The following is a 72089-nucleotide window of genomic DNA, read 5'->3' on the forward strand; positions in this document are numbered from 1 at the left end:
TTTGACAGAAAGAAAGAGATCACAAGGAGGCAGAGAGGCAGGCAGAGAGAGAGGGGGAAGCAGGCTCCCTGCTGAGCAGAAAGCCTGATATGGGGCTCGACCCCAGGACCCTGAGACCATGACCTGAGCTGAAGGCAGAGGCTTAACCCACTGAGCCACCCAGGTACCCTTTTCTATCTGTTTTCTGAAACAACACACTCTTTGGGTTAAAGCTTCATATATATGGACTTGTGTGTATTCTTTTGCATACAACTTCTTTTATCCTACATCACGTGTTTCAGACTCACCCATGGCGTTGTATGTATCTGCAGTTTCTTTCTTTTTTATTGCTATATAATGTCCTGTTATGTAACTACTCTGTGACATTCTGATCCATTTACTGGTTCATGAATATTTACATTGTTTCCAATTCTTGGCCAGTTTGGACCAACACTAATATAAATATCTGTGTTGGAATTTCCTAGTACATATGTGCACATATTTCTTTATGGCATCCACTTAGGGCAGAGATTGCTGGAGAAATGGTTATTTATATCCTCAACTTTGATAGATATGGAAAAATGTTTTAATATAATACAACAAATAGGATAGTGCTTTACTAATAAAAGGCATTTTACTTTAATGGGGGGAAATATACTAAGATGTTCTAATGGACCGATGACTCAAGTTTAGTTTGGGGATTTATCACAAAAAGAAAAGACATCATAATGTCTCATGCCTATTTTACCAAGAAGACAGTAGATTTCCTTTACTGTGAGGATGCTCTTAGCCCCTTATTTCAGGGGTTCAAACTGGGAATGGGAGGTCATGAGATGTCAGGTGTACCCATATTCGTTACTTAACTGAGCACATATATTTTTTAGAATTAGGACGGTTTTCTGTCACATAATAGAAGATAATGTTGGCCTTCTAGCATTTGTTCTATGTTCAAGGTTCCAGAAGAATAAAGGTAGGTAATAAAAACCTTGACAGGTAGAAAATGTTTGGGAAAAGTGAGATGAAGACATGCATTCCGAAAAAGAGGTAAGTGAGAGAAACAGGATCTCAGCACCCCAGTCTCAGAAAGGTCTCAGAACATCAAACAGACCTCATAGCAAGATTGTAAAAGAAATCTATGCACTGATTTAACAAACATTATATTGTGCTAATTATGTGCCAGGCACACTTCTAGACCCATGAGTGGGCTCTCAGGGAGGCACATGTCAGATGAATTTTCCAACAAGATAGAACACCTCATCATAGGGAGACCCTTTGTCCCTGGAGGTACAGGGCCTCATAGAATGCTCTATGAGCTGTGTAGGGTGATTCGTACACAGGGTACAAGATCTGCTCTGCCTTTACTAACTCTGTGGCCATGGGCAAGTTATTTAACATTTCTGGGCCTCAGTTTTATCATCTATTAAAGGGAAGGGATAGTTAATAATAGTACCTTCCTCATAGGGCTGTTCCCAGAACTGTGTGTGGGCATGGGTTGAGCATGGTGTTTGACACCCAAATATTTACTCAGTATACCAGCTGTTTTGTTTGTAATCGTAGTTATGCCAGATGACCTCAAAGGTAACTTCAGGTGCCTATATTCCATATTTCCACGCAAGCAGTAAGCAGAGCACAGACAGATGGATCGATTTGACTAAGACTTTCATCTACATTCTGGCTGCTATATTTGTGAGGCACATGGGCTTTGGCAAGTTAGAACCACCTCTGAGCCTCAGTTCCCTCATTTGTAAAAGAAGAGTAATTACAGCTCGCCCCACGGTAGCTGGAGTGATCCGTGGGTAAGTGATGGAGAAAGTGTAGCATGTGCCTGGGGATCCAACCAGCCTGGGCGCTCTCCTTGTTTCTAGGTAAGCTACTCAGTTCCCATGAAGTTCCATTTCTTTTTGGTAAAATCAGAATAGCAACACGTGCCACATTAATACAGGTAAAGCCCCTTGGGACGGGCATAATCTGTAGTAAGGCCTGAGCCTTTCTGGGTTTCTGTTCACTTTTCTATAAAGTAGAGAAAATGATGCCAGTCTTTTCCAACTCCTAGGATTCTTGTGACTATCAAATAAGGAAATGGAAGTGAAATCACTTTTTAAAGTATAAAGCAGTATTATGACAATAATAATTTACAATAGCAAGAACCTAAATCAGCACATCATTTATACTGCCTAGCTTTATTTGAAAAAAAAAAAAAGTGAATAGGAAAAGAATGCTTTTAACATTCAAGATCCTTCTCAACAGTGTATTCACTTATTCATTTGATGACTTAATGAACACACGGTACATCAGGGTACTTCCCTGCAATAATTTAAAAAATTGTCTTTTCAAATCATTGTTATCTAGTTCAAAAGATAATCTCATAGCAATAATCAGAGAAAGATGGATACAAAAGTAAATAAAGGAAGAAACTGGGATTAAGGGAAGAATAAGGGCATAGAAAAATAAATTGAAGCCCGAGGCAAGAAAACTAAGATATAAATCTGTACTCTGATACAGATAGGGTACGTGATTTACTCATAGGAGATAACGCAAAGAGAAAAGCAATTGGCTATTGAATGTTTTTCAAACGTCGCTCATTGATACTGTGTCAGAATAACTGGGGACACTTCTTTCTTTCTTTTTTTTTAAAGATTTTATTTATTTATTTGACAGAGAGAGAGAGATCACAAGTAGACAGAGAGGCAGGCAGAGAGAGAGGAGGAAACAGGCTCCCTGCTGAGCAGAGAGCCTGACATGGGTCTCGATCCCAGGACCCTGAGACCATGACCTGAGCTGAAGGCAGAGGCTTAACCCACTGAGCCACCCAGGCACCGCCACTTACTTCCTTTTTCCATCACCTGACCACCTGAAATTCCACATGTATTCACTTTGTCTGCAAACATTTTACAGAAGTCCTAATGCCTTAATGTAAAGAGTTATCAAACTGCCATGTTGTACACTTGACAGTAATGTAACACTACATGTCAACTAGACTTCAATAAATTTTTTTTAAATTTTTTATTTTTTCAGCATAACAGTATTCATTATTTTTGCACCACACCCAGTGCTTCATGCAATCCGTGCCCTCTCTAATACCCACCACCTGGCTCCCCCAACCTCCCACACCCCTTCAAAACCCTCAGATTGTTTTTCAGAGTCCATAGTCTCTCAAGGTTCACCTCCCCTTCCAGTTTCCCTCTCTAATGCCTACATAAAGCTGCCCTGTTATTTGAAATTCAGAATACAAGGAATAATACCCATGGTACCCTTGGCAAAACTTTTGGAAAATAATTTGGCAAAAGTGGTAAAAATGTTAACAACCAATATCTGAAATTCTTAAATTTTTTTCCTAAAAAGTGATTCAATCAAAAGAAAAATAAAGACTAAGAAATAAAGACGATAACTGCAAGTCTAGGGTTGGTTAAATTGAAAACAACACGGTTGTGCAAAAATGGAGAAATAACTAGTTAAAACATAGAATACCTTTTCCATTGATTACTCTGGAGACATAAAAAAATGATAATCATGACTTTGCCAAATTGGCTCAGTTTCCTAAATGAAACTTGGAGGGTGGAATTTAAAATGACTGCATTGATATAAAATACATAAACTGAAGTCTAGAAAATAAAACTTAAAATAGTATGAAGTTTTATTATGGATGTACTATAGACGATTTGGTTTCACATTTTAAAAATTGTGTTTCATTTTGGTTGGGTCTGGCTGTGTGTGTACTTTTTCACTCAGAATGGGGCCAGTCTATTATGTCCATCACCGTGCATTATTATTAGGAATTTAAGAATCAAGCTCTGATTATTTCTGCTCTTCCCTTGCTGGGCAAGGTTAGAGTGGGCATAAGCAGTGAGGGGAATACGTAAAGCTTGTAACATCACTGAGAGAATCAAGAAAGACCATGAAAATATAAATTCTATGCACAACCCTCAATATCTCTTGGGTTTTTGTTTTTTTTTTAAAGCATGCTTTTCTTGGCAGCTGTGTTTATCAACATATGTGAAAATATTATCCAGGGTGCATTCTGTATTTTCAGAAATGTGACATGATAACATCCCTTTAAGAAAGGGATTTGGTGGTGAACATCCATCAGTTTTCACTCGTGGGACTCCCTGAGGCAAGACCTTCTGTGCCATGTCAACAAACCCCCCCACCAGCGAAACTAGGAGATAGAAGGAGAGATAGCATCTCAGCATCTTGTCATCATTGCCTTTCTCACCCCCGTTCCACCAACCGCCTTCCCCTTGTGGAGCCCAAAATGACAGGAGGAAAAATGTTGCTGCTATTGCCTTTTTTCAAGGGAAATAATGTCAAAGATAAACAATGTTTACAGATTTAACCCAAATGTTAGTCATAAAATGATCTTCCAATGCTTGGATGTGTAATAAGGCATCTAGCGCCAAGTTAATACTGTCAACAAAAAACCCATCCAACTTTCTAAACTGTCTTCATCTGAACTAGGGGCAGCTCTCAAGATACTATGAAGGATAATCCCATAAAACAAGTCAAAGGGTACATATGCCTAGGCTTTTTTTACTATGAGATCCTAATTTTTCTCCCATTACAAGAGAGCATAGAGGTCTTTGAGGGACGATGTGGGTGGAGGGAGACCCTTGGTCAGCCTTCCTTTCCAGAAAGAATAAAGCACTGGAACACTCTTTTCAGGACCAACCTTCTCCTATTGGAAAGGCATGCAAAACTTGATTTTTTTTTTTTAATTTCTTTAGCCACTAACACATTGCACCCAATTATCATGTTCCATTCGATGATAATGCAGAGAAAAGACACACTGGAAACTGAGTCACAAGCCACAGTCATGAGACCCCTGGGTCTCACACTTCTGAATTTGGGGTAGACAATGGGGCCTTTAGAAACTGAAAGGTTTGCTCAGTTTACTTGGGGCAGCTAGCCCGAGCTGAAGTGACTACCCCTTCTCTAATGAACTCAGCACTTAGACCTTTCTTCTCCCCAAAGAAAACTTAATTGGCTCAATTTGCTGTCACTTACTATGGAATGTCTCTGTCACTCAGTTCCTACCAGGACATCTCAGAAGGAGCTGGCTTCCTTCCAGCTGATCTGTCCGATCGGCTGTGTCCAAGAGCAGAGTTGGTTTTTCTCAAAGCACAGTGGGGCAGTCATAGTAATTTATGTAGAAAATATTCAATTTAGCACTCTTTCACCCAAAGGGTTTTGTGCATGTGGAATTTTTGGCTCCACAAACTCTCCCTAAATCCTCTTTATTACAGGGAGATGTTTCTATAGGTCTAAAAGGAGGCTTGGAGGATGGGTTATACTGCATGCCAATTCCAAGCATACATGTGAGGCCTTCTTGTCCCCTTTGTTGCACTGCTTGTAATACAAGAAGAGGACAAGGCTTGTTTTCCACTGAAATAGTGTGGGACAACTATAAAAGTTCTTAAAGTAATTATAATAATCATGCTGACTCCTTTTTTTTTTTCCAGAGTCCACTAGAATAAAACAATTCAGCTGTGACAGGGTTGATATTTAAAGGGGTTCCTCTACTTCTTGTTGGTACTAAACTTAGGGATAGAGAGAATCTGAAAAGCTCTAAAGTCCTTCCTGACTTCCCCCAGATGTTTTTCACTGGTAGGTGGAAAGGCACACTACTTTGCCTTTATTTCCTTATAGCACCCAGCACCCCCTTAAAAATACAAATATTAGCCAAAGATATCCATATAAGATCATGACCGGAGAAAAGGATGTAACTTCTCTTTTCCTACATCCTTACTGAAATTATCACAAGATCTTTTTTTTTTTTTTTTTTAATTTGGAAAAGGCTGTGCTTGTGCATCCTAGGGAACGATCCCTCTATTAGAGGGACCTCTGCTAAATGGGACCAAAAACTGAGAGGAAGTTGAGGAGAACTTACTTGTCTGTCCCATGTCTGAGAAAGCAAATAAGCAGAGGGGATCCATGACGGCCCCGAAAATTTCCAAATGGAAAAAGGCAAGAAGACGACGCAGGGTAAACAGGAAGCCCTGCATTCAGACACTTTTATGATAGTTACCATAGTTTTGACACGGCAGCCTTGCCAGAAAGTTAGCAAAGGAACAGACTTTTCTTCTCTTCCCCAGGCTCTGGTACCTGGCTACAGCCACACTTCGGACCTGGTCCAGAATTAAGATCAAATGCGAAACTCGATGCAGAAAGGAGACCCTTGGAAAAATGATTTAAGCAAACACGGAGAACAGGCGAACATGAGATGGCTGATAGCTTTAGCTGTCTTCCTTCTCCCCTCTGACTACTTTATCCATCGACTGGAAATAAATATTGACATCAACTTACCCTCCAGCCTCTGATACAGGGGACCAGGTGAACAAACAGCAAAGGGAAGCTTACTTGTGTGCCTGGTAATTTTTAAGTGCAGGAATGAGGTGGGAAGAGGGGGGAATGGGTTTGGAGGAGGAGAGAGCTAACTTTGCAAAAATGATCATTGCTCTGGCAGAAGGCATAAATCCGCATGAAAGAAAGAAAGCTGGACAGAGACAGAAGGAAAACGACACTCCCAAGAGTGGATTACACGCATTCCCTTCCCAAATCCATGTTCAGTGACCAGGCTGGTAGCTAGAAACCCATATGGCAGAAGTTTTTACACCACAGAAATAGGCAAATGCTACAAATCAGGACTTCCCCTCCCACCCTTTGGAGAGTCTGCTGTTAAATATTTACCACTGCTGGATTAAAAGCAAGATTTAAAAGGATGACGTGGTCTAAAATTTATTAAGCACCTTTGGTGTGCTCCTTGACACCCATGCAATCTTGTGATATAGTTATTATTACCCAGCTTTGCAGAACAAGTAGCTGGGAGTCGTAAGAAGTTAAATTATTTGCTCAAGGTCCCACCCAGCTAGAAAGAGGCAGAACTTGGACTCAAACCCAGCTCTGTCTAGCTGACTCCAAAGCCCATGGTCTTTCCACCACACTATGCAGTTTTGCTAAAATCCAAAGTCCGTGATTCTGAGATGGCTCACTGACAGACTTGCTTATCACATTAATTCTCTTTAGCATTTTTATTTCCCCCAGTGACGTCCAGGCATCTGAAAGGCCACTGCAGCACTTCCAACACATTCATCAGACTTGCTCCCATGGCTCCAAAGTCAGCCTCCCCAATAAGCTCTGTCTTCAAAGAAACCATCCCAGAGTCAAGCAAATCAGAGTTCAGTAACCACTCTGCATTTTCTGACATTGGGAAGATATATTACTACACTGGGGTGACTGCAATGTTTAGAACAGCTTTGAAAGAGTATTGTATCAATTATATTATCCCTGTGGGAGCCCTATTAACATTAAAATGTCTTATGAGACTAGCTAAAGACTTGAACAAAGAAAACCTCTCCTACAAAGGCTTCCTCATATTTTACAGTTGTTAAGGCCAAAAAAAAAAAAAAAAATCACCTTGCCTCTCCCTTTGCACATGACACTAGGATAAATGGCTCTTCTTAGACTATTTTAATCAAACTATCTCAGAAAATGAGGGCTCCTCTCAGATTACCTCAGACCAAGCAATACTGTGGAGGAGGTCATGGGAGGCAGTATGGGTAGGAATTGCACATACCTGGGTTTGAATTCTGGCTCTCCTACTTACAATATCAACAAAGCAATAATAACTGTAGTTATAATTCACTGTACAACATTATGGGCCAGGGGCCTTATATAGCCTATTTCACTTAATTCCCACACCAACAGAGCAAAGTGGATATTATTCGTCCTTCAAACATGGGTCAGTAAAGACTGAAAGAGACCCAGACAGGTGGTGTGGTGGGCAGCTTGCCATCCTTGTACGAGGTGGGCTGGACCGAGTGACTTGCTACTAGTGAACAGAACACAGCAAATGAGATGGGCTGTCTCTCTCAAGATTACACTAGAAAAGACTGACCTCCATCTTGGTTGTACTCCCTCTTTGGCTTGCTCACTTTGATGGAGCCCGCTGCCATGTTGTGAACCATCCTATAGAGAAAACTTTGTGGCCAGGAACAGAGGGTAGCCAGTGGCCAACATCCCGTAAGGAACTAAATCCTGCCAGCAGTTTCTGAGTGAGCTTGGTGATGGACCTCACCTCAGCTCAACCGTGTAATGACTATGGCCATGGCTGACACCTGGACTGTAGTCTTATGGGACACCCTGAGCCAGGAGATCCAGCTAAGCCCTGCCAGGATTCCTGAGCCACAGAAACTGTGAGTGAATAAGTGTGTGTTATTTGAAGTTGCTAAGTTATGGGGTAATTTGTCATGCAACAATGAATAATTAATACAGGTGGTATGATACGGAGATGAGATCTGAAGCCAATTCTCCAACTTCAAAGCATAAGCTCCCTTATCTGAGTTGATTCCTTAAAAGCCATGTGGACCTTGGGGAAATTACTAAAACTCTCTGGAACTCATTATCTCCATGAATAAAATAGGGACGATGCCATACCACAGTGTGGTAAGCAGTTTAAATGAGATAATATACATAACATCTTTGGCTTCTCTGCAGCTGAAATATAAAAGTGGAGAAAACAGTGCAAGGTTATCAGGGGAGAACGTCTTAATAATGTCACACAATATGGGACAGTGGGAGCCTGAACCATGGTTACGGTGCAGACTGCAGGCCAGCAAGAGCACGAGCGTGGGCAGCACACAGGAGTCACGTGACCTGAGCCCAGCCAATTCACATCACGGGTCTTGTTTCCCAGGGGTGCGGAGATAACGATGTATGCCTTCTAGGAATGTTCTGTAGATTAAAGGACATTGTGTTCACAGAATCACCGGGACAGGGCCTGGCACGTGATGGACGTTCACTTGATACTAGCCAGTTTTACATTATTTTCCTAGTTAGCAGGATTTTTACTAATAATGATGACGTTTCAGGGACCCGTGTGCAGGTGAGTACAATTTCCAGATCAAGGTCTTTTCAGAAATCCTCATCACTTCGCAGTCCCTCTCTATTTCTTAAAAACATCAGATAAGTCTAAACATCCACAGTTTGGTTCTCCATCTCCGTCTCTTTTCCCTTCTGTATTTATCAGATCTTGTAGCGGAGCTATAACCAACAGTCATGCCCTAAAATAGAGAAAGGCTCCATGTAAATTATGTGCTTGATTTCCTATACAAGGATTCTTCTGAGGGATTGGTCATCAGGCATCTGGCCTGCTGCTGACATGGGGATCCACTACTGATGTCGCCACAGAAAACAGACACGGCACGCAGCAAGCACCCATAATGACCCACTTGATGCCTTTGAGAGTAACAGGAGAAACCATGTCAATCCTGTTTCTTCTCATGCCCCCAGTGTCTAGCAAAGGGCCTCACCTAGAGTAGGGCCTCAAACGTTTGCCAAATTAATGGACAAACTGCAAGAACCCGGTGGCTTCTTCACACTGCCTAGACAATCATCATCTGACTTTCTAAAAATCAGTGCGTTCATCAAAAATTCTGTCTTATCAACTTCATTAGTGTACTGGATATATGCAACAATTTCACTTTTGTGTTTTCTCTCTCCCCACTGTCTTCTCTTATATCCTAGCAAATCTGGTTGAAAAATACAAGAGTTTGCCGCCCATATACAGATTCAGGATCTACTCGGTTTCCTATGAAAATGAAATGAAACAAGATGGAAAAGTGAACGGCAGGGATGGCCATTATGTATATTTTGTCGAGCTAAGTGTGAGCGCTTGCTCAGAACCTAAATCCTCATCGGACCATGTTAGCCACGATTCCTTTCCACAGTCACACAGGATGCTCTCACTGGAGCATGCTTGGGCCTGGTCGCCTTGTTTTTCAACCTCAAAGATAATCTGGACGTGTTTAAAGATGTAGAAGGTCATATAGCTCATCTGACACCAAACAGTCCTATAAACTTATATAAATCACCACAGCCCACCAGCCTCAAGGAAGTCAATGAGAATAATCATTGGCATTGCATTTTATACACTAATCATTGATTTCCCATAGACTAAATCAAAACCACCAAATACACAGACCCAAAGAAGTTGCAGGGGTGATCTAGGAATGATTATTTTGTAAAGGTCACAATTTGATGGATCCCCCTATTTGTTAATGCATTTGTTCAATGGGATTGGGATGCTCAGGAGTTAAGGAGAGAAGAGAAAAGATTTGTTCAGTTAGAAAAATCAGCAAGATGTGAACCACATTTTAGAATTAGAAACAGCAGTTGTATTAAAAGTGGAAAAAAAAAACCCACCCTGGACTTAGAATTTAACACGTGTGTGTGTGCGTGTGCATGCATGTGCTCAAATCCTTGGCCTCCTCTGATTGCTGGAGTAAACTCAAATCACTTCATCTCTGAGAGCCTCAGTTTTGTTATCTGTAAAATGGACAAAACCACTCTGCCCTCACTCTTGGCCCTTGGGTGAAGTTTTAGGGAAACATTTAAAGGAAATATCAAAGTGCATAGCTCCAAGCACATAGCAGGCACGCAGCGAAAGTTTGTTAAGTCTCAATTTGAATGGGAATGGCTAGCCACGAATGAAGTCTAATTAGAAAATAACTACAGAAACCAAACTTTTGAGTGATTAATGGTGAAAATAAAAATACATTTTTCTCCCTATTCTATTTTCTACTTAACACTAGGCATACTGTCACAATTAAGGGCCAGAGCTTTGTGAGGTTTCCTGCCATAGAAACAGAGCCTGATTAATTAATAACAACAATAATAATAAACAATGGTTACTGCATTCACAATGTTCATGTCCTTTAAATTAAATTCCAATTCTCTGGATTTTGCTAAGAAAAACATATGCAAAATGTCTACCTCTTTAGGAACAACTTTCACTTTTCAGAATACATTAATGTCCTCCATAGTTGGACCACCGAGCCTTGGCACCCTCAGACAGATGGTGGGTTTAAAGTCATTTTCTCAGGTCTTTCTGACTAGTGTTTTTCATCCCCAGAGAGAGGTTGATCCCACTTCCTAGAAGACATAGGAGCTACAGGTGGCTAGGTGACTGAGTCTCCTGGGCCCTGCCTTTTACAGAGTTCAAGTTTCTCTTGCAACCTCCTCTTGCTTTAGCAGCCCCGGAACCATTGTTGTGTCCATGGGTCTAAGGACTCTGTTCTTCTCTTCTCACACACTCTCCTTGAAGCACTGGCTTTCACCATCTCTCCTATGCTATGTATTTCCAATCACCAACCACATCTGTCAACTCTCCACTTGCGGTGCGAGGACAAGTTGGACACTCATGCCACCATGTCCCGTCATGCACTAAACAAAGGAAGCTTAGCCTTTTCTTCACTAAACTTGGTTCCGTCTTTCTAAGAACAGTACTGTCATCTGCCCAGAAACCATGAGCCAGAAACCCTTTCAGCCTCCCTATCTCCCCAGTCCAAAGCTTACTGATCTTATCTTCTCAATCTTCATGAATCAGACCTGTTCTCTCACTGTCTATACTCACTGTCCTGCTTCAGGCTCACAGCATCTTTTACCTGCCCTACTGCATATGGTCCTAAAAGGTCTTCCATCCCCTACACTCATCCTGCTCCAATCCATTAACCACATGATAGCTATAGTGATATTCCTAAAAGCAAGTCTGACCATGTCCCCCTGCTGCCTACAATCGCTTTACACTCCTTCCAAGGTTGGAGGCAATGTAACTTGGCATCTTAGACCTTATACGTATTCCTACTAGATAATTCAGCCTCAGCTTCTACCCCTCTCTTAATCACAATAATGCTCAAGCAATACTCATCTCCTTAAAGTAGCTTCCTCTTTGATTCCTGCTGTTTCACAATGATGGGCCGTTTTGCCTGACGTTCCTTTACACAGAATATATTTTACCCTTCAGTACTCTCAGTACTCTTTCAGCTGTTCCAACTCAAGTTTGCTTTTTTTTTAAGGAAACCTTCAATGAACCCCCAGGCTCCTATAAGATCACATGAGTGCCTCCATTCTGGAAATAGTTAGCAAGAATGAACGTCTCCAGACTAGTCTGAGATCCTTCTTAGAGCAGAGGACTAAGCAGCATAATGTGAGATTCAAGAATACAGGCTCTAGAACAATGGGGTTAGAATCCTGTCTCTGCTAGTTACTAGCCAATAGACAAATTACCTAGACTCTTTGAGCCCCAGTTTCTTTATCTTTTAAGAGGCACTAATAACACTGAACTCAATGAATGATTATCAGAATTAAATAAGGGGAGTCTTAGAGGATGAGAAGGAGTTGGCCGTGCAAAGACTAGGAGAATGCACACTTCAGGGAGAGAGAGCAGCTAGTACAAAGGTCTGCCCAGGGTGCCTGGGTGGCTCAGTGGGTTAACCCTCTGCCTTCGGCTCAGGTCATACCTCAGGGTCCTGGGATCAAGCCCCGCATCGGACTCTCTGCTCAGCAGGAGGCCTGCTTCCCCCACGCTCTCTGCCTGCCTCTCTGCCTACTTGTGATCTCTCTGTCAAATAAATAAATAAAATCTTTAACAAAACAAAACAAAACAAAACAACAACAACAACAACAACAAAAAAAAAACCAAAGGTCTGCCCAATGGGACACTGGGCACCAAATAATTTACAGCCAATGAACCCCAAGCCTCTTCCAGCACACACTCAGTCTAGGATTAGTTTCTAAGAGGAAACAATTGAAACTCTAGAATTAACAACATGGTGCTTTGTAGACCCTAATTAGCTCTAATCTGCTTCATTTCTTCTGTCCCACTAAGCCTTGGGTGAAAATTTAAAGCCCTCAAAAATGGTGGAAAGGTCTACACTGGCAGTGGAAGGCTACACTGGCAGGGTCCCCAGGGATGAGCCTGGATGCCCAGGGCAGTGCTCTGGCGAGAGCAGCTCAAAGAAGGCACCATCCAAAATGGCATGCCTCTGACTGAACACATTAGGGAATGCAGACTTCTTGTCCAACTTGACAGCAGGTTTATTTCAGCATGAGATGCATTTGCCAAATGAGCAGAGACTCAAAGATCGCACTGGTTTTAAAAGGGATTTTTGCTTTATAGCAGAAAAATAAAATGATTTATGAGTTTGTCAGGGAACGGATACTGCCTTTTGAAAAAAAAAAAATCTTTCCTGTTCCAAAGTGTCATGAATTGCAAATGAACCAATGGATGATGTATATATGGATGTGTGTACGTGTGTACGCACACATGTATCTTAGTGCTTGTCCTCTCTCTTCTTTGCCTCCGTGGTTTGGAAGCCAACTCCACCGTGTGCCTTCACTGACGCTGCAAGCAAATTGTAATTATAATGCCGAACAGTCATTTCCAAGACAAACCAAATCTGTGTTCCATTAAAGTCATGGAATAGTTAAACATTATTTTTTTTTTATTCCCAGCCATAATAAAAAACAGGCTCCCCGTTCAATCTGATGCTCCAGAAGGCAGAGGATTCCACATGGTCCCCTCCGTGATATTTGGAAATAGATTCTGATGGTGTCCCAGGCTTATCAGCAGGAGGTCAGTTTAACTTATGGTTTATCTTGCTCACTGTGGTTTGGACAGCAACTTCATGGAAGTCCTGAAATGGTAATCGATTTCCTCTCTGCGATGCTAAGCCTGCCTGCCAACGACTAAACATATTCCCTCAGTGTGTCCTTTCGAGATTTTTGATGGAATCACAGAAATGAGAACTGTACCTTCTGTAGAACTAGAGATGAGAAAATGCTGCTTTCCGGGAGTTGTCTCAAGAGGGAAAAACGATGCTTGAAGCTTTCTATTCACCAGCTTGCAAGAATCATTCTGATGATACATTTTTATAAAACTGTCTTTGAAATGAAATCTTCCTCTATAACCCGTCAGTTATTTTATCCCAACGCCCTAAATGTATGTGTATTCGGGGTGCATTTTAATCATAAAAGTAACTCTTCAAAGAATATTTGGATTAAAAGAAATGTTCCAACACCTACTAATAACCATTTACCTCCTACAGAAAGTCTAGCTTATAGGCACTTTCTGCCTTCTCTTCAACATTTTGCAACCATGCTGAGAATTATAAGTAGATTTAAATGTTTAATTTAAAAAGATCATAAACTTTCAGCCAATTCTCTACATGGCAGATCCACGTTACGCCACTAGATAGAGTGGGGGATGCTGCTCTGTTTTGGCTTCTAAAGATCTCCCTAATTTTCTATTAAGTTCAGCTATGCGCCTCAGCAGTGGGTTTCAAATTCTGGGAGGGACTCAAATAAAGATGTACATTCACACTGCAAACCATGACACACAAAAACTTGTAATGCATGCAACAATACTTCCCCTTACCATCTATAGTCCACTCAGACACTTTCTTTCCTATTCTATTCCACTCCAATCTACTTCATTTTTAAAACGGTAGTCACAACCCACTAAATTGATTTTCCTACACATCCATGGGAAAAGACCTGCAGTTTCGAAACACTAATTCACCACTTTAAAGGAATATTCTCCCTCCTCCTCCTCATCTTCCTCTTCCTCCTCTGTTCCTTTGTCAATAGTCTACCCGGAAGTTTCATGGATTTTGTAGCATAAGGATCTTTAGGATATTTATCATGTTGACTTTTAACATTTATAAGTCTCTTTACCTCATCTCTACAGGGAGGATAAAGATAAATCATATTGATAACACAGGGCTACTGTAGGAATTAAGTGCGATCATGTATATAAAGCATCTAGCTCAGCCCCTGGCACATAGAATGTTCCTGATAAATGCTAATGAATCCCTATGGCAGATTCCAACCTCTAATTTCCAACCTTTTGCCCCACAAGAAATCTCTCTAAATATGACCAAAAGAGGGGCAAATTAATAGAATGAGCCTTCTAGCTCTCATTCTAGGCTCCGAATAATGGCCTTACCTGTTTGCACTCTATATGGAGCTTGGGTCTGTGATTACCAGAAACTACTGAGTTCCCTTCACCGTTCTGAATGATGTATGCCACATCTTAACATGGAACACAGTATACCTGAGAGAAGTTTGACCAGTTATCTGTTAAAGCAATTTAATCAAGAGCTAAGGGCTGTGCTTTCGAATTATTTAAATTCACCTCCAATACCACAAAGGAACAAGTCCCTGCTGAGTGGGCCTTGGCAGAATGCCAACAGAGATTCTCTATTTCTCACTTTCTTTCTGACTTCCATTCTTCCTTCATGACCTTCTCTAGCTGCTGCTTCTTTCCAGCCCCCCATTCTTAGAATGTGATGAATTTGCCCCAACCCCTATGGTTCCTTTTTATATCTTTCGAACTCTGCAATTCTTTGGCCATTCAGTTCCCACTGGGTCAACAGATGGATAGAAGATGGTGGTTGGGTGTGAGGGATGTTTTCATTTCAGTCTGTGGCTCTTTTTCTCTGAATTCCTTGATGTTAAACACAATATGTAACTATGAGGATTGAATTCCTTCTGTAAACTACCTTGTCTATTTGATGTGAGCCTTGGATGGTCCTCCTATTAACATGACTTTGATTACATTCCTTAAGAAGTTATAATCCTGGCCTTAGAAAGCTGAAGGTCCATATGTCCCTTTCCTTCTCCAAGCTGCAATGGAAGAGCAGAAGCATTGATGACTATGTCTCTGTCTCCACCCTCCAGATAAATGATGGACCCAGAGAATCTCCCCAAGGCTTCCTGGTGCCTCCTGGAAGGACTGAATATTTCTCATCATGACTCTGAGGGTATTTAATGACTTGGCTCTCAATTTACCTTCCCTCCTTATCTTCTGCCATGGTTGGTCTCCTCACCTACCATGCATTCTTTCTGCCTTTCTATCTCTGCCATGTGGGATGATTTACCATTCTCCCAATTTTCTAGACTTTACCCATGCCTTGGTCCAAGACTGTCTTCCTCCATGGAATACTCCCTACCCTACTCCACCGCTTCATCTGACCATCTTTTATGCATTCCTCAAAATTCTGCCCATGTTGTCACCCTTCCTTGCCCTTCTCCCCAGGCTGTGGCAGGTGTCCTACTCATCAGGCCATGCAATTCTCCTCACCATAGCAGTTGCACACACTATAACTAGCTGTCTCTTCCAATACCAGAAACCCTTTCTCATTTTGAAGTTTACAAAAGTAAATGCAAAATGGGTATTTAGTGAGTATTATTTGGGGATTTAGCTAATTTATTCATTAATCTCAAGTCCAGCCTCTTGTGCAGCTTCAAAGCTGAACTACCTGAGTTCTCTACAACCATAAGGATGAAAAGGGATGTTACTTTCCTCCACCCCATAAAATTTGCTTGGTCTTCCCTTGCCTAATAGTCAGACTCCTGTCTCATCTGGAGGGACTTCTTTTGGTGTTTCAGTGTAGTTTGAGTGTGGATGAATATGGTGTATGTGTGTGTGTGTGTGTGTGTGTGTGTGTGTGTGTGTGTGTGATGTAGCAGCTTATCTCATCTTCTATTTGCTTTTAGATTCTTCACTTTGAGCTCATGTCCAAATAGTCAACTTATCACTTCCTGAATTATTTATTGACATTTGAGGCAATGGAATGTGGTCCAGATGGGGATTTCTACCTAATGGAGAAAGTGCTTCTTCACAAACTAGACCAGTGCTCCAAAACTGAAGCCTGTGGGAGGTGCAGAATTCTTCAGCTGTCAAGGAGATTGGCTATCCATCAGTCAACAAACAGGGTCAGACTCACACACTACACATTTGTTCACCAGTTACTGAGCCCGGCACCTTCTCCCTCTGCCATGTCCTGTACCAGACACTGTGCCACAAGGATGGTCAGATTCAGGCCTTAGGACCAAAGAGCTCAAAGTCTACTGAAGTAAAGAAGAGTGAGCAGATCATTAGGATGAACTGTGATAAAGGTATGCATAAAAGTAGGGAAGACAGGATAGAAACTAATGAGGAAGGTATAAAAAGACTTGATGTAGGGAGAACAGAACTCACTAGGTCAATAAAGAAGCAAACACTTGTCCAGATGTGTCATAGGGAAAGTGATTTGGAAATGCCAAAGTTGATGAGGACCCTAAATTCTGTTGCTATTGGTTTGAATCCCCCTTGAAGCAAGATTCTTTGGTATGTTCTGGGAAATCAGAGAAGACGGCTGAGTAGGTAGTGAAGGAAGAAGTCAACAGGAAGGCATAAGTGTGTAGAGAAGAGACAGACACTTGGGGGACTTTCTTCTTCACTTTACTGGCTGAATGTTGAAGCAGGTTGAAGGGAACTAAGCAGAATTCAACCTCACTATTTTGGAGCAGTAGCTAGAAACCATCCCCTATCATTCTAAATCCTCTGGTCTTCCTACTTTCACCATGAAAAAGTGGCTAATAGAATGGTGAAGATAAGCAAGATGATTCCCTGAGTTGCTACCATATAATTACACTATAGTGAGAGCCCCAGCTGACCCAGGACCTATTCTGTGATGAGTAAAGGAAACGTCAAAAGATGACAATCAGGAGGAGATGATCTATGTTCTTGATAGCCCTTAACACTGCCCAGGAGTTCTCCTGGAGTTGTCATTGATCTTGATATCTCCTAAAGTGTCTCTAAACCCAGCTCAGTACAGCTTGGCCTCAGGCCCTTTCTGGATCTTTTCTTTGAGATGTGGCCTCTTCTTATGATCACTCATACGACAACCGCTATATTGACTTACAGGTTACCTGAGCAGGGTGCAACCCCTCACTGCACATATGGGCATCTTAAACCCCAAAAGGGAAAGGGACTTCACTAAGACTGCACAGTTAGGGGCAGGCTTAGTCCTCCCAACTACATTGCCTTGTCTCTTGATGTCCACCCTTAATTTGGGGGATCTGCTCTACCATCCTTAACATACCTGTCTTAAAGATGGCAGAAGAGAGGACTGGAGAGGATTTAATACCTTGCCAATGATTACACAGATAATAAATAATGAAAGAAAGCATTTAAGCCAGGAATGTTTGGTTCTATTTTTTTTCTTGCTATATTGTTTTTGGAGAACAAATCAATGCAAAGAATCATTCATGTCTCCTGAGGGAAACTCATCTCTCAAGTACCTTGAAGTATCCTTAGAAATCTAAGAGGATGTATCTTAACATGTCCTTTAAATGTGATCTGTAGAAAACTTTATTCTTGAGAAAACAGGCAGAGATCCATGGGGGATCTTTGTCTTGTCCATTCCTCAAAGGGTTCTATGTGACTAGATTGCATATATATGGCTGGAGTGCCTTAGGGGAAGTACTTGAACTTCTGCAGTGACTTATGCTGTCTAAACTGCATCCAGTGCCCTGATTCTTCACATAGTTGGGAAGATTTGTCACATGTTTATGCTATTTTGACAGTAGCTAGATTGAAATAATCCAGAGGCAAGCAATATTGCTTCTCTAACTGGCATACCCGTGGAGCAGGAGGTTCACAATTAGTCATTAAATGGCTGAGACAAATGGCTTGGATGCCTCTCTTGATAGAGACATGCAGCAGGCCATAAGAGAATCTGGTCTGAATGGTGAAAAGGTCATAGGAAAGCAGAGGCTGCTATCAGTGATACATTCCAGGCACCAGTGAACTATTTCATGCAGTGTTTGAACAAGAAGGAGCTTGGAAGTTCATCTAAACCTAAATGCCTCCAAATTAAAGGAGACTAGGGATTGAAGGGGGTCTTCTCTCAAGTCATAAAGAACAGATAGAATTTAGAACTTCTCTAACGCAGAGTTTGAGTCTTGGGGCTAAGCATCTGTACAGGCTAAGTTGGGTCAGGTATAACTACTATTTTCAAAGAAGTAACTGAAGCAAATTTGATAAAGTGTGCCCCCACAATTCACCTGGCTCAGGTATATATAGACTGTTGACTACCTAATTCAACTGTCAGACCCTACTTCTTCTTGGTGAACAAAACTCCAATTTGATTCATGTAGCCAAGTGCACAGGTCCAGGTAATTGGTCATAACTCGTGTGAAGCAATCATGACAATCCCAGGTCCTTTCACCAGTGATTTACTCAGAGCTGAGCAGACAACCCAGTTCTGGCCAATGAGACATACAGAGAAGTCACAGGGGACTTCATGATGCTCAGCACTGCAGCACCCATGCTGTGACCACAAGAGGAGCCACTGCATACAAACCGAGGATGGTAGAGACAAAGAACCAAAGGAACTGGAGTCCTTGATGGCCACCACATTTGGGTCTTCACACCTCTACATAGCATGCTAATCCAAAAGCAAATGGCCTTGAAGATTCAGCATTTAATATTGTTACTTGTAACTGCTCTTATTTTAAAGATACATAAAGAAAATTTCCAGTGATGGCTAAAACTGAACACTCATTTGTTCATTAATGGACTACTACAGTCCTCAAAAGCAGAGACTGTTACCAGCCTTTCTGTCTTATACTCCCAAGGCCCAGGTGAGGGTCTGCCATTGTGTGGATGGATATTCATTAAAGGTGTGAAGCATGAACACATATATAACTACATAGACAAACAAATTGCAGAGTAAAGTTTGGGATGGGCATGACTAAACTAAAAAATTGAGCATTTGTTGAGAACTTAACACAAGCTGCCCCTTATCCTAGTGGATGTCCCAGACTAGTGGGGTACTGGGGACCTGATGGTATGAGCTGTCCACCCCAGGTGCGGGCAGTAAGGGGTGCATTGTCTGTGAGGAATTTTGAAACAATACCACAAATGGATGGAAAGTGGGTCGGTTCCTTATTATCACCATGAGCCAGAGAGTCTAAACAATATCTGTGACAAAACAGTCCTCGAGAAAATCTTTCATTAGTCTAAACTCTAAACAATTGTTGTGACTATTAAGTCTTAATAATATATATGTAAGCTTTAAATTAGCACTTTTTTGTTGCTTCTCCTTTAATAAACATATGCCACACAGAAGTTCATTCTGAGAATTCCCAGCTATATTGGCAGCACCCAACAGGCAGAGACCTGGCTATGGTTATGTTTGTGACATTCTGGAACCATTCCAGGGCACCTGGGTGGCTCCATCAGTTAATCATCTGCCTTTAGCTCAGGTCACGATCCCAGGGTCCTGGGATCAAGTCCCACTTTGTTCTCCCTGCTCCGTGAGAAGCCTGCTTCTCCCTCTCCTCCCTGTTCATTATCTCTGTTGCTATCTCTGTCTCTCTCTCAAATAAATAAATAAATAAATAAATAAAATCTTAAAAGCAAAATTTAGAACCATTCCAATTCATATCCTTAGCACTTGTGGTATTACCTATCCTTGTGTTTAAATGGGTGATTCTGAATGAATATCAACAACATAGTGATTAAAATAGACAAAGGAATAAAACGGAAGTTATCACAAATCTGGCATTCTGGGTGAACAGTTGGAGAATTATTTTGCATTTAAAACTTCAAACCGAGTGAAAGTACAAGATGTTATGTTATTGGCTAGTAAGTGCAAATTTTAGCTCATAAAGGCAATATTGTTCTGAGTGTGAAATTTTCTGGGTGTGAATTTTTAGATGAGGTTAATTAGACATCCCAAACACTACTTACAAACAGCTAGAATCAACGTACCATAAAACACCAAGCTTTAAAATCTGTCCTTGAAGCTCAGCACAAAGCAACTGAGGAAAAGGTCGTTAACTACAAAGCAAGATGTAAGGAAATGTATATTTTGCACAAGAAAAAGAGTCAAAGTTCAAAGAAGAATGCAGAGGAAACAATAAAAGATGTTGGTTTTACAGTGCTAGGAGAAATCAAAAGGACAAAAGGATATCTGACTGCCTCAATCATTTCCTCAAGGAACCGGATACTTGTTCTGCTGCAATTGATTGAAAACGTCAATATTAGTTATCATGGAGCCATTAGCTCTGATTTTTGCAGATTTTATAAAACATAAGACGTGTTTGATAAACTTTCTGGTGAAGTTATTTCAGGGATTTTCTTTTTTAGTATCATAGAGATTTTAAAACTGGTAGTATTGATTCCAAAAACACATAATCTGCATAACAAGTTCTGGAATGTATTGTGAAATAGTGTTTTTATGCATCTGCCAAGCTTACTCTATGTATAGTATTTTCTTTTCTTTTTTTATTTTTTATAAACATATATTTTTATTCCCAGGGGTACAGGTCTGTGAATCGCCAGGTTTACACACTTCACAGCACTCATCTTAGCACATACCCTCCCCAATGTCCATAACCCCACCCCCCTCTCCCAACCCCCCTCCCCCAGCAACCCTCAGTTTGTTTTGTGAGATTACGAGTCACTTACGGTTTGACTCCCTCCCAATCCCATCTTGTTTCATTTATTCTTCCCCCACCCCCTTAACCCCCCATGTTGCAGCTCCACTTCCTCATATCAGGGAGATCATATGAAGTTGTCTTTCTCCAACTGACTTACTTCGCTAAGCATGATACCCTCTAGTTCCATCCACGTCATCACAAATGGCAAGATTTCATTTCTTTTGATGGCTGCATAGTATTCCATTGTGTATATATACCACCTCTTCTTTATCCATTCATCTGTTGATGGACATCTAGGTTCTTTCCATAGTTTGGCTATTGTAGACATTGCTCCTATAAACATTCGAGTGCACGTGCCCCTTTGGATCACTGCGTTTGTATCTTTAGGGTAAATACCCAGTAGTGCAATTGCTGGGTCATAGGGTAGCTCTATTTTCAACATTTTGAGGAACCTCCATGCTGTTTTCCAGAGTGGTTGCACCAGCTTGCATTCCCACCAACAGTGTAGGAGGGTTCCCCTTTCTCCACATCCTCGCCAGCACCTGTCATTTCCTGACTTGTTAATTTTAGCCATTCTGACTGGTGTGAGGTGATATCTCATTGTGGTTTTGATTTGTATTTCCCTGATGCCGAGTGATATGGAACACTTTTTCATGTGTCTGTTGGCCATCTGGATGTCTTCTTTGCAGAAATGTCTGTTCATGTCTTCTGCCCATTTCTCAATTGGATTATTTGGTCTTTGGGTGTTGAGTTTGCTAAGTTCTTGATAGATTTTGGACACTAGCCCTTTATCTGACATGTCGTTTGCAAATATCTTCTCCCATTCTGTCAGTTGTCTTTTGGTTTTGTGAACTGTTTCCTTTGCTGTGCAAAAGCTTTTGATCTTGATGAAATCCCAATAGTTTATTTTTGCCCTTGCTTCCCTTGCCTTTGGCGATGTTCCTAGGAAGATGTTGTTGCGGCTGAGGTCGAAGAGGTTGCTGCCTGTGTTCTCCTCAAGGATTTTGATGGATTCCTTTCTCACACTGAGGTCCTTCATCCATTTTGAGTCTATTATTGTGTGTGGTGTAAGGAAATGATCCAATTTCATTTTTTTTATGTGGCTGTCCAATTTTCCCAACACCATTTGTTGAAGAGGCTGTCTTTTTTCTATTGGACATTCTTACCTGCTTTGTTGAAGATTAGTTGACCATAGAGTTGAGGGTCTATTTCTGGGCTCTCTATTCTGTTACATTGATCTATGTGTCTTTTTTGTGCCAGTACCATCCTGTCTTGATGAAGACAGCTTTGTAATAGAGCTTGAAGTCCGGAATTGTGATGCCACCAACTTTGGCTATCTTTTTCAATATTCCTTTGGTTATTCAAGGTCTTTTCTGGTTCCATATAAATTTTAGGATTATTTGTTCCATTTCTTTGAAAAAAAATGGATGGTATTTTGATAGGAATTGCATTAAATGTGTAGATTGCTTTAGGTAGCATAGACATTTTCACAATATTTATTCTTCCAATCCAGGAGCATGGAACATTTTCCATTTCTTTGTGTCTTCCTCAATTTCTTTCATGAGTACTTTATAGTTTTCTGAGTATAGATTCTTACTCTTTTGGTTAGGTTTATTCCTAGATATCTTATAGTTTTGGGTGCAATTGTAAATGGGATTGACTCCTTAATTTCTCTTTCTTCTGTCTTATTGTTGGTGTAGAGAAATGCAACTGATTTCTGTGCACTGATTTTTATCCTGACACTTTACTGAATTCCTGTCCAAGTTCTAGCAGTTTTGGAATGGAGTCTTTTGGGTTTTCCACATATAGTATCATATCATCTGTGAAGAGTGATAGTTTGACTTCTTCTTTGCCGATTTGGATGCCTTTAATTTCTTTTTGTTGTTTTATTGCTGAGGCTAGGACTTCTAGTACTATGTTGAATAGCAGTGGTGATAATGGACATCCCTGCCGTGTTCCTGACCTTAGCGGAAAAGCTTTCAGTTTTTCTCCATTGAGAATGATATTTGCGGTGGGTTTTTCATAGATGGCTTTGATGATATTGAGGTATGTGCCCTCTATCCCTGCACTTTGAAGAGTTTTGATCAGGAAGGGATGCTGTACTTTGTCAAATGCTTTTTCAGCATCTATTGAGATTATCATATGGTTCTTGTTCTTTCTTTTATTAATGTGTTGTATCACATTGATTGATTTGCGGATGTTGAACCAGCCTTGCAGCCCTGGAATAAATCCCACTTGGTCGTGGTGAAAAACTCTTTTAATGTACTGTTGAATCCTATTGGCTAGGATTTTGGTGAGAATTTTTGCATCTGTGTTCATCAGAGATATTGGTCTGTAGTTCTCTTTTTTGATGGGATCCTTGTCTGGTTTTGGGATCAAGGTGATGCTGGCCTCATACAATGAGTTTGGAAGTTTTCCTTCCATTTCAATTTTTTGGAACAGTTTCAGGAGAATAGGAATTAGTTCTTCTTTAAATGTTTGGTAGAATTCCCCCAGGAAGCCGTCTGGCCCTGGGCTTCTGTTTGTTTGGAGATTTTTGATGACTGTTTCAATCTCCTTACTGGTTATGGGTCTGTTCAGGTTTTCTATTTCTTCCTGGTTCAGTTGTAGTAGTTTATATGTCTCTAGGAATGCATCCATTTCTTCCAGATTGTCAAATTTGTTGGCGTAGAATTGCTCATAGTATGTTCTTATAATTGTCTGTATTTCTTTGGTGTTAATTGTGATCTCTCCTCTTTCATTCATGATTTTATTTATTTGGGTCCTTTCTCTTTTCTTTTTGATAAGTCTGGCCAGAGGTTTATCAATCTTATTAATTCTTTCAAAGAACCAGCTCCTAGTTTCGTTGATTTGTTCTATTATTTTTTTTGGTTTCTATTTCATTGATTTCTGCTCTGATCTTTATGATTTCTCTTCTCCTGCTGGGTTTAGGGTTTCTTTCTTGTTCTTTCTCCAGCTCCTTTAGGTGTAGGGTTAGGTTGTGTACCTGAGACCTTTCTTGTTTCTTGAGAAAGGCTTGTACCGCTATATATTTTCCTCTCAGGACTGCCTTTGTTGTGTCCCACAGATTTTGAACCGTTGTGTTTTCGTTATCATTTGTTTCCATGAATTTTTTCAATTCTTCTTTAATTTCCTGGTTGACCCATTCATTCTTTAGAAGGATACTGTTTAGTCTCCATGTATTTGGTTTCTTTTCAAATTTCCTCTTGTGATTGAGTTCTAGCTTCAGAGCACTGTGGTCTGAAAATATGCAGGGAATGATCCCAATCTTTTGATTTCAGTTGAGACCTGATTTAGGACCGAGGATGTGATCTATTCTGGAGAATGTTCTGTGTGTACTAGAGAAGAATGTGTATTCTGTTGCTTTGGGATGAAATGTTCTGAATATATCTGTGATGTCCATCTGGTCCAGTGTGTCATTTAAGGCCTTTATTTCCTTGTTGATCTTTTGCTTGGATGATCTGTCCATTTCAGTGAGGGGAGTGTTAAAGTCCCCTACTATTATGGTATTATTGTCAATGTATTTCTTTGATTTTGTTATTAATTGGTTTATATAGTTGGCTGCTCCCATGTTAGGGGCATAGATATTTAAAATTGTTATGTCTTCTTGTTGGACAGACCCTTTGAGTATGATATAGTGTCCTTCCTCATCTCTTATTATAGTCTTTGGCTTTAAATCTAATTGATCTGATATAAGGATTGCCACCCCAGCTTTCTTCTGATGTCCATTAGCATGGTACATTGTTTTCCACCCCCTCACTTTAAATCTGGAGATGTCTTCGGGTCTAAAATGAGTTTCTTGTAGGCAGCATATTGATGGGTTTGTTTTTTTTTTATCCATTCTGATACCCTGTATCTTTTGATTGGGGCATTTAGCCCATTAACATTCAGGGTAACTATTGAGAGATATGAATTTAGTGCCATTGTATTGCCTGTAAGGTGAGTGTTACTGTATATTGTCTCTGTTCCTTTCTGGTCTACTACTTATAGGCTCTCTCTTTGCTTAGAGGACCCCTTTCAATATTTCCTGTAGAGTTGGTTTGGTGTTTGCAAATTCTTTCAGTTTTTGTTTGTCCTGGAAGCTTTTTCTCTCTCCTATTTTCAATGATAGCCTAGCTGGATATAGTATTCTTGGCTTCATGTTTTTCTTGTTTAGTGCTCTGAATATATCATGCCAGCTCTTTCTGGTCTGCCAGGTCTCTGTGGATAAGTCTGCTGCCAATCTAATATTTTTATCATTGTATGTTACAGACTTCTTTTCCCTGGCTGCTTTCAGGATTTTCTCTTTGTCACTAAGACTTGTAAACTTTACTATTTGGTGATGGGGTGTGGACCTATTCCTGTTGATTTTGAGGAGGGTTCTCTGCACCTCCTGGATTTTGATGCTTGTTCCCTTTGCCATATTAGGGAAATTCTCTCCAATAATTCTCTCCAATATACCTTCTGCTCCCCTCTCTCTTTCTTCTTCTTCTGGAATCCCGATTACTCTAATGTTGTTTTGTCTTATGGTTTCACTTGTCTCTCGAATTCTCCCCTCATGGTCCAGTAGCTGTTTGTCCCTCTTTTGCTCAGCTTCTTTATTCTCTGTCATTTGGTCTTCTATATCGCTAATTCTTTCTTCTGCCTCATTTATCCTAGCAGTGAGAGCCTCCATTTTTGATTGCACCTCATTAATAGCTTTATTTATTTCTACTTGGTTAGATTTTAGTTCTTTTATTTCTCCAGAAAGGGCTTTTATATCTCCTGAGAGGGTTTCTCTAATATCTTCCTGCCTTCTTTGAGCCTGGCTAGAACCTTGAGAATCGTCATTCTGAACTCTGTATCTGACATATTACTAATGTCTGTATTGATTAGGTCCCTAGCCTTCGGTACTGCCTCTTGTTCCATTTTTTGTGGTGAATTTTTCCGCCTTGTCATTCTGTCCAGATAAGAGTATATGAAGGAGCAAGTAAAATACTAAAAAGGAAAGACCCCAGGAAAATACGCTTTAACCAAATCAGAAGAGATCCTTTCAGAAAGTGGTTGATTTTCTATTTCTAAAATTGCTGTTCTTCTTCTCTTCAATCTCCCGTTGGATTTGTGAGTGTTTGCAATCTTTAGATAAGCTATCTAGCTGATCTCCTGCTACCTGAAGTAGTCTCAGCCTGCTACTTCTCTGCCATCTTGACTCCTCCTCCCATGTATAGTATTTTCTTAACTATTTGTATATCTATTTGTTCTTATGAAAGACAACTTTTGAAATTAAAATTAATAAAAACAAAGAATTCTTGATCAACAATGAGAGGACATAGATTGGTAAGTCTGGCTATATCATCTATTTAACACAAATAGACAAAGAAAACCAAATTTGACAAAGTCATTGACATATCTGCACAAGGTACAAAAACAGAAACTATATTGTTATTATGTAAATGTAGATGCAAGCTTTTCCCCTTTTTTTTTAAAGATTTTATTTATTTGACAGAGAGAAAGAGGGTGTGAGAGAGAAAGAGTATGAGTGGGAAGAGCAGCAGAGGGAAAGGGAGAAGCAGACTCCCCATCGAGCAGGAAGCCTAATGGGGGGGCTCGATCCCAGGACCCCGGGATTACCACCTGAGCCGAAGGAAGATGCTAAACCGACTGAGCCACCCAAGAGCCCCAGTTTTTTTTTCCTTTTAAAAAAAATTAATGTAAAAATATTAATCCTTTAATGTTTTCCCCTTTTTTGTAATGTATTTAATTGTCATGATTTTATATATCATATATACATATATATGTTCATAGAAAAATTTCACTATATTTCTTTTCTTGCCACTATTATTATTCATGCGTTTCATGGTTATTACTGAAGATCATTTCATTGCTTAGAGGAGGGGGGCATTCAAAATTATCTGTCTTTGTGCGTCTGATGTGCTAGGCTCACCACTTTTCGGCAGCTGTGCTTTACAAAAGAGAAAACCAAGATGAAGCAACAGGAAGTACCCAAGTCCCTAAATTTAATGACAGCTTGGAGATATAAGACATGAGGATAGACTGCTATCCCCAGAGCCCATGCTTGAGTGCAGCGTGGGCTAAATTTAACTGTAGGCTGATAGACGGAATGTTGTGGTCAACTTCATGTGTATTCATAAATTTTACTTGAATATAAGTTAACCCCATTCTTAAAGCCTCTCACCCAGAGTCCTTTGCTTCACCCAAACAAATTTTTCCACTAAAAAATAAATATCAACTGTGAAACAGCCTATTTATGTAAGCAAAAACATTATCTAATCCTCATTTATTATGATTCATACATATACAATGTACTTGATTATACTTTTTGGTAATATTACATTTCTAGTAAAGTTTATTAAAAACAGAACTCTTCAGGAGACGCAAAAGGAATCGCTGTGAAAATCCACAATAAACCCCATACTCCCAGCCTCATTCCCCTAGTTAATGTCGTTCTCGAAGATATACACAGGAAAGGCATATGGGGCCCCTTCTCAGTTGTGTTATACTATATGCTGTTTCCATGGGAATACATACTCAGGAGATGAAACCATAAAGTACTCTAGAAGGTGCTAATATCTCAATGGAGCATAATAGCCCGCTGAAAATATCTATATTCACATAAAATACAGCCGAGGAGAACAATGGAAATTTGGCGGAGGAGAGAGAATGAGCATCTGATATGGCAGACCAAGTTGATACTAACACCCTTGCTAAGTTTAAAGCTGTGTTTAATAACTGTGAGTCATAGGTAATAATAAAATGCCATTGACCGCAATTTAATTTGGTCAGGGTCAGTGTTTACCCTTTGAGTATTCAAATTTTTCTCCTTCGATCCCTCTCTTTCAGTCCTGTAGAAGTTCAACCCAGCAAATACTTTTCATAACTTTTTCTATCCTTGTCCTTATTCTCCATCTTCAAATTTATCTGCTAGTTTTCAGGACATCAGTACCAAGTGATTTACAAAGATCACCTCATTATATTTTAGAATGCACTGATCATTTAGAAATTACTTTCTTTTCTATTTTGCTTCTGAGGAAATTGAGAATCAGAGAGGTCCACAGAGCTCATGAGCTAGATAAACACTCAAACCCAGGTCCCTCTGATGCTACACTGCAGTTCCTTGTTGATGCCATGGGACATGAGGCTCGGGATTTACCTCTTTCAGATTTAGAAACTTACAAACATCTTATGAAATGGGACAGTTTCCTGCAGGTGTGAAAGGAATCCTAGTTCAGCTTCAAGCTATCCCAGTACAGCCAATCGGTAAGGACAAAGGGGCACTAGGAGTTTTCTCTATGAGTCAGATGTCATGAATGTATTAGCCAAGAGATAGAAGGTTCAGAATATATATATCTAAAGGAATGGAACAAGAGCAAGGGTGAAGGTATATCAGAATGTTCCTGCTGGGCCCCTTGAACTCATGTCCAAGCCCTATGTCGAGAGGCTGGGACACCAGCTAAAGGAGCTCTTCTCATGACAGACTCTGATACATGAATGTCAGCTGGGCTGACCAGAGTATAAAATAGAAAGTAGAGCTGGAGAAAGCACTGGCCTAGCCCTACACAGAAAATGATGGGGTTTGGGGATCAGTGAGGGTCCATTATCTGCAATAACAAACAGACTCAAAAAAGTATAATGGCTCAAGCATAGATGTGTTTCTTGTTGTTTGCTTGCTTTTGGCTATGTTTTGGGTGTCTGTGTGCGTGTGTGCCCACGCACGCATGTACTTACTCAGAAATAGTCCAAGGTTGGCAGTCTGGTCTGGCAGAATGACTTTGGTCACAAGTCATTTGAAGATCTAGGCTCTTTCACCTTCGGCAGAGTTTTCACCCTCCTCTCGGGCATTAACATCTAGCCAGAGGAAGGGAAGAGCAGAGAGATGATCACCCATGAGACGTTCAATGAATCAGGTCTGAAAGTGACACCCCTCCCTTCCATTCACACCCTCTGGTTTGAGATCGGCTGCTATGGCCAAATCCGACTGTGAGGGAGCCTGGGAAGTGTGGTCTTGCTGGGTGCTCACAAAAGAAAGGAATCGCCTAGAAGACTCGAGGGAATGCGTCCCCATTGCCAAGGGCAACTTAGGGAACGCCAGGTGTAACTCAGAAATCAGCATTCTCAAAGAGGATTCCAGTCCCTGCAGTGGGAGTGCAAGCCCTTGTGGCCTCACAGTCAGCAGAGAAGGCCAGAAGTTAGTGGCCGTCTACCAATGAGAGCAGGAAGGAAGACGGCTGTTGTCCTCCGGTAGCAGAGATACCTTCTCAGGGCTCACATGAAAGGGGGCTAGGTAACAGCAGTTACTGTAAGAGTCAAAGACCCCCAAAATTTGACTGCTGATTTTTAAATATCCAGACAGTAAAAGCAGGCCTAAAAAAAGAAACGAATGCTATTCATAACCATTCTACTTGGAGATTAAAATTATGAACATTTTGGTGTATAGCCTGCCAAATGCTCGCTTGCCCTCTCTCTCACTCACTCACTCACTATCTATATTGTTTTATGTGTATGTGTGTGTGTGTGTGTGTGTGTGTGTGTTCTTTTTAATGATATATATTTCCGTACCTTGCTTTTTTCACTTAACTATTCGAGACTCTTGCTCTTACATTAAGTAGACAATCATGTGCGATCAAGTCAATTCTCGATAAACGAAATTTCAGTCCTTTTCTCCTTTATATTTATTTATATTCTTTTTGTTTATAAAAAAAAAAAAGTTGCAGCAGAAATCCTTGTTCATATATCTTGAGTCACTCTTCGAATCATGTACATTGGAAGAATTGCCAGACAAAACAACTGATGGATCACACATCATTCATACCTGCATACTTGGGGTCAAAACCCTGAGAGCACACACATTTAAAAAACTGAAGTGTGGGGGTACCTGGTGGCTCAGTGGGTTAAGCCTCTGCCTTCGGCTCAGGTCATGATTTCAGGGTCCTGGGATCAAGCCCCACATGGGACTCTCTGCTCAGTGGGGAGCCTGTTTCTCCCTCTCTCTGGCTGCCTCTCCGTCTACTTGTGATCTCTTTCTCTGTCAAATAAATAAATAAAATTTAAAAACAAAACAAAACAAAACTGAAGTGCATCCTCAAATTCCGCTTGAGAAAATTATACTCACTTACCTTCACAGTATATGAATGCTTGATCCCTATAGTTACAAACACTAGGTAACTTTATAATTTTTAACATTTGCCCAAAAAAACCAACAAAGGTGAGACTCCCCTTCTTATTTTAATTTGCATTTCTCTGATTATAAGTGCAGTACGGCATTTATTCAAACACTTACTGGCCATCTCCCATTACTGTATTTGAATCCCTAGCAGCTCAGTGCTCCACCCCCCTCCCCACCAGTGCTATTTCTTTTCAGAAAATTTGTACTATGCTAATGTCTATTTTAGATGAACCTTAAAAATAATTTAATAAAAAATTGTTTTTATCAAGATTCTGTTAAACATATAAGTTTGCTCAGTGAATAATGGCATTACTAGAGTATTCACACAAGAACCAAGGGTAACTTTTCATTTATTCTCCCTTTTTTATGATATTTGATGGATTTTTATAGTTTTTCATGTAAGCTCTGAATCTTTAGTTTTTCCATTTATTCCTGAATATCTTTATGTCTTAAGCTGTATTTTGTACCAGAATGTTCACCATTGTATTTCTTATCTGCTCCTTCTTGTTACATATGAGTTTTGTTAAGTTTGTTTTTTAATCAGCCACATTATCGGTTCTTATTTTTATATCTAGTTGGTTTCTTGGGTTCTTATGAAATAAGAAATCTGACATTTTTCTGAATTTCTCTTGCTTTATTTTCTTAACTACTTGCATGGCTTATTTTTCCAAAACAGCATGACTTACCAGTGGTGATAACAGACGTGTTTGGCTTGTGTCTGATTTAAAGGAAATGGCATTGTGTTTGAATTTATGTTCGTGTGTGTGAATAAGTATGTATATGCATGTTTATCATATGAAGGAAACAGCATCTTAATTCTGTTCCTCTTAGACTTTTAACAAGGAACAATGGATAAAAGTTATTCAATGTCTTTTTTTTAAGTAGGCTCCATGATAGTGTGGAGCCCAGTGGGGGACTTGAACTCATAACCCCAAAATCAAGACCTGAGCTAAAGTCATGAGTTGGATGCTTAACCAACTGAGCCACCCAGGAGTTCCTACTAAAGGCCTTTTATTATTTTTTCAATATTTATTTATTTATTTGAGAGAGGGAGTGAGAGAGCATGGTGTGCTCATGAGTAGGAGGAAAAGCAGAGGGAGAGGGAGACAAGTGGTCTCCCTGCTGAGCAGGAGTTCAGGAAGGGCTGGATCCCAGGACCCTGAGATCATGACCCGAACTGAAATCAAGAGTCAGAGGCTTTAACTGACTGAGCTACCTAGGCACCCCCTATATGTCTTTTAAATATCCATCAAGAAAGTCATTCTTCGAGCTCGGTTCTACATTTGGCAGGGAGTTTCTAAGCAAAAATAGGGGAATAATTCTAGTTACATTGTATTCATTCCTATAACATGGAAGGACAATCTTGAATTCTGTAAAGATATGCCTCCAATAATCTCAAATTTAGCCAAGTATTATAAAAACAACTTCAGTGTACTCTTTAAAAAACAAATGATGACATAAAAACTGTTTAAGGAGAGCAAAATAATTGTCATGAAACTGAACAAAGATCAAGTAATTATGTGGAAAACCTGGAACTTCATTGTCCCCCGGGGATTACAAGGTGAAACCAAAATAAAGATGTCTATGGGCTCGTAAGAGATAGGTATACAGTTGCTTCGTACCTTGAAGAAAAGCAAAGAGTTGCCTTTTAAAATAGACTTCTTTTTTATTCATGGGGTCCTTCAGAGGGATGAAGGAGTTGATCTTTAATGTCTCTTTCAGATATGCTGAGCCAAAATGAGGGACCACTAGAAGTAATGGCCACTAACAGCCATTGGAAACCATGGCAAAGAACATCAGAGATTTCAGAGTAAGGGAGGGGGGTAGTTTTGGTCTGAGCTAATTGACCTGCAAGGACCCAGTTACCTCGCAGGGAGGGAAAACAGAGTTGTGGTTTCTCTAGGAAACCTTTCTGTATTTCATCTTCCACTTCCATTCCTAATAAAACTAGACTCTTCTCTCCATCTAAGCCTTGTATTACTTAGTCCGCCTCTCTTTGGAACTTCCTCTTCTAATTATTTATATACTATCCTTTTCCAACTAGAATATAAGACCACTGAAGGCAAAATTCATGTGTTTATCTCACTCCTACCCACACTCTAGAGCATCCAACACAGGTTCCTGTGGACAGCAGATGCCAAGCAATAAACACTCATTGACAGAATAAATGAGTGACAAGCATAAGCTTAGCTTAGATCCCTTAACAGAATTACGACTGATCATAAGAATGGTAACAATAGCCAATTTTTATGAAGTGCCTAGTATGTGCCAAGACTTTAATAGGCATTATCGCTATAATCCTTATAATGGTCTTGGTAGGTAGATACCATTATCCCCACTCAAGAGATGAAGAAACGGGGCCCACCTCACTTGCCAAGGCTCCCATAGAAGGGAGTGGAAGGCCTTTCTGACATCAAAAACCATGTTCTTTCCAGTGTCCTGAGTTGTCAGATGTCAATAGGAATTTCAGCTTATTACACAAGCTGTCTGGTGTTCCTCTTCTGCAGAGATTCCTTTGAAGAATTTTAGAAGGAAAAAATATGTTCAGATGTGGGTGGGATTTCCAATGAATTTTGAAATTGGAGAAAATGTATTGCCAAGCACTAAACAAACACTGGATCTGCTTTATGAGTTAATGGATTAAGTTGGATTTCGGTGACATTCCTGCACTGTACACAGCATACGCAGGCTCATGCCTTTCTTCAAAGCTTCGGAGCAGTTGGTCTTGATCACAGACACAGCCAACGAGCTCGGCTGCTTGGAAGAGATCTACATACAGGGTCTGTGTCCGAGACTGCCACTCTTTCCAAAAATGTTTGTGAAAGCATTCTGAAGCCCAAACGGCCTTCCTGAGAGCAGGAGAGATGATTCCCTAAAATACCTTTCCTTAGTTTAAAATACAAAGCTTGTGGAGGCAGGAACGCTGTCTTCTTTCTATACAGAGAATCAGCAGCTGTGTAATAGTGCCTCAATAATCATTGGTTCAAAGAACTGAGCAAAATTTAGCATGCTGGTGTTTAAGTCAGGTCCTACCAAATCTGGTTTTTCTGTACACAGTCCTAAAAGTCCTGAAAGGGAAAATCCAAAATGCAAGTTGTGAGCAAAAACAGAAAAAAAAAAAAACCCACAATCATTGGGTGCTTGCTCATGAAGGGCCTTATGTGTCATGCACAGAAGGAAAAAAAAACACTAGAATAAGCACACTGAAAAGTGAGACAAGTAGCTTTAAATATTGATAAAATTTAAAGCGAGGATAGATAACTGTTACCAACTGGCATAATACCAAGCAGTTGTTAATTAGATTGCTGGAGCATCCTGCTGGAAAGTCTGAGACTGGATACAGGCTAGAAGAGGAAAGAGTGTCTTGATCCACTCTTTGTTTTTTTTTTTTTTTTTAAGATTTTATTTATTTATTTGTTAGAGAGAGAGAAAGAGAGAGCACGAACAAGGGGAGCAGCAGACAGAGGGAGAAGGAGAAGCAGGATCTCTGCTGAGCTGGGAGCCCGATGTGGGATTTGATCCCAGGACCCTGGGATCAAGACCTGAGTCCAAGGCAGATGCTTAACCGGCTGAGCCACCCAGGTGGCCCCCTGATTCACTCTTAATGTGTGGGAGTCCTACTGGTGACAGGGCTGGTGCTCCTGCCCCGCGTGGACTGAATTCACTAGGCTTAAGAAGAAAAAGAAAGGTTATGCCTTTAAGAGAGAGTCTGGTCTGCCCATCATTTATTCAGCTATAAGACTTAGTAAAGAAGCATTAATTTCTCTTATAAAATAGATCTGAGGAACTGAATTGGTAAGGATAACTTTTCCGTGACTGGAAACTCACACTGCCTAGTCCCAGGATACAGTCTGCTTCTTTTCTCCGTCAAGTAAGAAGGTGTAGGGGAGGACCGCAGGACCTTTCGGCTGGCCTCTGCCCCATCCAACACGCATGCGCAGACCGGCGAGTGACACTGGCAGAAGTGGGACGAGGGAACGGGCCGGAGCTGACTGTGAGCATGAGGAAGCCAGACCATGGAGGACTCCACAGAACACAGGCCCAACTGCAAGGGCTCCCAGTGCCAAACCACAAACTGTTGACGAGAAAGAATATTGGTACTTTGGTCCTCTGGTTTTCACACGCTGAGGAGCACTGGGAGTTGAAAGCTTCCCTAGAGGAGAAAGGAAACCCAAAGGGCTGGCTAATAGCCACTGACCTTAGTCAAAGAAGAGATTTGATTTTAACCGAGCTGTTTGCATGTCTTGAAATTTCACTGCAGATTTTATCTTAAGTTTGAAAACAATGGCAGACGATTAGTGATTTATGTTTTTTCATTTAAAAAACCGTATGGGCTACAATCTGTGTCATCCCTCTTTCTTGCAATCCTGCACAGCAACAAGGAACATCTCTTTTAAATCTGTTCACCTCTTTTTGTTAAGTCTTTTTTTTTTCTCCTGATGGCAAAAACTTCAAGTGGTACAGAAAATGATAAAAAAGAAAGAATTATGTCATACCTGTATCTATAAGATGACTCTTTCGCGATCGGCTTAAGAAAGGGGGCCCATTGTTCTAGGAGAGTTCAGAATTCTAATTTAAAGAAATAACACATTTGTGCTTCTTCATCTTAGCCAACAGCAGTGTCTCATTTCTTCACAATATCTGAGTCTGAATGATTTTCAGCGTTACTGTATCTGAGCTTTCTCTTGTAAAATGCTTCAAACTCATTATACACTATCCTAGTTTCCTGGGGCTGCCATAATAAAGTACCCCAAGCTGAGTGGCTTAAGACAACAAATATTCATTCTCTCACAATCCTGGAGACTGGAAATTGGAAATCAAGGTGTTGGTAGGACGTACTTCTAACACCATCACACTGAGTGTCAGTCTAAAGTTCCCTAACTAGACAGCAATAGGGCTGATAAAATCTCAGCTTCCCTACTTCAAGACAGTGCTTTGTACTGCTTCAACATGTATGGAATTTTGTCGTATTTCATGTGGATAAGCCTTTTCCTCTTCAACGATCCCCACCCCAAATGTTCATCCTTCCTTCTCATGGAAGAGGCATTTTTTTCTCATGGTATCAGTGCTCTCTTCCATCTTAGCAAGGCAAAGAAGGCTGCGTGCCCACAGAGAAAGTAAAAAATAATGTATTCATTGGCATTGGAACCCACTGAATTATAAAAAAAGCCAACATATTTTGAAAGTCTCTTTCATTTCAACTTAATATTAGAACTGATAAAAAGGGGTTGAAGCTGGTTTTGACATTAAGGAATTCATTCCTTGTTCAATAAATAACTATAATATATGGCAGGTTCTAATGAGCATTACAATTTGAAAACCATCTTTGACATCAGAAATACAGCACTCAGTAAAGTTTACATGTAATTCTCTCTCATCATTTCTCTTTGAAGAAAATGAGTAAGTAATCCAAAAATACTTTTCATAGAGATTAATTTACTCATCAGCTTTATTATGGGGTTGGTATCTTCCCTGAAAAAGAACACATACCTCCAACAGAAGAAGGCACATAGGCCCATCAGCAAATATTAAAAGACTAAGTCCTTGCACTGTACCCATAATAGCATGGTTCACTTGCTGAGAGGAGAAGGAAGAAAGACAGGGAGAGAGGAGGAGGAAGAAAGGAGGGGGAGAGGAAGAAAAGGGTAGGAAGAAAGAGGGAAAAAAGAAGGGAAAATCTTTCCTGAAAATAAGAACGAAGGAAGATTATTCATGAAGTCAGGAGGAGAAAGCATCCAGTCCATTCCAGTCTGTGTGATCTCTGAATGAGACTTTGCGTTTCAAAGTCCTTGTTTATAAAATGATGGCTTTGCTACCCTCCTTGGCTTGCACGATCTTAAATTACAGAAGACAGCAACTGGAGGCTGCTGGGACATAGCAAACCCTCAGTAATGGGTATAACCAGTTGTTACATTATTTGAGCGCCTAATTTAAGGGAGCTGACTGTCATCTCATTTAGCATCTCTGCAGCATTAGCTAGTTAAATGATTTCACCCCAAATCTGGTCATAATAACTCCCTGATGTTACAGACACACACATCAAGAATGATCGTGATTGAAATTTTTACTTTTTGACAAACCCTTTCAGTGACATTGATACATTTCCTTCTTGTTGCACCTCTAGACACTCACATTTTCTGAAATTAACTCCTAGAGCTTAAATTACAAATTAAATTCCAGCACAAATGAAAGCTTCAATAAATCAACCCACCAAATCTCGTACTTTGAGGGTAATTCCATATATCACATAGAAAGCTAAAGACCTTGTCTTGAAGAGAGTTCTATCTATCAGAGAGATCTTTTTAAAAGTGAATCATTTATGGCTAAAATAGGCCTTGAGTCGACTTCTAAAAAATATATCTACTGCCTAATTATCACAGAAATCTGGAGATGATTCAGGCTTATGCTTAGTAATGTCATTGAAGAGGTGCTACTTCTGAAAACTGCTTTATTTACGATACTGCACACATGCACACAAAATGCAAAGCTTCATCCTGACTGTTAAGCAACAGTCTCTTTTTGTAGACGCTCTATTGTCTTTGCTACAGGAAGAAATTTTGATAGTTCTTCCCCTCAGATTTTCCCCATATGTCCTCCCTTGCTGCCATGCTAAGAATTTTATGAGAAAGCTGAATAAATATTCCAAATCCTGATAATACTTTCTTATATACTAGACTTTCATTTGTTTTGAATAACATTTCGTTATTTACTATATGCAGAGCTTTATACTAATAGTTCTTTGGAATCAGGTGGATTTTGCATGTATTTTCTCATTTAATCATCCTAGCCCCTCTGCGCATGGGAGGTACTCTTCTTAAAATCATTGAATGAAAGATGGTACTACGACCTAGAGAACCCAAGTAACTTAACCAGGTTCTAACAATAATGGAACCAGGATTCAAGCCCAAGCAGTCAAATGGCAGGAGCCAAGCTCTTCATAACCCCTGTTCCATACGGTTACCTGCTGGCCATGACATGCTAGGGGGAAAATGCAAATTTCAAAACAGCATATATATAGAAGAAGTTTTAGTGTGATATATTTTCCTGGTCTATGTGGACAAGCATATAATAAGATACATGTATCATCTATGTGCATATAGGTCTGTATATTTTTATATAATATAAATATCAAATCCGGTGAGAGTTATATAGTACTTTCTATAGTAAGCATTTCCCCTATGCTAGATGTTTCACATGCATTATCTCATTTACTTCTCAAAATGGGTACCACTGTCTCCCCCATTTTACAGATGAAGAGAAGCTCAGAAAAGTAAAGAAATTTAACCAAGGTCACAGAGTTCGCAGTGGTTAACGATCAACCACGTAGTGATACTCACACACACACACACACACACACACACAGATGTACATGCACATACACATGCATGTATGCACACACATATGTATACATATATACATATGTTTTTAAAAATTATTTATTTATTTATTTATTTGAGAGAGAGAGTGCATGAGGGGGAGGAGGGGCTGAAGAGAGGGAGAGAGACCATCTCAAGCAGACTCCCTGCTGAGCAGGGAGCCTGATGCAGGGCTCGATCTCACAACCCTAAGATCATGACCTGAGCCAAAATCAAAAGTCAGATGCTCAAGTGACTGCACCACCCAGGTGCCCCATATGCATGTATACATTTTTTTTTTTTAATCAAAGAAGGGAACTGCAACTAACATAGCTTAATATATCCTTTCCCATTATAAGATGACCTTTAAGAAATGGGTCCTTTCCCATTATAAGATGACCTTTAAGAAACTGAGTCCCAATATGTGATCTCCACTGGCCACGATCCCTGTTTACCCGAGTCACTTAGAAATGAGCATTGTCCCCGAATGCCTCATGAGTCTTCATTGTCTTTTCTTCCATGGTTTCTTTGGTTACCCAGATTCCCTTCGGCCTGGCACATTCACTTTTCGATGACAGGGATCTCTTCAACTAGATCACTACCAGGTCTTATGGACTGAGATACATTTTACTTTTTTCTGATAAACACCCCTCTATTCTAGGAGTCAACAGATTATCACTTTGTTTGTTTGTTCTGTATGGTCTGTGATGTAAGAATGGTTTTTGCTTTTTTAAAATGGTCCAAGAAATCAAAAGAAGAACAATATTTCATGACATATTAAAATTAAATGAAATTTCAGTGTTCATAAGTGAACGATCATTGGGACACAGCCATGCCCATTCATTTGTGTTTTGTCGAAGGCTGCTTTTGTACTGCAATGGCAGCATTGAGTAGTTGCAACAGAGACCATCTGGCTTGCAAAGTCTAAAATATTTACTATCTGGCCCCTTCTCAGAAAACGCTTGCCAACCCCTGCTCTACTCTAATGCACTGTGTGTTTATTTAAAGTTCAGCTTTCTGGGAGCTTTTCTTCTTTCCAAATTCATTCAGGGCACCTCACTATTGCCCCATGTCCTCCTTTGATCCCTCAAGGACAAGCCACTTTCAAACAATCCTTTTCTAAATATGAACACAGTCAACTGTTTCCTCACTGCATAGGAATGTTGCTATAGTTCCTAGTGGTTTTAGAAAACAAAGGTACCGTACAGTAGGGGGTAGCTGGAGAGCCCAGTTACAAACTTTCCTCTCTCTGGGCCTCCATCTTCTCATCTGTAGAATGAGTGCCTTGGACTTGATGGCTGAGATCATTGTTACTAGGACATCCTGTATTTGCACTAGTTCAAAAATCAACACTGACTGAACATCAACCATATGCAGGGAAGAAAAGTGAATATAAATGGAGTTGAGTCCTTGCTTTCCATGAGCTCACAGCCCAGCACTTGTCTGGACTGCCCAAATATTAGCTACCCAGGTATACCAGGTAGAAAAACGGTCCCTCCCCTCTTCAACCGCCCCCCCCAGATATCTACACCTTAATTCCCAGAACCTGTGAACATGTTATCAAAGCCCCCTGTTGACTTCTATCCTGCATGGTGTCTCATATGTGACCCATGTGTCCCCTGTGCATATTAGGATATGCCATTTCTGGTGTCACCCAGAGCAGTTACGTGAAGAGTGTATTGAAGTCTAGGCACTTAGGTACTTAGAGATAGATAGGGAACCAAGAGAAACAGCCCTTCTATTTAATTAATTAACATTTATTGATTATCTACCATACGCAAGACCCTGCGGCTGCCCGGTATGTGATTTGACCCCCCACCCCCCATCAATGGGTCCTCAAACCTGGGTATTGACTCCATTTGTCCCCGCAGTATGATAATGCTTTGAATGATTTCATCTACCAAGGAAATAAAACCCTAATACTTAAAGATTCACCTTCTTCTTACCAACATCATACAGAAAACTCAGAACTCCAGAACTGATAAATTCCTCTCCTAATTATGGGAAAGCACACAATTCTGGGCAGTCATTTTGAAGTTTGGAAAGGACTTTTAGGTCTGTCCTTAGGGGTTCAGAAACCACAGACCAAGGACCACTGTTGTTCTGGGCTGGGATCACTAAATCCTGACCTGACAGCTGCCCGTTGGAACCAAAAAACTAGCAAGCTGTGCTGCTCAGCCAGGTCAGCAAACATGAACACATTCTCTCCCCCTATTTCTCTCTCTTTCTCATCCAGAGAGAATGATCCCAGCCTTGAACCCTTGTCTAATGTTCTGAGGAGAATTAGACAAGTTCCATGCTCATTATGCTCTTTGCATTAAGAAGGAAACAGGGGAAAACTGTGATGAGAGATGAACTGCCCTTTGGAATGTGAATTACTGTTTCCAGGCTGCAAGAATGGAAATGAAAAAAAGCTCAGAACAGCAGGGCACACATGACCAAAACCAGGGTGCCAAGAACTAGAATGGATTGCTGAGAAGACATAAAGAACAGAGAGGTGTTATAGGATTGCCCAGTCCCATGTCACTCATGCCAGGCCTGATGCATGGTACTTAGAAGGCCTTCTTTCTAGAAGACAAAGGTGGAACTCTCTTGCTTTTAGGTAAATAAAATGGTTTCATTATATAATACTGAATAAATGAATGGATAAATGAAGAGATACCGCCAATTGCTATCATTTTGCTAGTCCTTGTGATAGATACTTCTCATATGTGATCTGTTTTAATCCTTATAACAACACTACAAGATAAGCATTTGTATCCTCATTGGTAGATAAGGATACTGATGGTCAGAGGTATAGAAGGGACCCTATTATTTGCTGGATGCTATAGGGTAATGAATTTTTAAAATATAATTATTGTTATTTAACCCTCATTAAAAAAAAAAAAAAACCTCCAGGGTTCCATATTATCCCCATTTTCTGTAAGCAGAGAACAGGGATTCAAAGAGATGATATATGTAAATAGTGAGCCATGATGTCTTGCGTATCCCTGGGACATCTAAGTGGAGATGCCCAGCTAAGAACGGGAAATCTATCCCAAAAGACTTACAGAGGGAGACAGGGTGCACAGGCAAATAGAAGAATTTCAAATTAAAGCTGAACCTGAAAAGTTGAATTGCTTTAATGTGACCAACTATGAGGACAGAAGTGGTGATGACATAACATGACAAAGCTGCAATAAATGAGAGCAACCGAACATGAGCTTTCTTCTTCCCTGGGACTCCTGACAGATCCCCTGAGCCCTCTGCCCTTGCAAATGTCACCTCCTGCCGCTCAGGCTTAAGTCTGTCCTAGAAAACTGCAACCTCTTTGAGTTATGGACACCATGGTCCCCATGGATTCACAGTGAACATTCATGAAAGAATAGTCTACACTCATCATCTCTACTTACTGACATCTCATTCACTCCTCAATATGAGTGATATTCTTATTCCCATCATGCATCTGGTGCTGCACTCACAGGGGGTCTCCATGTGCAAAGTCTGCCAAGCACACGGGCACATTTCAGAATTGCTTTTGCTTGGCACTGCTGACCGCCAGGTCTTCTAGAAACTACTTTAATTATGGGTTTTGGGAATACCGTTTTTCCATGTTTTTCCTTCCCCCTTGAATTATTCCTTTGGCTTTTTCCAAATTTTTCTTCCTCTGCCCACTCCATAGGGTTGGGGGACACCAGAGATCAAAGGAGAAGACTCTCTACTTCCTCACTGTTGATATCTCATTTCCCTTGGCTTCAGCCATTGCCCAACTACATGCCTAGGAAAAAATGTTTCCTTGCCCCGTCAGCTTCTGGATATAGCTTGCATTCCTTGTTCATGGCACCTTCCTCCAACTTCAAGGCCAACAGTACATCATCTTTGTATCTCTCTCTCCCTCTCTCTGACCTCCCCACCTGTCATCACATCGCCTTCTCTCACTCTGATGCTCCTGTGTCCTTCTTACAAAGAAACTTGTGATCACACTGGGCCTACCTAGAGAAACCAGAATAATCTCCCTGTCTCAAGGTCTGTAATCACATCTTCAGAGTTCCCTTTGCCATGTAAGGTGAAATTCACAGGTTTGGCAGATTAGGACATGGACATCACGGGGGAGAGGCAGAACAGTATTCTACCTACCACACCCTCTATGCTTGCTTTTCCACCGATGACACTACTCTTCACCTAGCTGTCCAAGCCAGGAACTTGCAGTCATCTTTGAAGTTTTGTTCACCCCCCATATCTAACTCACCATCAGATTCTACAAACTCCACCTCCTAAATCTCCCTCCATCTTCCTCCCCACACCCACTTCGTCTCTGCCATTTGAACCTTTCTTGCTCAGACTGATTCTACATAATTCAGTTCTAGTACTAAGCCCTGAAATAAAAATACATCAATCTTGAGACATGTTTGGGAAATTTTTTCTCAATATTTTAATAGAGTAAAAAAATAAGCACCGTCACAGAGCTCTAGGAACGTGTTCCATTGAGAGGATACCGTAGCAGAGCAGCAAGCCCTCGGGGAAGAGTCAGAGGCTAATTTTGAGTTACAGCTGGCTATCTCCCACCCCCTCACATCTGGCCAGTTATCAAAGTGCTCTAATTCTTGGTTTCCTCATCTGTAATACCTAATACGTCCGTTATTCAGAGACTCCAACTGCAATGACGTAGGTATTTATACTGCTCATATGTAAGTTGTTAGTAACACACTTTTGATTCAAAGGATAAGCCATTATATAAGCATAGTCAGCCAGAGCCTGGAAACATTTTAATATTCAAAAACTCAGCCGAGGCAGTCTCAGGCCAATAAGCACCAACTTGCCTGTCTCTCAAATACTTACAACTAGGCAAGGAGCAAATCTCGGCTCATTTTTGTCTAGGGGTAGATTCCATTGTTATTTTTATACACTTGGAGGGGCGCTTTTTAAGAAAAATAATACTGAATTATGAGTACAACATACATTAGGAAAAGGGAGATTTATTTGGAATGAGGAATGAAATCACAAAAAATAGAAAATCTTTATTTGCAAATATTATAAATCATATGACCATGCAAAAGAGGTGTGAGCAAATGAATAGCCTTGTAGCTTACATTTTAACAGCTTCAGAGTAAATCTCTTTTGGTTTTGTCTATTCCTGTATTTAAGAGAAAAAAAAAATCCACAGTTCTTGTATTCTTAAACATCATGGTTACCCCCAACCCTGACACATATTTAAAAAAAATTCCCTATTTGCAAAATTGAGGTGCTAAATATACTACTAACAAATGTTACAAATAAATGGCACATGGATCCTGCGGCTTGCTAAGCATTAAACATTCCTGCTGCAAATTCGTTTCAGTACTGCATTAACACAAGTCTGACTGGTATGGGGATGCATTCTAAATTCCAAACAGAGCCGTGAGGGACAACAGAAAATGTCTGCTCCTTAAAGGACCAGATACACATACCAGTAGACAGTCGAACCTGTGTAGTGGCTACACGTCCCGGGAAGCATAACTGAAATGGACAGATAATCAACTGACCTATGAGTTCTTAAAAATGGCATTTGTGGAGTGAATGTCGCCTTTTTGCCCCATCCAGATAGGCACAGGGAATTGTTGTGGTGCCATAGTGCTCTTTGGAGTCAAAGCATCATTCCCTAGAAGATGGGGAGGTTGCTACATCCCTCACTGGGGATTGCCCTCTGCTTCCAGAAACTGCTTCTGGTTTGGCTACCTCCTCTCTCATTGGTCCACTGCAGTGCAAGACTACAAATGCCCCGCCCCTTGCCTCAGTTTGGAATAACTCTGAAGAGCCATTCTAGCTCCAGAGCTTCCCCAGGACCGGCTGATGCATCACTGGCAACCACACTGAGGAGCAGCTCTCCCCTTTCCCAATCCTGCCTGCCTCACTGTGTGATTACAAGTGTAACTCCTGAGAGCATTACCTAATCAACTCTTATCTCAGACTCTATTTTTTGAGAAACCAATCTAAGACAGTTGACACCAGAAATGGTCGTAAAAGGCACACTCCAAAATGAGGTCCGAAGATGGATTACTCAATGGACGGCTGCAAAGAAGCCCCAGCATATTTCCCCTCACACAAAGGAAGGGCTGAAAAGGGAAGGAGTGCCATAGAGGCAGGGATGGAGTCTCTGACCGACCCCAACAGCATGGCCTCATCAAGAATGATCTTGTTACCATCAGAGAAAGACAATTATCATGTGATCTCCCTGATATGAGGAAGCTGAGAGGCAACGTGGGGTGTTTGGGGGTTAGGAAAGGAATAAATGAAACAAGATGGGATCAGGAGGGAGACAAACCATGAGAGACTCTTAATCTCACAAAAAAAACTGAGGGTTGCCGGAGGGGGGCAGGGGGCTAGGTAGAGGGCGGTTGGGTTATGGACATTGGGGAAGGTATGTGATATGGTGAGTGCTATGAAGTATGTAAACCTGACGATTCACAGACCTGTACCCCTGGGGCTAATAATACACTATATGTTAATGAAAAAATTCAAAAAATTAAAAAAAAGATCTTGCTACCACCGTTGCCAATACCTAGAAACAGAAGCCAACGACAAGCCCCTAATGTGGTACTGCCCTTCAAGAAAACCGGTCAATCACTTGGAGGTAAGCTGACTACCTTGCTTTGTCTGTGATTACAAGTCCACCCCTTTCACTGTGGGAAGAGTAGTGATTCATACTGACGGAGGTCCATCCATTTTCTAGAAATGGCTTTGCCTTTCCTGCCTGCAGAGTCTTAGCCAGCACAATTAGCTAAGAAATCACAGAATATTTGATCCACCAACATGGGATACCACACAAGACTGTTCCAAATCAAAGGTCCCATTTTCTAGGAATGGAGGTGCAAAGTAGGCGTATAACCTTGAGAATCCCCTATTCTTTTCATAATCCATGTCACTCAAAACCCAGCAGCCTGACAGAATGGTAGGATAGACTCTTGAAGATTCTGCTGGGGTGCCATCTTGGAGAAGATATCTTGCTAAGATGAGTCAGTGTCCTCCAGGAGGAGGATTTGCACCCTAAATCGGTGATCTTTATATGGTGATATCTCCTCTATATATAGAAGACATGGATCTAGGACCCAAGAGATAGATGGAATCTAAACCAGACTCAATTACCATGATCCTCTAAGGTGCCATTAGAGGATTTATACGTCCTATCCCTGCAGTCTTAGGCTCTACGGTTCTAGAGATCCTGCTCCTCTAGGGTAAATAGTTCCATTTGGGAACACAATGGAAATCCCATTGAACATTAAGCTCTGGCTACCACCCAGTCACTTTAGGATCCCCATACCAAGAGAAAAGCAAACAAGGAAAGAAGTCACCACACTTTCAGAAGTCACTGACATAGATCAACAGCAGGAAGAAGTTGCTGAGATGTCAGCTACCAATCTGTCAATTCTTGGTTGATGATCTTTTCTTTGTAATTGCTTTTAAGATATTTTCTACATCTTTGGTACTCTGAAATTTCAGGAGCAGGTATCTTTTTATTGATCTTGCTTGAAATTATTGAATCTGACACTGAGCATTTGTTGTTGTTGTTGTTGTTGTTGTTGTTTTTTCACCAATGTTGGAAAACTCTCGGGCATTATCGCTTCAAATTTGGCTAAGTCTCTATGATCTCATTCCAGAACCCCAATTAGACATATATTGGATACTACTAACCAGGGGCCACATTAAATTAAATTGATACTTTGGGGCTTTTGGGCCACAGAGGTAGAGTCAATTCTAGACATATGAGTATAGGCACGTTTATATTTAGATATTCTCAGGAGAAACCCATGCTCTCATTCCTCCAACTCTCTGCCCAGCCACTCCACCTAGAGTCAAAGCCAAAAAGGTCAAGTATGGTGCTCTCTCCTCTGTGGAGCAGGTTTTACTTATATCACACATTTAGCACATCTGGGTGGATTTCTAGTTCTTTACCATAATTTCTATCATCTCTTCTCACAATGCTCAAGCCCTAGACTTTATCTTCTCTGGTCTGCTTTCCTGACCTATAAAAACAAAGAACCTAAGATCTACAACCTGCACCTATTGACATATCTGGCATCCCACTTTCTTGTATCTCTCTCCTCTAAGTGTTCTTCTTACTTTACCGTGAGCTCAGTCAGGCTTTTACAAAATGACTTGCTCTAAGTCTCTAGGTTACCTCTGTGAGGAGCGGTCCACTGCCTATCTATTCTGCCATCGTGTTGCACAAAAATTTGCCTTGTCTACTTTGACTTGCCTAAAATTTCTCATTTTTTAGTAACTTCCAAAATTCCCAGCTCTTCTTTTGATTCTCAGAAGACCTGATTGAGGACCTCGGTTCTACTGTCTTCTGACTTTACAAATGGGACAAGTTAATTCACTTGCCCTTTTCTCAGCTCCCTGCAAATAAATGGAGGAGGAGATGATCTTACTTCACAGGCCATTGGGAGGACCCTTCGACCCTCATCTCTACGCTCGTGCAAACTAGAGGCACAATCTTATTTACTCGGAGTTTGAGCTGGGGCGCTCAGTTAGAAGGAAAGTGTGTCCATTCAGGGCTCCTTGACCACATTCCTCTCTCCAGCAGTGACAGACCTGCTGGGCTGTTCTATGTCCTCTGACACTTTTGCTGGAATGACCAGTGGAGGAGTCACCATAGCAGATGGAGCTAGGACTCCAGCAGGCCCTCTCTTACAGAAGTCTCTTAATTTTCCGTGAGGTGAAAGGCATTTGGGGCATTTGTTAAATGTTCGTGAACCTTGCCAGTTTTTCCTAGAAGCTGATTCTATTTCATGTCTTCTTTTTAAAAATGTTTATGAGGGCACCTAGGTGGCTCAGTTGGTTAAGCAACTGCTTTCAGCTCAGGTCTGATCCTGGCCTCCCAGGATCGAGTCCCACGTCGGGCTCCCTGCTTGGCAGGGAGTTTGCGTCTTCCTGTGGCCTCTCGCCTCTCAAGCTCTCACTCTCTCATTCTCTCTCTGTCTCAAATAAATAAATAAAACTAGAAAAATAAAAATAAATAAAAATTTAAAAAGTGTGTGAAGCCACTGAAGTTGCACCCATTTTTCATACATTTTCAGAGCTGCTGAAGTTTCTTTCTCGTGTTGTGGCTTGTTGCTGCCGAAATGACCATGCTGTTCTTCGAGAACCAGGACAATCTATTCCCATATCAGAAAACTTCATGGAGTGATTAATGTTCCCATTGCATCATCTTAACTTAATTCAAATAGAGTTGAATGGTGAGGACACGTGAGGCTTTCCATTCCCTAAGACAAATCTTAAAAGTCAAGTCCTCTTTGCAACTTTCCCTGACATTCCCCTACCAACCCCTTATGGTAAAACACTTTCTCCACAGCGCTCCCTCAGGACTTTGTGTAAACGCCATCCTAAAAAAAAAAAAAAAAAAAAAATTAAAATTAAATTAAAAAAACCTTTGGCTTGGCGTTTTGTCACTATTTGTTTATATGCCCAGGAGACGTTCCGTCTCTTAAAGGGCACCTAGCACAGTGCCCACCATGTAGGAGGTGCTCGGTGAATATTTACTGAGTCAAAACAAGAAGCTCTTAAAGTTAAGTTATCTTACATGCCTACAATTACATAAGATTACTGCTTAAACTCAACGAAGCTAATATAAAAAATGCCAAAGCATAATTATCATATCCTAGTGAAGAGATAGCACTTTTTATAATGTACTTGAAGGGCTTTGAGGCATAATATTTCCTGAATTCTATTTGGTGTTATTTGGATGGCTTAATTGTGGGGTGCTTTTTCTGACAGAGGAATTAACTGTATTGGGTTCACAAATACCAGAGCAAGAAGGGGCTTTTGAAATCATGCAACTCAACAATATCTATTTCCTTTCCTTGCTTTATTTTCTTCAGAGTACTTATCATGATTTCAAAGTATATAATTTTAATGTTTCCAGACTCTCTTTCTATCTCAGTTGTTAGATTATAAGTTCCATGAAAGCTGGACCCTTACTGTCATATTCACCTCTGTGTTCCTACCTCTTAAAATAATGCCTGAGGCATAGCAATTTCTTACAAAAATATTTGTTGGATGGGTGGATGGGGGTATGGAGGGAGGGATGGTTGGAGGGATGGATGAGAGGGTGGACGGAGGGATGGGTAGTTGGGTAGGTGAGAAAGTAGGTGGGTGGGTGGATGGATGGATGGATGACATACAAATGTGAAAAGGGAATTGTAGGCTTAGATTCAAGTATTCTCATTTCCAGTCCAGCACCCTTTACACCTCAGAACACTGCCCCATCTTTATGTGAAATAGCTCAAATCCCCAGAATTGAACCTCAAAAATCTCTGTTTTTTTACCTTTTTTGAAATCTGTTGGACTGCCATAGTCCAGGGTCCAAAATTCTCACCTGTAAATATGTTTCTCTTAGTCACCCTTAGTAGATGTCAGTGCAAGATGGCATCAGTCATGTATTCAGGAACAAAAAAAAAAAAAGGAGACCCTTTCCACAGATGTACTTGTGAAAAATTACGGGAACACCCATCGCTTACCCAAGAAACACTTAGGGAAAGTGTATTCTGTGCCAAGCAAAAGTTCCAAGTATTTGGTTACTTCAGTAAATAAAACAAACAAAAATCTCCTTCCTGGTGGAGCTTAGGTTCTGTTTTGGGAGCGGGATGGGGACATGGACAAAAAATAAGCATAATGAGTAAATTAGATAGTTTGGCTAGACAGTGAGAGGGAGGTAAGAGCACTGGGAAATACCATTTCCCCCCAGCCACTGTGTCAGGAATGATCTGTAGAAGAACAAGGGCACAGGCATGGAGACCTACAGGGAAGCCAGAGAAAGTTCTACTGCACATATCACACACACCCACATACCCACCCCCAACACCACACACACACCCCACCACACTCACACACACCCATACACACACCCACAAACACACTCACCTCCCACATATACACACAACATGCCCAGACACATTCACTCACACACCCCCCCACACACATACCCACACACACACACACACACACACCCCCTTCACACCACCCCCACAGTAACAAATAATCCAACCATATGGGAAGCTGGCTTATGCCGAGTCCAAAAGGAAGCCCTGTAGATTGCAGACAAAATACTTGCTCCCTGACCTACTAGTTGTGCATCTCCTCCTTTGATTAGATCCTTTGTAACATCCCCACCACAGGTGTACCCAGCCCTCTTTCACATTTTCAGGAACAGGGCACTTGCCCTCATGCAACGCAGCCAGCTTGACTTTCAGACATCTGGGATGGTTTTTACATTATTGAGTTAACCTAACTGAAATCTACCTTCATTGTTTCCATCCACTGCCCTGGTTTGGCAAACACATCAGAGTCAGAGGGAAGGCACATGAGCTTTGGAGCAGTCAAGGCCTGTGTTATTTGACCTGTAGCCCCACTGGTGCCCAGCTAAGTGATGTTCTGCAAGGCAAAATTTTTTTCTGAGCCTCGGTTTTCTCATTTATGAGACAGGGGTAACAGTTGCATCATAGGGACACCTTAAACGCTAGTTTCTTTATTTTGGCCCTCATCAGAATGCCATATTTACCGAAATAAAAACAGCATGGGCTCTGCCTCCGAGGGGCTGACCTGCTCTTCTGAAGGTCCCCTCTTCCTTCAGCCATGGCCCCAACATAATAGACTGGAGTCTTCTCGCCTCCAGGCACCCCTAGCATTGCCTGCACCTGCTTGTCCCACTGCCTAGCCTTCCCCTATTTAGAGTCATCGGGCTTAGGAAGCATCTTTTTGAAAAACGACCTCCAAACTCAGGTTCGATCGGAGCAGCCCCTAATGGAACAATCTAGGCTGAGATCCAGGAGCCATGGGGCCCTGGTCAAACTCCATATCTAGTTCCCTGTGCAACCCTGGTCAGGTCATTTTCCTTCTTGAGTACTTGACTGCCCTATTTGTACAATGAGGAACTTAAATAAGTTTGTACACAATGAGTTGTAGCTCAGATGCCCTAAAATTCCATAAATCCTAGGTGGAGGTTGATGCAGGGGAGAGGGGATCCATCCTGAGCCCTTGCAGGGACAAACCAATTCTTTGATGGCTTCAAGCAGAGAATTGTTCTTGGCACTTTCGTAAGCATTCTCCCTTTATTATTTTGAAACTTCAGCAAGATTTCCACGTGGTCATGCAAATGGTCTCTGATTAATACCAGGGACTGCTCTTTGAGCTTCCTGCTCCCTGCCATCTGTAACTGTAACTGTCTCTTCCAAAAAAAATTTGCTTTTCAATTACAAGGCCATGCACTGAAAAATAAAATTGCATCTAGCATGTGGAATGAAAGATGTGTGGTATCTGAGGGGTGTGTGTGTGTGTGTGTCAGGTGTGTGTGTCATGTGTATTTGTCTAATTTTAAAAAAGATTTTATTTATTTATTTATTTATTTATTTGAGATAGAGTGCGAGAGAGAGAGCACAATCTGGGGTGGGGGGGGAAGAGGGAGAAGCAGACTTCCTGCTGAGCGGAGAGCCCCATGCTGGGCTAAATCCTGGGATCATGACCTAAGCCCAAGGCAGACACTTAACCAATGAACCATCAGGTGTCTCTGTATTTGTCTAATTTTAAGAAAATGAGCCGGAAGCCATTTAAAATATTTACCAAGATTACACAACCAGAATTATCCTAAAAATTCTAATGAAAAATCCAGAATTAAGTTAATCTAGCAAAATCAATTTCCAAAATCTTCCTTTGTAGTTGGCACATTTCAACACCTGTTTCTAGACCTCCAAATGCTCATTTCCACAGAGGTTGCTCAAGTGTTTCTTCCCCTGGGAAGGGAAAATGAGGGAATATGGGGTCCCTTGAGAAAGGCAATGTTGGGGCCAGGGAAGCCACCTGGCTTGGCTGTTTTATCCAAGAGCAAATAAGAGGAAGCCGCTGTGTTACAGGTCCCTCAAAGCATTGATGGGAAAGCAACTATAGGAGGATTTGGGCTTGTAACCTTCCTCCACACAATAGCTCTTCCAAAAACGAAGGGAGGAGAGCAATAGGTCTAGAACTTAAAACAAGCCATTTCCTGTTTCTGGCCTCAATTTTCTCAATTGTCATGTTGTGAAGGACATGGCAGTGCTTCACGTGAGTATTAAGGAAATGGGGAGCAATTCCCAGCACTGGGAGAACAGGAGAAGACTGGAGGTGAACGCAGGTGTCCCGAAATCAGCAGGAGTCATGTTCCTGGGCAAAGAGAGACGTCCCCAATCGGAGGAAAGGACTGACACACCTGAGACACATGAAGGACCTGGGCAGGTTCACAGTGAGCGATGCAGACCAATGAAGGACTGGATCCACCCTCAGGCCCCAAACACCTCGCTCTCACTTGCTGAGCTCTGGCTTCCTCCCTCCAGAACCCCAGTAATAGCAACAGGAGAAGAGTCTAGCTTAGGGAAAACTTCTAGGTCCCCAACTCGAAGTCTTCCAGAATCAGGAAGAGACATCCATGCAAACCTATGTGGGAGAATGGCAGTTGTCAGTGCAAGTATGAGTTTGGGGAAATGAGCATTACATGGGAGCTCCTTAGGGGAGTAAGTACAGTGGGAAGATGTTAGGGATTTCCCTCCATTCCCCCTGATTCCTACTCTACGAATGTTTGCTTTAATAAGTCTCCAATGACTGCCTCAGCCTCTCCCACCCCTCCCTTTTGGCTCAGTCTCCTCAGGAACAGCAGGGAGTCAAGGATCTTCTTGATGTCCATGGCCCCAGGATTGCTAGGGAGCAGAGCCAGGACTGGGAAACAATGCATAGTTCTCATGGTGGGTGGCAGCCTTCGATGCCCACCCCATCTGCGGGAGCCCTAAATCAGGCTCTCTGGCTCTGCAAGGGGTCCCACAGCTACCTCCATGGTCTGTGTTCACACGGGAAGCCCAGCTGTGAACACTCCAAAGCCAGAGGAGGGCTCAGCTAGAACTGACGCCCTTGAGAGCCTGAACAAGAGACCCTGAGGCCTTTGGTTTCTGGCTTTTCCTTCAGTCCTGGGCTTCCTCAACCAATCTCAAGGCCAGGATATCTGTGAAAATGCCATAGGTTTACTGAGTGCACCTGGAAAAGGAACCAAACTAAAGACTGGATGAACATGGTTTCTGGTCTCGATCCTTTGGTAGTTTTCCCCTGGCTTGTCTGAAATTTTTGTGGCCTATTTCTCCAACTCAAAATTTTCTTTCTAAAGACAATTTTCCTATGCTTCCAATGATCAACATCCCACCTATGAGTGGCTCTAAAACCAGTATCAACCAGAGATTAGGAATATTGGTTTTGATGGAATTTGGAGAATGGGGTGAACCAGCCCAATAAAATATATGCTTAAATGTATTTTATGTTAGATTTGTAAAACTAGTTGTGTTTTAGATGTCTGTTGAACAGCCTTGTACCCAGAGTTACGGACAGAGGGTTTGTGTTCCCCCAAAATGCTTATGTTTGAAATCCTAACCCCTATCATGACCAAATTGGGAGGTGAGGCCATGGGGAGTGATTAGATCATGAAGGCAGAACTCTCAACGAATGGGACTCATGCTCTCATAAAAGAGACCCCAGAGCTGCCTCAACCCTCTCTGTCACAGGAGGACACAATAAAAAAACAGACCTATTTGCAGTCAGAAAGAGGGCTCTCACCAGAACCTGACCACACCGGCACCCTAATGTCAGACTTCCAGCCTCCAGAACTATGAGAAATGCATTTCTGTTGTTTATAAGCTTCCCAGTCTATGGTGTCCTATTATTCTGAGTAAGTCACCCAGTAATAGGTTCATATAAGAAGTGCTAATTAAATGAATTAATCCAGTGGCTTCCCAAGCCTTCCCACAGCCTCCAAAGCCCTATGTGATACCAGGCAGCCTCATCTACCATCAGTGGTCCCTTCTCTGCCTTTCTACTATGCCTGTCATGCCACACAGCATGTCCTGATGTCAGAGCCTAGCTCCTTCCCCAGCCTGCGCCATTCTCCAGAAGGTCCACACGGTTCACTCTCCTATCCCAAAGGGCTCATCGAGGTCTTCCCTGGCCAGACTACCTACCATAGCAGCTGTCCTCCCCCCATCTCCATGTCTGGCCTTGTTCCTTATTACTACATTACCCACCACCTGACATTAGGGTACAGAGCTTTCTGTTACTTTGCATCTGACTGTTCCACCTAAGACATGAGCTCCATGAGGCCAAGGACCAGTTCTTACTTGATCCTCAATGCCTGAAAGGGTGCCTGGCACCCAGAGTCCTCTTTTTTTTTTTAAAGATTTTATTTGTTTGACAGAGATCACAAGTAGGCAGAGAGGCAAGCAGAGAGAGAGGGGGAAGCAGACTCCTTGCTGAGCAGAGAACCCGATGCGGGGCTTGATCCCAGGACCCTGAGATCATGACCTGAGCCGAAGGCAGAGGCTTAACCCACTGAGCCACCCAGGCACCCCAAGTGTCCTCTTAATAAATATCTGCTGGATTAATTTTTTAAAAGCTAGCACGTGAATTGTTTACTGTTGTCTATTTGTCAGATACCACAGTAAACATCTGCATGGATCTAATCTCACAAACGCCCTCTCGAGGATTTGCTTGTTACCACCCCCACCCCCATCTCCAGGTCATGGAGTTTATTGCCTCATTGCCTATGATTTCAAAGTGTTGTCTGGTTTTCACCCACAAAATTTAACACATTTATTTCTTCTTGTCCATACCTGTCTCTCCCTAGATGTTATGCTTCTAGAATACAGCAGCTCATTCATGTTCATCTCTTCTCCCAGAGCTGAGTTAATTCCCAGGCACATCTAAGCACTCTACAAATACTTACTGAATGGATGAATGAATGAAGACCCTCCACGTAAAGAGAAAAGAAAAAGCAGAAGCAGAGTGTTTGAAAATGGAATTTACAATCAGTTAGATTTAGAGTGGAACCCATTGTCACCACTTACAGATTCTCTCGTCTTGAGCACCTCACGTATCCTAAGCTTTGGTGTTCCCTTCTGTAAGCCAGGGATAGACCACCTGCTCCTAGGACTAAGTAATATAACGTAGGTAAGTCCCTGGCACGCCAGTTCCTTTCCTTCTGTGGGATGCAAAATGGCTGCGTATCCTCAGAGTGTGATCACCAATCTGGTTAGATTACAGCTCTGGGGAGGAGTGCGCTCATGGGAACGGAGAAGCAGATTACCCATCTGTCTCTCTGATGGCTTTCACTATAGGGGAATTTTGTCACTTGGGCGTTGGCGACAACAGATGCAATTCTTGGGCCAGTGAGAGTTCCTCCATATTGCTTTAGCACTGAGGGTCCCTTCAACCTGGAAGTGCACAGACACTACAGATATTTCTATGATCCCGTGAGGAAAGCCTGCTCCCCCCAGCCTCCCTGGAAGTAAGGCACATGCACAAATTTCTGCAGGGGACTTTTCTTTGAGTTTAATTATCTGTCAAACAACAGAATCTCAAGGGGCCTTGGGAGGGTCTATCCTCAGTGTAGCATGCATTTATTTATTTATTTATTTATTTATTTATTTATTTATTTATTTTAAAAGAAGGATCTTTTTTTTGTTTTGTTTTAAGATTTTATTTACTTATTTGAGAGAAAGAGAATGAGAGAGAGGGGGGTAACGCGAGACAGGGGAGGGTCAGAGGGAGAAGCAGACTCCCTGCTGAGCAAGGAGCCCATGCTGGACTCAATTCTAGGACTCCAGGATCAGGACCTGAGCCAAAGGCAGTCACTCAAGTGACTGAGCCACCCACACACCCTTCAGTGCAGCACTTAAAAATCCTTTCAACATTCATTTGTTTTAATTCTTCAAAGTTTTTGTCTCAAAGAAGATTCTTCTTCTCCTGCATGATCTATGTGTACCTGTATCTCATAGTCATGAGGGAAGTTTCTCCAAAAGTAAACAACAATTCTGCTTGTAGTGGGTTTGTTTTTTTGTTTGTTTGTTTTGTTTTGTTTTTGGTTTTGTTTTTGTTTTTTTGGTGGTGGGGGTGGGGGTGGGGTGCTTAGGGAACCAGTAATCACACCTCTTCCATTTGAGTTCTGAACCTATTAAGAAAGGCCTGTCATAAATTTCTCCTTCAGAGTATAACCAAGCAGAGGGCCTCCTTCTAAGCCAATCCTTATCACCGTATACCAGGTTTCTTTAATTCTTCCTCACATTCTCTTTTTTTAGAACCAGTGATTATTTTTGTCATCTTATCCCTAGATTTTCTCTAAATTCCATACTTTTAAAGCTAAAGGATCCTCACAGATAACTGTGGTGGCTAAGATTAACTATATGAGAAGAGATTTTCCAACAATGGAGAAATTTTCTCCACACTGTCTGATGTGTAACTTATGATCTATTATAACTCTGAGCACTTCTTTCCTTCCTTCTTTCTTTCTTTTTTTTTTTTTTTTAAGATTTATTTATTTTAGAGAGAGAGAGAGCATAGGGGGAAGGGCAGAGAGGAGAGAGAAAATCTCAAGCAGATTCCCCGCTGAATGCAGAGCCCCACACAAGGCTTGATCTCATGACCCTGAGGTCCTGATCTGAGCTAAAACCGAGAGTCAGAGGCTTGATGGACTGAGCCACCCGGGTGCTCCTGAGTACTTTTTTCTTATTCAGTAAACAGTTTATTCCTCTCTCCTGAGTGACTGTACTGTACTTCCTTCAATGGCCTTCACCTACCCATTTGGCCCACCCCGAGGGTCAAGAACATTCCTAATTACAATCCAGCTTTCCCAAGGGCTTGTTCTCATGCCAATTTACATGAGACGCCACTTTAATGAGTATAGCTGCCATTCGCATATCAAAGATGTTAATTAAATTGCTGAAAACCTCAACTTCCTCCAATTCACTCATAGGAGAAAAGGGCTCCTGACCGTGTTCTGACGCTAATTTCTGAGAGCCATGGGAGCACACGAGCAATTCTGGATATGAGTGCTGTGGTCCCAAGGACCGAGAGATAAAGGAGGGAAAGGTTTGACTAACAGGAGAGAGAAGGTGATCTGTTGAGCGTAACGTAGACCAAACACATGACAATTGTCCTTCGGCAACTAATAACAATTTTGGCAACTGTGATAATAGCCCCTATATAATATTATACCATGAATCCTTCCTTTTCATGGGGAACCTGAGTCTATTACAATTATCTTGCTAATTAAAGAGAGAGCTGATGTTAGTTAAACCAAGCACTGACCTTGGTACCCATTTTCCGGGGCTCGCATTCTTCGAGCTGTGACCTTGGGCAAATCCCCTTATTCTTCTGAATTTCAACTTCCTCATCTGGAATATGGGCATGATGATATCTATGCCACAGTTTGTTGCACGTTCAAATGGGACGAAGGATATAAAAACCGAATACTACATAAACTAAAGGTGTTTTTATTGCTCAGAACAGTTACTGTTCTACCATCCCCGCAAGGTGTATAAAGGGATGACTATTTCATTACCCATTTTAGACATGAGAAAACAGAGGTGCAGAGGACCCAAGTGATTATAATGTTGGAAAATACCATGAGCTTCAGAATGAGGTGGATCTGAATCCCAGGTACTAGCTGTGTGACCTGGGGGTAGTTACTTAACTTCTCTGAACTTCAGCTTCTTCTCTAAAATCAGTGTTTTTGTGGGAACAGCCCCCGAGATAAGTAGAACACATGATACATTCATCGAACACCTAAAAAGTGTTTAAGCAACGGCAACAGTTATAATTCACATAGCAGGCCTGTCTCCGCTATCCCTGTTTTACTGAAACTTCTAGTACTTTAATCAATTTTTTGTTGTTTCTGAAAGACCATGACGTGCACGGCCTTCCATTGCTTTTACTTCTTGAATCAATTTGTCTTTGTGGAATACACTGCCAAAAAAACAGAGAGGCAGTCCCACAACAGAAAGCTTAGTGGATTGTGCTTTAGCCCAAACGAGCATGAACTGCTTCCCCCTTGGATAGCCACAGGCTCTTGTCGGTAGCAATGCTTCAAGGCCAAGTTAATTGGTATCAACTATGCACTATGTAAAACAAAAGTGCTCCCCCTCCCACCACTTAAAAGTAGGCTTTTCAATAAATGAAAAAGTGATGTAACATGAGCCTTTGCAGCTGCAAACAGAAAGGCTTGGAGCCTAGCGGCAGGGCACCCCAACCCTTCCTCTGGTCTTTCCAGAAAAAGAAAAAGTGTAGCTGCGACTGGATACGGGTGAGCATACCCACAGCTCTGGGCACTGAGACTCTCAGCTCCCCTCTGTTGGCTGTCTGGGTACCCCACACCTCTCTTGCACTGCTGTGGTAGCGTGACACCATTTGTCAGAAGACTCCGGATTGCCGGTGAGACGTCTGCATTTAAACCTTGTTCTGAGCCTTCTAGAGAAAGGGGCCCCGAGGTATTGACATCTAGGTACAGCCCAGAGCAGGGGGTCCCACTCTCATCTGGGCAAAAGAGAAGTGTGTGTGTGTGTCTCTGTGTGCACGACGTATGTTTACACACATGCATCTAGTGTCTGTATATACGTGCCTGGGTGTGTACACATACACACATATGACTTATGTTTCTCTGGAGCCCACTTGCTGCCTCAAGGGATCGTGACGAGAAAAAGGCTGAGGTGAGGATGAGAAGCCAGAGCCTTGGGGCAAATGTGGCTCAGGGAGGCCCTGATTCTGGCCGCCTCCTAGAGCTCCCTCCCCTCAGATGCTCTCCCTTTCCCTCCTTACTCAGTGAACGTCTCATCCTTCTCTGCTCCGGTCAGCTGGCTGTTTCCAGAGAAACCATCCTTCATCTCTAGCCCTTGGTCAGACCCTCCCATATGACAAACCAAAACTGCGTCCCTTTCCCTGAGTCCCAGTATTCTCCTTCATGACATTTACCACGAGTGTGCTATGACATTGCTCTGAGTGATGGGTTTGTCTCACTCACTAGGCTTCAATCTTCATGCGAGCAGGAGCCCTGTGCATTGCTGCTGACCGGTGGGATCAAGCTCATGGTGGATCCCACAAAAATACTTGGTTCTTCAGGGAACCTCGAGTGGAGTCATTCCTAGTCTCTGCCTTCAGCTGCTCCTTGTCTGGCGGGCAGGGGAAAGCCAGCAAAGAGATCCTTACATTAGTGTGTGCCAAGGTCTAGGGTGCCAGTTGGTATGAGCAGCCATAAGAGTAAATAAAGATAAGGAAACTTTCTCGGCCTGGGTAGACTGTTCAGGGAGAACCCTGCAGGGGCCATGTCATGAGTTCCGTCTTGACACGCAATTCAGCGTTCACCAGGGCAAGGGAGGTCTTCCAGCCCAGAGAACTACCAGCGTGCCCACAGATGAGGGCTGTGGGAGGGTAGGCAGACTGGGGACTTATCTAAAAGCTGAAACGATGTATGCTGCAAGATGATATGGAGAACGATGCCAGCGAGGGCAACCTGACTTGCATTCTTGCTTAAGAGGAGAAAGCCGCTCCCCAAATTCTTTGATGGAAGGAAAGATCAGAGCAATGGCCAACTGAAAGAATGTGAAAAATGGTTAAAAAAAAAAAAAAATCAGCTACCAGCAGCTCCCTGGACTTCAGCAGCTAGAGTGGGTGGTTTAGACCAGGGGTTCCCCAAGCGTGATCTCCCAATCAGCGGCAGCAGCATCACTGGGAAAATGGTTAGACATGCAGAGCTTCAGGTCCTCCTCCAGAACCACTAACGCAGAAACTCTGGGTGTGCAGCCCAATCACCTGTGCTCAAACAGACCCTCTCGGGGATCTGATGCACGCCTCCTCAGATCTACTACTGGTTTAGGGGGTGTCCAGAGGGTTACAGCTTTTTCCCTCCCAGGATATAATGCACAGAGGTTGATAAAAAGAAGTTCTTGAAAATAGCCATTTTATTTATTTATTGGCAATAAAATTTATTTTACTTATTGGTAAATAAGTTTCTTTAAAAAATATTTTATTTATTTATTTGAGAGAGAACGAGTGAGCACAGCTGGGGGAGGGGCACAGGGAGAGGGAGAAGCAGACTCCCTGCTGAGCAGGGAGTCTGATGCAGGACTGGGTCCCAGGACCCCCCTAGATCATGACCTGGACAGAAGGCAGACACTTAACCAACTGAACATTCCAGGAACGCCTATTTATTAGCAAATCGACACAGGTTTTGATATATACAAGGGGCCTTAAGTCTTAAGCCACATCCCCCTCAGGGAGCCTGAGCTCTGCCCACAAAAACAGTACCTCCTGTTGCAAAATGGGTGCTTTTGCTTAACAGTGAAAAGGAGGAAGCCGTGCTCAGGGCACCAGGACAAACCTGGGACCTCCTCCGGCCACTGCATGCCAAGCCTGCCTATGGGTCTGGAAATCAGGACAAGACAAGATTCCCACGTACAAAATTAGATCTTGGAAACAGGTTAGTTACCTTGGACAGACTTAGCAGGGAGGAATGTTATCACTCTATAGATCTACACGCAGATCTCTATGAAACTGAACTGAAACTGTACAGTCTTTTAAGGGAAAGCCACCAGCCAGAGAGAGCAGAGGAGCGCCAGGACGCCCATGCTATACCCTGCAGAGAAAAATCAGGAACTAAGTTTTTGTGGATTGTCTGAGGTTGACCTCTCCCCCCCCACATAGCCCATAGCCTCCTTTCCCTCCAGTCTGGGTGAATACAGCCTTCAGGGGACATGCTAGACGTAGAAGCCTTCTGCAATCACCTGTCGAAAGTAAGTAACACAAAGTCCAAGAGACAGCAGCCAGCTGCGGTGTTCTGCTTTTTCAGAGGCCGACCGTAATTACCCTGTGAAACGACTGAATCAGCAATGCACTGTGGTGTTGCTTGACAGACTGTAAAGGAAGCACTGGATGTTGTGTAAATATTCTTTTCCTTTCACCCAGGTCATTAACTTTTAGCACCTCATTGTTTGGCGGCCTCCCTTTCCATGGTGATCTCGCCACGTCTGTGGCATGGGGGGTGGTGGCGGCAGGCACAAGAGGTTTAGAACCCGCCGGACCTGCGTGGGTTCTGTGCTCACCGGCTGAGTGACCTTGGATAGGTCATTTCACTTCTCTGAACCCCAGTTATCTGGGAAATAAGGGAAATAAGAACCTGCCGCTTCTGTGCAGATTAAGGGAGAGGATGTTTACACAAAGCCAGGAGAAAAACTGGTCCACTGGAGGAGATCAGTACACGTGGTGCCTTTTCCTTCTCCGGGGCCACTGGAAGACTACCTAAGATGTGCATAAATGGGAAAGGCACATAGCATGCTGGGGACAGGTCACACGAGTGTTGGCTGTTTCTATTCTACTTTTCCCTTTTAATTTTCACCTCCAAGCTTTTCTTTACCATAGTTTCAGTTTTCACAGGAACTGCACATATTAGCTTTAAAAAAAGACTGAGCCTCATGCCCAGAGCAACTTGGGTCCCATACACTATCCCATTTAATCTGCACAAATGATTGGTTAAGTCTCTCCCCATTTTTTTTTTTTCTTTTTTCAGTTAAGCAAATGTAACTCCAGGGAGTTATGTGGTATAGGGGGCTTTGCAGTCAGGACCAGCATTTACGCCTGTCTCAGTCTGAGGCCCCACTTTGTCTCCCTGGGAGAGGCCTTGGAGATCCCTGTTCCCCCAATCCCAATGCTGCAGCCACCAGGGACTTGTCCAAGGTCACATAACAAATTATAGTATGCGCCAGGGTTACCCTCTCGGCTCCCAGGGCTCAGGCTCCAAGATCTCTGTTCCTATGTGTGTTTCAGCCACATTCTCCGGACCCAGGAGAGGCAAGATCTAAGTCGTCCTTTCCAAAGCTGTCTCGCAGAGCAATCTCTGGTTTGACAAAGAATTCTCAGAGGTGGTTCTTTTTGTGCTGTCTCTAATCCTAGAGTGAGGTGGGGAGGCTGGTGGCGGGGAGAAGGAGATCTTCAGGAGCTTAGTTCCTGTTTATCCATGTGTCATTCTTTTAGTCCCTGGGGCTATAATATCCATTTAGAAAGATTAAATCAAACAGGACTGGGGATAGAGAAAGGGGAGCTAAGCAGAGGCAGGGAGAGAAGAAAGTGGAATTCTCCACGCATTAAAAATAAAGAGCCTAAGACATTACTAATTCTCAAATAGGTCTCACTTCTTAAAGACAAGCTGCTCCTTGGGTGATCACAGGCAGGTGAAAAGCAGTTTGGGTGATTCTTTTTTTTTTTTTTTTTTGTCCACAAACCTGGCTTTTCTTTCCAGCATTCTCAGGTGCACTGGAGGCCCCGGGAAGAGAGAACTTTTTCAAAAGACACTTCCACCTCCTAATCCCTGTGCCTACAAACCAAATATTGATCTATTTAGTAAACCAGCCTGTGGGAGGAGAGATTGTAAAGCCCTGTTTACTCAGCAGTTGGGCCCCCCTGACAGCTGTTCAATGGGGGATTATGATGTCACAGTGGTAATTACACTATAAACAAGGGATGGGGGAGAATAAAGCATGAAAGGAAACTGTGGGGCTAGTTACCAGGCAACACAAAATATGTAACCTTAAACCCGACAAGCATGTTAATTTCCTAGCAAGCCTCCCAGATGTCCTCACTTTATGGCCAACGCTCAGTTTCAGTTTCAATTTGTTTATTTGCCCTTCTTCAGTCACGAACGTGGAGATGAAAATATTGGAAGAGAGGAGAGAAGGCAAAGGAAGATGGGAAAAGGAGGGCTTGTGCTTTGCTCCTGGGATGCAAGCCACTGGGAGAAAGCTTAGAGGCTTGGTCTTATCTTTTCAGGAAGATGGAGAGGTCATTGCACCAGAAGGGAGCTGAACCAGGTGAGAAAGTGAGCCTCGGGAAGAAAGGAGAGAAAAAAGTGAGAAGATTAAACTGGGTAAATGAGAGAAAAAGACGACTCACAGCAGAATTAGACCCCAGAGGTTAGAAGGGGCCCCAGCATCCCACCGCCACAGCCCCACCTAGTGGTTGCCCCCCGCAACCTTTTTCCTAAGTCTCATGACCAAAATGCTCCCTACAGAGCCTGGCAACCTGGTCTTTCCTTAGGCAGCTTTATCCGAAAGCTCTTATGTTGAGCTGAAATCAGCTTCCCTTCCTGCCCAGGAAAAGCGACTCACAGCCCCACACAGACTGGGAAACGAGGACTGGGATACCCTGTGTTTTTCTGCTGTATTCTCATCCCATCTGCAGTCCTCCCTCCCAATATGATTTTGGTTTTGCTTTAAATCAAGTTCTTCCTTCCTCAACTATTCCTTCCTTCCTCAACTTCCCTGAACTATTTTCGCTTTGTCAATGTTCCCCTAATAACCCGGGCTCTGAAACTGGACACCCCTTCAGGTGAGGTCTGACCTCACAGAACCAAGCAGGATGGACCTTGGCCCCACCTTTGGGGCCTTCCTTCCCTTTGGAGAGCCATAGAGGTGGGATGACCAGGGCTAGAGCTGTCTCAGGAGAGCTGACCGAGAGATTTCCAGCAATTTGGCGAGCTGGTTTTTAAGTCTCTGGGAGCCTGAAATCTGCCGTGATGACAGTATTTACACCACAGTCATAGGCAAACACAACAGATCAGGGCTTCCCGTCCGCACCCTCCAGACGGCTGATCTACCAGCACACTGCTGTTCCTGGTCAATCACACTTGACCTCTTTTGGGAGTCAGTGGTTCACAGGGGATTGACAGAATCTTGTAGCCAGGGACCCCTACAGGCCACAGGCCTCCACACAAAAGCTACAGAAGAAGGAACTGCGCCCATCAGATCTAAAGAATATGAAGCAGGATTTTAATTTCCTTGACTTTCTTCCATCTATATAGTGATCATCTTTGCTGACTGAGACCATTTCTCTGGGGATCGATTCGCTTCAGAGCCACAGAAATTTCCACGGGGCACTCCTAGAGCCAGATGCTGAACGACCAGGCTGAGAGGGTGGGAAACATAGTCCCCTGAACTGACTTGTAGCAGCGGCGGCTGCTCCTGGCAGGGCCACAAACGCAGCAGCTGGTACGGTCAACAGCTTTTCTGCAAACTTGGGAATTCTGTCACATTTCTTCCCCTCCTAAATTCTAGTCATAACTGTCTAGAAAGACAAGGCTAAATTCCAGTCCTGGCTCGACTGCTCCCTCAGTGTTTGATTGGGAGCCCAAGCCTGTCCCCCTCTGGGCCTCAGTTTCCCTATCTGTCACCAGTGAGGGTTGACTCTGAGGACCCCTGGCTCCAGATGACTTTGGCAGCTGGCTCCAGTACGGGCCACAACACCGACATTCTCACGGACACTGCAAGCCGAGCTCGGCATTGGGGGAGGAGCGTTTTTCCACCCAGTAATTCTCACTGTGTGGACTTGTCTCTCGCCTCCACTCCTCCTGTTGTCCTGGGGATGGTTTGTTTGTTGTGGCTCTCCTCAGATGCACTACAATTCGTCCTGGATACTGCAGCCCTAGGCCACATTCTCTCTCTCAGGGACTCTCGCCCGTGTCCAGGCTAACTTCCCATCACTTCCTTAAACCCAGCCACCAAGCCTCAGATGCCCCAGAGATCTGGGGGAGCTTGGCAAAGCCCCCATCCCTCTGCAGAGATCTTCTCCTTGGCTCTTACCTGAGCCTTTCACAAGAGACGATGCACAGGGGTGTTTTCTTTTGCCAACATTATGACAACTCAGGAAGCACTCTGCATCCCCAAGCTGCCTTCCTTCCAAGAGCCCAGGTTTTGAAGTTAAGGAGTTCAACATCATTTGCCAGTGCACTTGGATCTCCTCTCCCATCACTGCTCCAGCCTCCTGCTCAGCATCTGCATACTGCTTGCCCCCACTTTCCAGATCACTCGTCCCACGCACATCCTTGGGACTTGATCCCTTTGAGTGTCTGTTCCAGTGTTATATCCCAGGCTTCCCTCTGACAGGTCTGTATGATGAATGGCAAACCCTCCATGCAACCCTCCTCACGCCCCCACCCCCAAGTTTAGTCTGCCCGACCATCTGACTGATGGATATACCTGCATTTATCCCTTTCCCAAATCCTAGATCCATGAGCAGGGATGGCTCTGTCTGGCTCACTTCTAAATCTGCAGTTCCTGGAATAGTGTCTGGCACATGGCAGATACACTGTCAACACTTGCCGAACGAGTGAATATACAGTCAATCCTCGTTATTTGCAGATTCCATATTTGTAAATTTGCCTGCTCCCCAGAATTTGCCTGTAACCCCCCAATCAATATTTATGACAATTTCATGGTCGTTCACAGACTGGTGTGGAGTGGTGAAAAGTCCAATTCGCCCAAGGCACCTGTTCCCAGCAGAGGTTGAGCGAAGTGATGGTCTGCCTTCTTGCTTCAGCTCTCTTTTGTTGGCCGTCTATTTGGTGGCACGTTTTTCACACCTTTGTGCTTTCTGTTGGTGACTGCACCATTTAAAATGGTCCCAAGCATTGTGTTGAGATACTGTCTAATGATCCCCCATGCAGAAAGGCTGCGATGTGCCTTACAGAGAGAATACGTGTAGATAAGCGCGATCCAGGCATGAGTTAGACCATGAGTTCAATGTTGATGAGCCAAAAATATGTATTAAGTAAGCTGTCCTTAAACAGAAACATACATAAAACGAGGTTCTGTACTGATTGGCTGATGAAGAGACTCACAGGAACCTAACCCTGCATCTCCCCTAGGAGCACTGGCTCATAGTCTCTAATCTAGCCTTCACAGACACTTTACGGCTACCATGAATAATGAAAATCACGTGTACCTGGGCTTGAATCTTGAGTACTAAGCCACTAAAAGCAGCAGCTGAGGGGATGGCTATCATTCTCTGAGCCCTAGATTCCTAACTGTCAGTTGGTAATAATAGTGCCTATCCTCATAGCGGTTCAAAAGAATAAGTTAGGTGATCAGTGTAACCAAGTGCCTAGTGTAGCACCCAGCCCATTGAGGGTGGACCATATTTACTCACTCCTCTCACCTTCTCTTGCTCGTAAACATATTTGCAATCCACAGGGCCAATATGGTTTGCTTTTTGAGTTATCAAAAGCATTTATCCATGCAGTTCTCAGGATTTTGAAACAGGCTGTCAACCGTCCTGATCCCTTCTCTTACTGCTGGACATGGAGGAGCTTACATCAAATTTGGAATTATGAGACAAACAACATTTTTTTGTTCATGTACCTTTTCCTTTTTCTTAAGGAATTTATTTCTTTACAACAAGCTCCCAGCAGTAGAATTACTAATTCAATGGGTTCAAACAAAAGCACAGCCTTAAAATAAGTTCCTAAGTTCCCAGAAAGTAAGCAGTGGTGATAAGAGGAAACTTCTTGGCAGACACACCACTGGGTGTGTGTGCACGGGACTTAAAGAGGTTCATGGAGTGATTCAGCCATTCTCCTGAAGCTTTCAGTTTCTCAGAGAATCCAGACCTGGGAGAAGCAACCACCTCATCATATCAAGAGGGAAACTGAGGTTAAAGAAAATAAGTGAGTTGTCCAAGGTGATATGACCAGTGCCAGATGAGGACTGGACCCAACCAAGGTCCATAGACTCTAGATCAGTCTTCTTCCCACCATCACTTGGCCATAATGAAAACTAAAGTGTTCCTGTCAGGTGCAGTAATGCTGTTTCCTCAAGCTTTAGGACCTGGTGCTTGAGGAAAGAAAATGGGATAGATACAGTTGGTTTCCTACTGAGAAATTTAAATGTGCTATTCTGTTAATTTCTCCTTTTTTTTAACTTCCGTGTTGGTACAGTAGCAAGGAGGATAAAAAAAAGAGGCTCTGTGCCCAGAAACATGGTTCAGTATTGGAAAGACCCAGGGAGAATCTAAAGCCAACCAGCACGGCTCTCTCCCTTCGCCTGTCATGGAAACTCTTCTTACTGAACTGTTCCCTGTATAGACTGTAACTTCCCTCACGAGACTGTGAAGCACACATTGGACAGCACTTTTCTGATATGAAGATTATATATATGGATATGCCATCATGATAGTAATTAATAGTTCCTAGAGAATGACAGGACCTTGAGGAGTCTTGCATTCTATTAATACAATGTTCAAACCACTCCAAAACCTAGGTGTCTACTTTGCCTCCAAAAGTTCCCTGTAATCTCAGAATAGAACAGAGCAGAATGGGAACTGTTCGAGATTCATACGGAGCTTTTTTTGATTTTAGAAAATACAGTTCTTGTTCAATTTCAACTAAGAAAAAATTCCGCAGACATTCATGGGCCAAGGAAGCCCATGATGAGCTTGATGCTAAGTAAGAGAAGAATTTCACAGAAACGTATGTCTCAGTTACCATCTTGGGTTGAGGGTGAAATGGGCTTATCTGTCATCTGAAGAATTGCACTGACATAATAAGACTTTCCACTTTTTCTCTATAGAAGCTGGCAGCCCCATGTGTTTGCCCAAGATTGCCTATCTTTTGTAAGGCAAGGCAAAAGAAGGAAGAGAAGGAAAGAAAGGACAACCTTTGAGTTCTACAGAAATCTCTCATACAAAAGAAAAATATACACGGACCATAAAAACAGAAATTCATATTCCACTTCCTTACTATTTAGTAAAAAATATTTTCCCTTAACCAAAACCAAAGAGTTCTTTACTTTCCATTTGGATATGATTAACTTTTATTCCAATCAGCAGCTGTCCTGTATGTCTTGGATAAAGGGTCAGCTTCTTCTTCATGGAGCTAATTCTTATTTTTCCATAAAGACACTTATCTACTATATTAACATTGGTACCAAGAATAATAGCCAAGATTTTAGCTATGTTTAATAAGGATCCATCAGCAACTATGTGTTTAGCATCTACTGAATACTCAGCACTGTCCTAGGGAATGGGAGATGTACAAATCATTGAACAAAAATTTATTCAACTATAACTTAGTTCCTGGTGTGTAATGACAGACCTATTTCCATCTTAGATCCTGCTCTTGAGGATCCCACAAGGGAAATGGACGGGTAAGGGGGAAAATTAATATGATGTGACATAGCAATAGTAGAAAGTAGTATAAGTTACAAAAATAATGCAAAGAGAGAAAGAATTGTGAAGGGAGTAGGGGTGATCATAGAAGATTCCACTCAGGAGGTGACTGCTGACTGTAAGTTTTGAAGAATAATTAGGAATGCTCCAGATGAATGACCTGGAAAAGGAAAGGACATGGAAGCCAGTTGGATCTTTCAACACAAAGGCCTTGAACTGTCATCCAACAGAGGGGACATTAGAATGGAGGTATAGGTAAAGGACAAATGATAAAGGCCTCTGAATGTCATGGTGAACATTTCAGACTCTAAGAAGAGGCACCAAAAGGAATCTGAGGACTCTCTCAGGCATCAATACAAAGGGTAAGCTGAAGGCATTAGAGTTAAGATCTTATAGGTAAGCGGGGGGGAGAAAAAAGATCTTATAGGGAAGAAGAGGTCTTTGCCATGGTCTTATAGAGTAGAAAGGAAGAAGGGAGAGCAGGGGAAACTAAGTCAGGGCACTTGACCACAGATAATTGCTCAGGAAGTAGAAATCCTATCCAGCAGGTCAGCATTTCTTAGGTGGGATCAGGAAATGCCCAAGCCTGGTAACAAACCAGAGGGAGGTTCTAGACACCTATCGCTAGCCCCTGAATTTTCCTTTCTTAACAAACTGATTCAGTCTTTTGAGTGAAAGAAAACAAATATTGCTCGTAAGTTTTCTCTGGATCCATTGGATGCCCAGCTCTCTGACTTGGAAGTTGTATTAGCAGAACTCAGCCTTGGCTGAGTCTCACTGCGGAACAAGTGCCAAGGTGAGACCTCATGGCTAACAAGGACTATAATATGGCAACTGTCCATTAGGAGGTGACTCCCCAAGGAAATCCTGAGAAACCAGGAACATAGCCTTCTTCCCACTATGTCCCTAGTCTAAAAGCTAGAGGAAGCTGGACACAGAATGCTTGCTTGATGGGTTTCCAGAGAGGAAAGAGATGTTGAGGCCACTGTGATGTTTCAAGTCTCTGCTTTGATGGGAAAGCTTCCACTTGATCCTCTGCTGACTAATGTAGCAAATTATGTGTGCCTTCGTGAAAATGCAACCACCGGGAAAAACTGAAAAAGGGAAAGTATACAAATAAAGGTTCCAGACACCAAAAATGGGAGAAGGGGTGTAGCTCCTATGATATGTCTAGATGCCCTCCTCTTTAATCCCATTGGTTCTACCAGGTGTCTCCTTCAAGAGTGACCAAGCAGACAATCCCATTCATAACTCTGAATCAAAGTGATTGAGGCCTTATAAGACTAAGATAACCTCACTGTGCTAAATTCTATCCTAAAAGTTCAGAAGGCCATAAGGACAAAGTGGCTTTAGTAAACAATGGGGCAAACAAATAATGAGGGTTATAAACCATCATTCTAGGTGATGCACCATAGAATATACTAAGCGCATTGTTAAATTTTTTATTACATCAGTCTTTGAAAGAGCATGCCTTGTTATTTTAATTTCAATTATTATAACTCACATCACTGGATTCTTGTTATACCAGCCCTACTACTCAAAAAAGTTTATAACAATTGGCAATTCTTTTACCTGAAGGCCCACAAATTACATCAAAAAGAATCAATAATTTTCCCTAATCATTTATTTTGAACAATCCATGAATGGAGATGAACTTGGGAAGTGAAATGTCTTACGAACCTACCAATTTTGATCTAAAGGACAGATTTGTCACCACATGAAAGCACAGTGGGTAATTACCAGGTGGTTGAAATGACAATTAACTCCATCGTTAATAATTATAATTTGACAGACAATAAATCAAGATGGCAGCCATCTGTAAATAAACACCCACAGAGCCAGCTGAATAGTATTGCACAATAGCTTAACCTCATAAAACCAGCAAACTAGTTCTGACTGGTGAGCAAGTAAATCTCCCAAAGACCAGAGAGAAGGAAATTTTTGGGTCACCATGTTCCTACATTTCTCAGCTGGATACAATTGAGGGCCCAGTGTTGTTTTATTTTGTTTTTATTTGATTTTTTTTTCTAGGACAATTATTGTTATTTTCCACAAAACAATCGCTCATTTTAAAATATGGGATTATGACTTTTTGATGCAATTGAAACTATGTTCTCAAATTGCTCTCCCCTGAGGCCTTACATACTCCTTAGGATAGTTAGCCCTGACCTCAGGGCAATGTCTACAGAGTTATTTCTCTTTCTTGAAGACCTCTCCCCACTTTTCTTCCATAACAACTCCCCTACTTTTTTTTATTTTTCAAGATTTCTTCTTGAATTTTTTAAAAAAAGATTTTATTTATTTATTTATTTGAGAGACAAAGAGAGCACAAGCAGTGGGTGGGAAGGGGCAGAGGGAGAGGGAGAAGCAGGCTCCTCGCTGAGCAGGGAGTCTAATGCAGGGCTCGATTCAGGACCCTGGGACCATGACCCAAGCTGAAGACAGACACTTAACTGACTGAGCCACCCAGGCGCCCCTCCTTCCTGGATTTTAATGATAATAGTGATGTTAGCATCAGTCACCACCATCATCTATACTCTTTGTTACAGGCTGCTAACTGATCTGTGCATTTCACTGGTTAATTCTCTTAACAGCCCTCTGACATGGAGATCTTTTTTTCAATTACCCTTGAGAATATGGAGGCCATGAATCATCCAGTCACTTCTCCATGGTCATAAAGCTGGTAAATGGTGGAGCAAAGATTTTAACTCAAGTCATAATCCCAGAGCCATTGCTCTCAACTCTGCCACCTCATCTGCATAATCTTTCATTATTACATTTTCCCCAAGTTTTATGTTGGTCTTTTTTCCAAATCTTACAAAACATCTTTTCCTTGGTCTGTCTTAGCTACTCCCACACATCTGTGATTCATTGCTAAGGATTCCCAAATCTATCTTTACCCCACATCTGCCTCCTGAGTCCCAGATCCTTGCAGCAACTGCTATGTCCCCACTTGGAGTCTTTCTTTTATTCAGCAAATAACTATTGAGCAACTTGTAGTCAGGCACTGCTTCAGGTATAGGGAACAGAAAAGGGCAACAATACAGGAATCACTGCCCTCATGATATGTGTATTAGGAAGCAAGAGGGTGAGGGAAGACAAATAATAAAATCTAATTGTAAAATAAAGATAGATGGGGATTATGGGCTAAAGAAAAAAATGTAGAAAAGACAGGAGTGCACTGGGAAATCAGAGGTAAGACGGAATCACCAGTTTGAGTAAGGCAATTGGAGGAGGCATCACTGAGTAGATGATATTAGAGTGAAGACCTCAGGAAGTGAGGGAGATGATTAGCCGGGCATCTGAGGAAAGGCCATTCAGGCAGGGGAACAGTCACTGGAATTCTCACAGGCAGAAGCATGACGGACATGTCTGAGGAACACTAATGAGTCCAGTACGGCAGAGAGATGCCAGAGAGGGCTAGAGTAGAAGGGGGAGTCTAAGCAGAAATAGGACCAAGGGCCGTGAGGCTTGGGTCTTGCAAATTGCCACTGTAAATCCTTTGAGATTTTGCTCTAAGCAAGATGGGAAAATATGGAAGCTTTGAACAATGGAGTCATGACCTGAGTTCTTAAGAAGACCACTCTGGCAGCCGTGTTGGGAACAGTCTGAAGGACGTCAAGGTGGAAAGCATGGGGGCAATTTAGGGGACTACTTCAATAATCCCATAGAAGATGACTGTGGCTTTGCTAAGAATGGTAGCTATGAAGATGGGAAGAAATAATCAAAGGCTGGATACATTTTAAAGAAAAAGAAAATTGTATTTGTTGAAGGATCAGAAATAGGATTTAAGAGAGAGAAACCATGGAGGACTCTAACTAACAGAGTTGCCATTTGCTAAGGGGAAATTTGCCAGGAAACTGGCCTGGAGGTGGGACTGGGGACAAGATCAGGAGCTTAGTGTTAATTATTCTCAGGTGGCTTTTGTATACATGTGTACAAAACAGATATCTATTATTTCCAATTGAAAAAACACACACACACACACACAATTTCTTCTCCTGTGTATTTCTCATCTCCATTAACAACGCACCATTCCATCCAGGCATTCGTGCCAGACTGAAGGACTCTTTTTCATGCTCCCCTCCCCATCGACTCCACACTGAAGCATCACCTAGTTCATTCCTCTCAGCATTAGACAAGTTTTCATTCTGTGAATATACCTTGTTTTTCTGTTCTAGTACCCAAGTCCTTCCCTCAATCCAGGTGATTCACCTAATGACATTCTGCCCTCCCTTGCTTGGCCAATGTCAACTTAGTCTTCAAGCTACAACTTAAATATCTCTTCCTTGAAGCCTTTCATGATCCATCAGCAAAATTAGCCGCTCACTCTTCTTACGCAAGTATCGCTCACCCAACAAGCCGGTGTCACTTTTCCACTTTGGGCATTTGTCGGCATTTGTAGTATAGAGTGTATGTGGGAGTGACGAGAGATGAGGCCAGAAGAGGAAAAAGGAGTGAATTAATGAAGGACCTTGAATGTAAGGCTAGGGGGTTGTACTTAGTCCTGAAGTTGATTAGGAACAATGGCATCACTCGAAGAAGGGAAGGGGCCTGGTTTAATGGGAGTCTTCAAAGATTGACTTCACTGACCATGTGAAGAGTGAAGTGGAGAGTAAAGTAAGTCAGACAAAACTTGATGACCTCCTGAAAAAAGGGCAGGAATAATGGGGATGGAGATGAAAAAGATGGGACTTTTCTGAACTACACTCCATGGCATTGGGGCTATTAATAATACTTACTAAGCCCTTGCCATTTATCAGGCACAGATTTAAAAATCCCCCCTGTATTAACTCATTTAACCTTCTCAACCATCTCATGAAGGAGACTATATCCTTATCCCCATTTGCAAAGGAGACAGAGGTAGATTTAAGACATAGATTTATTAAGCTGCCCAAGTCATACAGTGATTAATGAGTGGAGCCTGGACTTGAATATAGTCAGTTGCCCCAGGACCCACGCGCCTCTCCCCTGCTCTATACCTCCTACAACATAGTGAATTAATATAAAGGTATGTTTAGCAGCACAAGAACATTTTATAACCCTTATCAATCCAAATTGAACGTCTACTTCAATCTTTTTGTAAAATCACCCTTCCAAAATACACCATTCATGAACACTGTGTTCTAGAACCCATGTTTATATGGATGCTTAGCCACTACGTGATGTTTTTCTTGCCTTTTTTTCTTCCTCAATCAAATGAGGGGAAATATCCAGCATATGGAAGCATTTCCACACTGCAAGTTATACTGAAGGGGAATATTATGCAATTTGCAAACACTGTCAAATGAAATATAAATATGCATTAGAAAATGCTACACAGAGACAAAAATATCTTTATATCAAAGATTCATTCAGTCAGTCATTTTTTCATTCAACAAACATTAATCTGGCACCCAGTTTATGGCAAGGACAGTGGTCAGCAGCAAGAAGAGAGAGATGAATAAGACTTATGCCTCGTCATGAGGGAACTTACAGCCTTGCGATTTTTATTTTTAAATGGCCACAGCTGGATGAAACAATTGCCATTGACTCTTTGTAACCCTCTGAAAGATAAACAGTGCTTTGATTTGGACAGAGCCGTGGTTTCTAGCTCTACCTCTTAGAAGCTGGACATGGCATCCCACTATCTGAGCCTCAGTTTCCTCGACTGAAAAGGAGACAGACACTCCCTTCCAATGGGGATTATGAGAATTAGGAATTGTGCACAGCGCATAAATCCTAGTTTGAGCCAATAATAGTAAATGAAACAGTACTGTGGCCTTGTATTTTTCAATCACCAGGAAGCT

The sequence above is a fragment of the Lontra canadensis genome, unplaced genomic scaffold (assembly GCF_010015895.1).
Source record: "Lontra canadensis isolate GAN:19392208 unplaced genomic scaffold, GSC_riverotter_1.0 scaffold19, whole genome shotgun sequence".
Taxonomy (NCBI): Eukaryota; Metazoa; Chordata; class Mammalia; order Carnivora; family Mustelidae; genus Lontra; species Lontra canadensis.